At 46.3% G+C, this 63,854-nt stretch overlaps 1 protein-coding gene across 7 annotated transcripts; it reads right to left on the bottom strand.

Annotated features, from left to right (window-relative positions):
• Positions 1-8,068: 8,068 nt before the first annotated feature.
• HNF1B (HNF1 homeobox B) lies at positions 8,069-59,228 on the bottom strand (the record flags this gene model as incomplete). 7 transcript variants are annotated; one of them, XM_081029197.1, is made up of 9 exons in its annotated part: positions 58,502-59,228; positions 53,660-53,859; positions 48,595-48,859; positions 46,899-47,134; positions 28,285-28,445; positions 23,372-23,507; positions 19,374-19,568; positions 16,763-16,881; positions 8,069-9,008 (listed from the first exon to the last, which is right to left on the bottom strand). In XM_081029197.1, the coding sequence occupies exons 1-9, from the start codon at positions 58,843-58,845 to the stop codon at positions 8,988-8,990; spliced, it is 1,677 nt and encodes a 558-aa protein (XP_080885323.1). In that variant the 5' UTR covers positions 58,846-59,228. The 7 variants fall into 7 exon arrangements, with proteins under 7 accessions (XP_080885323.1, XP_080885325.1, XP_080885326.1 ...); XM_081029199.1 differs by having other exon boundaries at positions 48,595-48,781; XM_081029200.1 differs by having other exon boundaries at positions 23,372-23,504; positions 48,595-48,781; positions 58,502-59,040.
• Between the last annotated feature and the right edge of the window lie 4,626 nt (positions 59,229-63,854).

Here is a 63,854-nt window from a genome sequence, read left to right as displayed (position 1 = left end):
GCATTGTCATCACTTAATAATTTATCTATCTCCCCAGCCAGGCTGGGAACTCCTTCAAGGCATCTGAAATCCCCAGCAGCCATCATGGTTCCTGTCCTCAAAGTCAGTGTGCAAAAAAGGTTTGTTGAATGAATGAGTGAATGGCCACCTATTACGTGTTTATGTGTCTCTCCACCACACTTAGATGCTTTGCATATTCAAAATGCACAAAAAAATATAGTCAAAGGAATGAAGACCTGGGTTAGGCTGGTAAAGAGAGGAATAACCTAGGCTTTCTGTCCTCGAGAAGTTTGCAATCTGACCATTTTTCTGTGGATAGTAGGAATATTTGCAGATGGGATAAAGAGATCAAACGCATGAGTAGGTAGAAGTGTCTTTTTGTTATTGTTGGTATTCTTTTTTGAGTGTCAGCTCAGAAGCCAGAATGGTTCTGAGTTGGTCTACGTAGCCCTTACACTACACTAGCCATAGGGAATTACCTGTGGATCTCCATTTTTCTCTTTCCTTTCTCCTTATCCCCATTTATAAAAGGGACTTGCTCCTTCCTTTGAAGCTCAGGAGGCCCAGAGAGTGATGGTGATACTGCTGGTAGTAGATGTACATTTGGGCCATTTTCCAGATATAAAACTAGTAAACTCCATGACATATATACACCCCTTCCTTCCTTCTTCCCTCCCTCCCTCCCTCCCTCCCTCCCTCCCTCCCTCCCTCCCTCCCTCCCCCCCTTCCTTCTTTCCGAAAACATTAACTGAGAGCCTAACATGTGATAGGTACCAGAAGCTGGGCACAAAACCAGGAACAAAACACTGAGTCCCTGCTGTCACAGAATTTACATTGTAGTTGGAGGAAGACATTTGGTGACAGTGGGGTTGGGACCCATCATGCACTCTCATGTGTAGTCCCGCAAGGACTGGATGCTAAGCATTGACATCTATTGGGCGCTTTCTTTTGTACCACATAAAGGGCTTTATGAACCTTAAACCTCATTTAGCAAACATAAGGAAACAGACTCAGAAAGGTTAAGTATCCTTCCCAAGATCACACAGCTAAGAAGTGGTAGAGCCAGGATTTGAACCAAGATTTGTCCGACTCCTCCAGCCTGAGCTCTGACCCACAACTCTACATGGCAGCAGTAAATGTTCACTAGAGGAACCAAAGGGAGGATGGATGGTTAACTCTAACTACAGTGGCAGCCTGTTTTGTTTCCATGATACAAGCATGAGCACCATGCTTAAGTTTTTCATTTTCTTATTGACTCAAGCTTCTCTTAAATGTGCCTCCTGTTAAAAACAGATGTCATAAAAGATTTTTAAAAAGCAATCAAACAAAACAAGAATGTAGATTTCACAAGGATTAAGAAACAAACATCTTTCTCGTGACCACCCATGTTTTCTAGGCAAGACAACCTATTTTACAAAACGAATGATGAATTATAATGGAAAAAGTTGTACAGAAAAATGATCACGTTCAGTTCTGTTGTCATGGTGTGTGGTCAAGTCTCCGTATTGGGCCCAAAGATATCAGGTCCTAGTCCTGGGGAGCTGTAAATGTTACCTTGAAAGGAAAAAGAGCTTTGCAAACGTGATAATCCAGGCGGGCCCTAAATGTAATCACATACATCCTTATGAGGAGGAGGAAGAGGGCGATTTGATACAGAAGAGAAGGGGACTGGAGCGATGTGGCCACAAGCCAGGGAACCTGGCCGCCACCAGAAGCTGGAAGAAGCAAGAAACAGATTCTCCTCTGTAACCTCTAGAGGGAGTGCCACCCTGCCAGACACCTTGGTTTGCACCCAGTGATACTGATTTTGGACTTCCAGCCTGCAGAACTGTGAGAGAATAAATTTCTGGTCTTTTAAGCCACCAGGTTTGTGGTAATTTGTTACAGTGGCCACAGGAAACTAATACACTCTTCTAGAGAAGGCAGCAGCAGAGGGAATAAATCTTTAACCACCAGTGTAGGTGATTCAGAAAACCAGTGTAGGTGATTCAGAAATATATACTCTCATATTTTTTAGTCAGGATGCCCAAAAGAAATTCTGCCTTGGAAAGAAAGGGTATAGAGATCCCCCTACAAAAAAATGAATCTACCTCCTTCCCCCTCTGTACCCTTTCTTTGCTTTGTGTTTCTTCCTAGCACTTATCAATACTTGGCATATTGTGTATTTGTTTAGTTACTGTTGGTTCCCTCCAGTTGAACATAGTTCATGGGAAAAGTGACATTTTTAAATCACTTTTCCCCTGTGCCTAGAAGAGTATGTAAACATATACTGTGTTTTCCCCCCAAAATAAGACCTAGCCGGACCATCAGCTCGAAGGCATCTTTTGGAGTAAAATTAATATAAGACGCAGTCTTATTTTACTATAATATAAGACTGGGTATAATATAATACCCAGTTTAATAAAATACAATATACCAGGTATAATATAATACCCAGTCTATAATATAATATAATATAATATAATATAATAAATATAATATAATATAATACCAGGTCTTAGATTAATTTTTGCTCCAAAAGACGCATTAGAGCTGATGGTCTAGCTAGGTCTTATTTTCGTAAAAACACGGTAGTAAACACTCAACAAACATTTGCTGGAGAAATGATTGAATGTCATATTACTGCTACCTGGAGAGACCTGAGATCAATTCAGATTTAAGGTAATAGCAGACATCACAACATGACATGCTTCCTAAAGTATCACTTTAAAAAATAACTGAGACAGAATCTATGTTGAGGCAACACTGTTTTTCATTTTCTACAACATCCATTTCTGTTTCCTACTTTGTTCAGGCCCCAAACCTTGCAATCACCATTGATGCTTCTCTTTCTCACACTCCACATCTAAACCATCAGAAAATCCTGGTGCCTTCAAATCCTCTACCTTTAAAACAACAGCCACAATCAGACCACCTCTCCGTCCCCCAGGTTTGGATGATGGGAAGAGCTTCCTGATGGTCTCTTTGTTGTCACTCTTGGCCCCTCCCTATAACTCAGTAGCCACAGTTGTTGACATTCAATATTATATTAGTTTCAGGTGTACAGCATTGTGGTTAGACATTTATGTAAGTTACGAAGTGATTCCCCTATAAGTCTAGTATCCACCTGGCATCATACATAGTTATTACAAAATTACTGACTCTGTTCCCTATGCTGTATTGACATTCCCGTGACTATTTTGTAACTGCCAATTTATACTTCTCAATCCCTTCATCTTTTTCATCCAGCCCCCCAACCCCTTCCCATCTGGCAAACATCAGTTTGTTCTCTGTATCTATGAGTCTGTTTTTGCTTTGTTTATTTTGTTTTTCAGATTCCGCGTGTAAGTGAAATTATATGGCATTTGTCTTTCTCTGTCTGACTTATTTCACTTAGCATAATACCCTCTAGGTCCATCCAGGTTATTGCAAATGGTAAGATTTCATTCTGTCTTATGGCTGAGTAATAGTCCATTGTATATATGTACCATATCTTTATCCAACCATCTATTGATGGACGCTTAAGTTGCTTCCATATCTTGGCTATTGTAAATGCTGCAATGAACATAAGGATGCATATATCTTTTTGAATTAGTGTTCTGGATTTCTTTGGATAAATACCCAGAAGTGGAATTGCTGGGTCATAAGGTAGTTCCTTTTTTAATTTTTTGAGGACCCTCCATACTGTTTTCCATTGTGGCTGCACCAATTTGCAATCCCACCAGCAGTGCACAAGCGTTCCCTATTCTCCACATCCTCATCAACACTTGTTTGTCGATTTATTGATGATAGCCATTCGGACAAGAGTGAGGTGATATCTCACTATGGTTTTAATTTGCATTTCTCTGATGATTATTGATGTTGAGCATCTTTTTTTTTTCTTTTTAATTAGATTTATTGGGGTGACAATTGTTAGTAAATTTACATAGATTTCAGGTGTACAATTCTGTATTATATCATCTATAAATCCCATTGTGTGTTCACCACCCAGAGTCAGTTCTCCTTCCATCACCATATATTTGACCCCCTTACCCTCATCACCCCCCCCCCACCCCCTTACCCTCTGGTAACCACTAAATTACTGTCTGTGTCTATTAGTTTTTGTTTCTCATTTGTTTGTCTTGTTCTTTTGTTGTTTTTGGTTTATATACCACATATCAGTGAAATCATAGGGTTCTCTGCTTTTTCTGTGTGATTTATTTCACTTAGCATTATACTCTCAAGATCCATCCATGTTGTCACAAATGCTCCTATATCATCTTTCCTTAACGCCGAATAGTATTCCATTGTGTATATGTACCACAACTTCTTTATCCATTCATCTATCGAAGGACATTTTGGTTGTTTCCATGTCTTGGCCAACGTAAACAAAGCTGCAATGAACATTGGAGTACACGTGTCTCTATAGAGAAATGCTTTTATATTTTTGGGGTAGATACCCAGGAGAGCAATTGCTGGGTCGTATGGTAATTCTATTCGTAATTTCTTGAGGAACCTCCACACTGCCTTCCATAGCGGCTGCACCAGTCTGCATTCCCACCAACAGTGTATGAGAGTTCCTTTTTCTCCACAGCCTCTCCAACACTTGTTACTATTTGTCTTGTTGATGAAAGCCATTCTGACTGGGGTGAGGTGATATCTCATTGTGGTTTTCATTTGCATTTCTCTGATGATTAGCGATGTTGAGCATCTTTTCATATGTCTATTTGCCATTTGTATGTCCTCTGTAGAAATGTCTATTCAGGTCCACCAGAGGGACCCTTTTAAAACATAAGTCAGATCCTATCTCTGCTCTGTGCAAAACTCTTTGATGGCTCCCAGCTCCCTCAGAATAAAACCCAAAGTCCTTACAATAGCTTACAGCTGTCCTTACAAATGGCAAGAAGGCTCTGTGTCATTTGTCATCATGCTCCAGCACTCTGCTCACCTCTCTGACCCAGCACTCTCTCTTTCACTCAGCTCTAGCTACTCTAACCTCCCTGCTTTCCTTCCTGTCTCAGGGCCTTTGTACTGGCTGTTCCCTCTGCCTAGAATGCTCTCCTCCCAGACATTCACATGGCTCACTCCTTCTGCCCATCTTCAGGAGCACGAAGCCAAAGCTGCTTTCGTTCCAGCCTCCTGGCACTCTGTGGCCCCCACACTCATTGCAAGATCACCACATTTTCTCTTTTTTCCCTAAGGAGACAGAGACTCTCCCCAGTCAAGCCTTTTATCTTCTCCTCACAACTTCCCTTCCTGACTCATCCTTGGTTCGCTTTTGGATTTGCCATACCCCACAGAAATGAACAACATCATTTAACCAATTATTGGCAGTTTTCTTTACAAAGCATCAAATTTGTGATGAGGTTATCTGGAAATATCAGCCAGACCCAGAAGACCACATGACAAGGCATTCTGGGATGAAAGAATATGAATATCAGTGTCACAACATACGAGGCAGACTTTTAAGCATTTAACATGTATTAACCCATTTACCCCTCAAACAACCTTATACAGTAGGTGCTATTGTTATCACCCAATTTTATGTAGGAGGACAATAAGGATGGGGTTAGGTTGTGGAGTTAGAGCTTCTAATCAAGGCATTCTGGCTCCAAAATGAGTATCAAAGACCTGCCCCCAACTGGAGGCCAAGAACTCACATTCCCTGGCTGTCTGCATTGTTTTTTTATCCACCTGAATCCAGCAGCTAAGACTCCAGCTATCTCTGCCTTTGCGGGGAATAATCAATCCACTGGTTGGTATGGAAAAGCTTAATATATTTTAAGGCAGGTGTTCATTGCTGATTTTTTGTCTTATCCATGGATATTAAAATGAAATCTGCCTTCACCAGAGCTCATCCTAGAAAATGACAGCTGGTCATTGTAAAAATGGAACCATCTGTCTATGGACTCGGCTCAGGGTGTAAAGGCGGACCCTGGAAATATTGGTTCATAAGGTTCTAGAGGAAGATATGGGAATTTTTTGTTGCAAATGAATCTTTAGAGTGGGTAAGTCTCACCTGGACTCACACACAGTGGCCCTCCCAGTGCCTCTTACAGCCAGGGGAGGGAGGTCCCTGTTTCATTTATTTTTCTTTTTCAATTACAGTTGACATTTAATATTATATTAGTTTCAGGTGTACAGCATAGTGGTTAGACATTTATATAACTTATGAAGTGATCCCCCCATAAGCCTAGTGCCTTGGCGCCATACATATTTATTATAATATTATTGACTCTATTCCCTATGCTGTTCTAGCCATCCCTGTGACTATTTTGTACCTGCCAATTTGTGCTTATTCCCTTCACCTTTTTCACCCAGACCCCTAACCCACTTCCATCTGGTGACCATCAGTTTGTTTTCTCTATCTATGAGTCTGTTTTTGCTTTATTTTGTTTATCAGATTCTACCTATAAGTGAAATCATATGGTATTTGTCTTTCTCTGTCTGACTTATTTCACTTAGTATAATACCCTCTAGGTCCATCCAGGTTGTTGCAAATGGCAAGATTTCATTCTTTTTTATGGCTGAGTAATAATCCACTGGATATATGTACTGCATCTTCTTCATCCAGTCGACTATTGATGGATACTTAGGTTGTTTCCATATCTTGGCTATTGTAAATAATGCTGCAATGAACGTAGGGGTGCGTATAGTATTTTTTCGAATTAGTGTTTTGGATTTCTTTGGATAAATACCCAGAGATGGAATTGCTGGGTCATAGGTTGTTCTATTTTTAATTGTTTATGGAACCTCCACACTGTTTTCCATAGTGGTTGTACCAATTGGTTTCTGTTGGATTTAGAAGGAAGGTACTAACCTTCTTGGGGGCTCTCAGTGGACAGGGTTACCTTCTACATGTCTTGGTTCACATAGGGTTTGGTTAGGAAAAGTCCCTAAAGACTTCCCCAACCCACCCACCCTCCCTCCCTGCCACCTCCACCTCTGCCTAGACGACCTCCCGTATGAATAAAACCTTCTGGATTCTCAAGATTATTGCAACAATGCAAGATCTGATCAAAAGCCTGTCAAATGCAGACACCTGCTGTTCCAGAAACTACAGGAGTCCAGATATAGGGCTCCAACTGAAGCTGGGGCGCGAGGCTATATTCCCTTCCTCTTCCTAGAACTCACAGGGGCAGTCCAATAGGATATCTCAATTAGTGACAGGGGATCTTGGCCTCTTTTGACACATGGTACTTAGCCTTGGACTTAGCCCTTCTCAACCTAACCATGAGTTTTCACTTGAAACCCCAATCAGCCCAAATTACATTGTCCAGGGGAGCTGGGAACCAAAGGAGGTCAGCCTTCTCCTTTCCTACCCTGCGTACATAACAGATACTTAGTAAATTTTCCTGGCTCATTGAGAATTGCATCTTCCATTACACTGTGATTTAGAAAAACCTATTGCCCAGAGCCTGGTAGGCATAATTCCCTTACTTAAATTTTGACTGGGGAAATACTCTGCCTAGAAGTAAGAAACGATGAGAAGCGAAACACGTCGGTAGCTCTACACTGTACAAAAGAGGAAGCATCAGAGGACAGATCTATTTTCCTTCTTCCTGAGTCAACACTGGATTATTTATGGCAAAGTCCCTGCTGGCAGTGTCCTTGCCTTTCGCTCTTCCCCTTTGGACTATCTGTATTCATGTGCATTCCTACCAGAGGGGAAAACCCGGGCAGGAGGCGACACCTACAAGAGCCCACTGTCCTAGTGACGGACGATCATACAGAGAGGGGCGAAAAGGCTGGAATTAATGTTTAAAATCCAGTTGAAAAAGTGATCCACAGGGTTTCCATTCTTCCGGCTTTTTTTATCTGTTCCTATGACCACAGTCACCAAGAACTGGCTCTATCACTTTACTCCTGTGAGTTGCAGAAAAGAAAAAGGTGTTGGCTCTTGCTCTGGCCAGACCCCCTCTGATGGACTTGTGGGGTCTGACTGGGAGAATCGACTCTTCTTACCTTAGCGGTAAAGCCGGTGCAAAGACATGGGGACATGTGGCGGGGAGCCTAGTGGAATAAGTGGAAAATCCCAAGGAGACAGGGGCCAGGGGTTCTTGGTAGAACCATGGCAGAGCAAGTGTCGGAGACAGAAATACGAGACTCTGGGCAGTGATAAAATAGTTTTAATGGGAGGCTTTCTGAAAGGACTTATTCTTGTGCTATCAAACAGCCAGTTTCCCTGCTTTGGGGTTTCTTGGCGGTACCCTGGCTGAACTCCTAGCTCCCCCAGAAGGTAAGACGTTTCTCTGACACAATGTTCAGCCCCTCCACAGACCCAGAGGTGTGTCTTAACATCAGGAGACTGGTGTTAACTGGCAGTCAGTCCAAACTATACAGTGTCCGTATATGTGTCCAGGCGTGAGGGAGGGGGCAAGGGCTTCACTTCTGACTTAGGAAGTTTCTCCACGGCGGAAGAGAAAGGGGCAAATCACTTTGAAAATTCAACTCTGACCTTTACAAAGAAAACACTTTAGTATTATATACAGGGCAGAGGGGCAAGGGAGTGGAGGGGAAATTGCACTTAATTACAGTCGTTTATAGTTTACACCCATTGGACGAATTTACTTCTTTAAAAGAAATCTCAAGATCACTTGGGATGGGAGTGAGGGGAGGGAGTTTGCTGATATTTACACTGTTTTGGCTCAGTTCAATAGCACATGTCCTCCTCTCCTCGTTTCAGTAACAGATTCAAGTTTTCATATCAGTTTGTTCGATGAAAGAGCATAATGTAGGCTTTCTCTCTTCCTCTTCCGTGGTTTCTTGTCTCCCACCTCTGGGACGGATGGGCGGACTTGACATCTCGGGAGAGGCATGGTGACAATACTGCATAGAAGGGAAGCTGGGCTTCAGGCTGCGCCTCCTGAGAACGGATTGTCCGAGGTGCCAGCAGGATGTCAGGTAAGCAGGGACCTCTTGCAGGTGCGTGTCAGGTCACTGGGCTCTTCCATGACAGCTGCCCGGAGGGTGATGGTGTGGAAAATAGGATCTTTGTTGCTGTGCACAAAGTAAGTGATGTGTGGGTATCACCAGGCTTGGAGAGGACACTGCAGAGAGAGAGGAGAGAGAGCTCAGCTGTGTGCATTTGGCAGGAACATGGGCCGTTAGTTTGGCTTCTCCAGGGGAGCTGAGACCCAACTCAGCCAGCAAAGAGCTGGAGGTGGAGGGCTGGGGACTTAACGCTTGCTCATTCTGCCATGTTGGTCCTGAAGCACACTTCCTGTAGCCAAACCTGCCAGCCGGCTTTTCCAGCCACTTCAGAAGAGAGGTGAATTGCTGCAGACCTTGAAATAATCTTAAAGCACTGACCTTTACCAGGAGGTCGGGCTCCCCTTTCTGTGAGAGTGGTGTTTATAAAGTGCTCAGTGTAGTTCCAACAGCAGCTGGATGGGGAGCTCTTGCCTCTCGTGGAAGTAAGGGCCTCTTCCTAAATAAGACCTCTAACAGCAGGGACCCCGAGACCACTGCTTTCCAAATCTATGAGTCCCAGAGATCCCAATAAAATTCTGATTCAGTGGGCCTGGGGTAGGCCGAAGAATCTGCATTTCTTATTAGCTCCCAGGCTGTGCCAATACTACTGATCTACTTTGAGCAACAAACCCATAAAGCACGAGCGCATGGGAAATTGCAAAGTGCTTTCTAAGCTTGGTTACTATCAGGACAAGACACTTGGAGGATTGGGGAAAAGATCCGAGGGCTGAAGGCCTCTGACGCCAGACTCCCCATGGGAGACCCCAGAATGGATGGGGAAAGCCTCTGAGAGGAGCCACATCCCATCATGGGCAGTCTTCTTTCCAGAGCCCTCAGCTTCATCCATTTCAACAGTCATGGGACATCATTCCTCTCCTTTTCCTTCCAGGGAGTCTCTTTTTCTTCCCCCTTGTCTCCTCTTTCCCTTTCAGTTTTGTTGGCATCTCAGGGGAAGGTTTTGCCTATTGGCTTAGTGGCTTATTCTCTCAAGATTCCCTTTCAAACACACACACACGCACGCACACACACACCTACCACTACCACTGCAGACCTGTTATCTCATTATTATCTCATTAATCAGTACTCCCAACCATAACCCTATATGAGGATACCATAGGTCCAGTTTATAGATTAGGAAAACGGTTCAAAGAGAGGTGGCGAATTATCCAAGGTTTCAGAGCTAGGAGAGTGTGGAGCCAGATTCAAACCAGTTCAGCATGCTCTCCCTGCATGTGTTCTTTCTATAATAATGCTTTGAAGGCCAGGAACCTTCTACTGGCTTTGTGCTCTTGGTCAAGTCACAACCTCTGGGGCTCAGTTTCTTTACCTCTAAGACCGAGGTTACTGAGGGATGAGATAGGCTGATGCAGTACTCAGAATGGTGCTCGGCAGGCATAACTGTTCTCATTAACACTGCCGCCTGCACAGGATGTCCTACCACGCTGCAATCGAGTGCCCTTCAGAGTGGGATGGAGCTGTGCATTCGTGGGAGGAGGCAGGTTTTGGACCCTTTTAAATTCTTGAGGCCCTGCTCACGGTCCTCTGATGCCCTTTGCGTCCTCTTCCTCCCTCCACCCACCCCCACTCTTGAGTCTCTTTACTTCTCACTATCAGCCTTTTCCCAATTTTCAGATTTCAGATGGAGGAGAGAGAAAATGGCCTGTGACCTTGCAGGTTTCAATAGAAGAGCAAACAAGAAGGGCAGATAAGGAGACGCCAGCAAGATCCTATGACCTGTCATTAGGGATGGGCTTCCCAGCTATCAAATGTTTGCTCACATAATAAAATGGTGGCAGAGCCCTGAATGTTGTCAAAGGAACTAGAGTTATTTGCCCCCTTCAGAGTCTAAACACAAACATGTGATAAGGGGTACACTGTGGTCCCTTAGAATCGAGGCCCAGCACACGCAGCCCCACGGGGAGCCTTGCCCAGAGGATCTCTGAAAGGGCACCTCCGTCTGAAAGGTGTGTTGTCTGTGGCAATTGTTAAGGATGTCCTCATTCCAAGAGGATTTGTTACACAATGGTAATAGCTAACATTTATTGAGGTCCTACTGTGTGCCGGGCACCATGCTAAGTAAGGGCTTTCCACGTATCATCGCATTAAATTCTTACATCAACCCTTTGAGGCTGGTAATTATCATTTATCCATTTAACACACTGAGTGCCTTCTACATGCTTAGCATTTTCAAGGCACTGGGGATGCAGCTTACATTCTAGAGAGGGGTTTGAACAATAAACAAATAAAGAACCAAACGTGTGTGTGTGTGTGTGTGTGTGTGTGTGTGTGTGTATACTTAAAATTTTAGGTGGAGATGAATACTGCAGAAAAATAAGCCTGGTGAGAGGGGTTAGGATGACTTGAGGGAAAAGAGAATAATTTTAGGGAGGGGAATCAGGAGGGGCTTCTTTGAGGTGGTGACATTTGAGCTGAATGAAATGGGGGGGGCAAGCATGGAAAGGTGCACATTAAAGACTTCGAGGCAGAAGATACCACAAATGCAGAAGACGTGCCGTGGGATCACTTCAGCTCTGGTTCGGCTGGAGCCAAGTGAAAGAGGAGGTGAGAATGGCAGGGCTGGCAGTGATCTGAACACACAGGGCCTTGGAAGACTTCATTTCAGTTTGGTTGCAATGAAAAGCCATTGACAGGGGACTAACATGATTGAGTCCCTTTTCAAAAAGATAATTCTGGCTGCAGTGTGGTTAACAAACCATACCCACCATAGTGGGGCAAGAGTGAAAGTAAGAGTGAGAAGTCATGGGACATGGTAGGAGGCCAGTGAGAGACGAGGGAGTGGACTGATGGAAGGGGGTGAGAAGTAGTCAGATTTAGGATACATTTTGAAGGATCCCCAGCAGAATTTATTGATGGACTGAATGTAGAGTGTGGAGGGAAGAATCAAGGAGATTCTCAGATATCTCACCTGAACTACTAGTACCATTTTTGGAAATGGGGAAGCCCAAGGGAGGAGCAATTTGGGTATGGACATATAGGGGTAAAGGAAGAGTTCCTATTTTAGGCAGGTTCAATTTGAGAGGCTTGCCAGATATATTAGGTTTCCCAAAGTTGCAATGAGTTTGTGAATGGGCACTCAGAGGAAAGGTCTGTACGGGAGACTGAATTATAGGATCCACCAGTGCGTACACTTGGCCCAAATCCCTGAGAATGGAGATCGTCCAGGGGTGAACGGAGAGGAGAATGAGCTGTAGGGCCCTCCAACAAGTAAATGTTGGGAAAATGAGTTTCCTGAGAAAGAAATGAGTGCCTTAAGAGGAGAACCAGGAATAAGTAACGCCCCAACATCCAAGCGAAAAAATGGAAGGAGTGGTCGGCTGTGTCAGAGATAGAGTTTGAAAAATGACAATTGGATTTGACAACATGGAAGTACTGGCGATCTGGACAAGAGAGGTTTCAGTGGAGTGTGAAGACAAAAGCCAGTCTGGAGTCTTCTCAAGAGAGAATTGGGAGTGAGGAAGTGGAGACAGTGAGCATAGAGAACTCGTTTCTATTATGATCAACTTAAATTATGGGCTCTGTTAATTACAAGTAATTAGTATAATCCCAATTTTACAGATGAGGATATCTGAGGTCTAGAGAGATTATATGCAACTTGCCCAGGGTCTCACAACAGAAAAGCGTGTGTTCTTAACCACAAAGAAGATCACTTCCTTTTTGCCATCAGGGTAAGTCAAGTTTGACCCAGCTGCCCAGAGACTGGGTATTTCGGGCCAAGCATTTATAACATTTATTGCATTTAGTCCTTTCAAGGACCCCATGAAGGAAGAATCACTACCTTCATGTTACAGGTGAGGAAACGGGCTCTCAGACAGGCTAAGACTTTTTCCTGAGGTCACATAGGTAGAAAGAGGAAGCATTTTGAGCCGGGTCAGCCTAACTCCCAAACTGGTACTGTTAATCATTAGGCGATACTGCCCACCGCCAGTGGAAAAGGTTGGGTGAGTGGGGAACAGCTGCAGGGAATTTAGGAGGAGGCTTCACACCTCCTTCTTGTCAGCACCCCTGACTAGTGACTGCTCTGGGGGCCCTCTCCTGACCTCTCTATAAACTAGGAAGTGAAGCAGTGGGTAGAGAAGTAGAGGAAACAGGAGTTGGCTCACAGCCTGCCCACACTTGTTCTAACCTGGTGCCTGCTGTGGTCTTGTTTCCAGACTGACGGGACATTGTTTTGCAGGAGCTCAGATGGTAACTCGCCAGCACCCGAGGCTGGAGGAGGAGGGGGAGGCCTACGTCTGGAAAGGACTGCTGGCAGGGGCTGCAGAAGGATTCCCAGGGACACAGTCCCGGCCTGAGGTTCCTGAAACATGATCCTCAAGACCCTGGGGCATGTCTAGCTTGACAAGAGGCAATACTGGGATAAGAGAGATACAAGTTCAAATTCTGGCTTTAGCCTTATACCTGCATAATCTTGAGTCATTTTTATGGGTGCTTAGGAATGGATATTAGAAGGGATGAGTGTTGTTGAATGGATTTGGAATGAGAAGACCAAAGTCTGGAAGTCCAGTGCCAGATTTATCGTCTGTGTGAACTTGGCCAGATCCCTCCCCATCTTTGAACCTCAGTTGTTTGCTCTGTAAATCAGGCATAAAAATATCAACTAGCAGGATAGGTGAGAGTGTTAGCCAGAAAAGAGAAGATGGGAAAGCACCCGGAGTGCTGTTTGGAAAATGAGAGTTACTCAAAAAATGCTAGTTCTGAATCATTCATTCATTCATTCATTCATTCATATTTACTGAACACCTCTGATAGCCCAAGCATTTAGCTAAGCACCAAGGGCTCGGGTGCTGTGAGAGCCCCCTGAACTATTTGCTTTTTTCCTGGGAGATGTGTAAGAGGGCATCTGTGTGTCAGCAGGGACCTGGAGCTCAGGCCCAAAGAGGTAGGATGTGCTTCAGAAATGGTCCTAATTCTGAGAAATTTTATTGTCAGAACCTCCTTTGACCACATGTAGACAAAGCAATGAGTTCACTAATGAAGGAATCGATGGCTGATGTCTCCTAAAGGGTCACAGAAAGGAGACGGGACAGGGAGAGAGTTACTACTTTGAGTACTGGACTATGTACCTATCAGCCACTCTCTTTGGCACTTCAGCATTCTGTGAGATGGGGCCGGCATTTTCCTCATTCGAGTGTCTCACAGTGGTGAATCAACTACCCACATTCAGGTAGCAGGGACGAAGGCTGTGATTCGCTCGGGAGTGTTGGCTTTTCCTAGCACTCCAGCATGCCTCTAAAGTAGCACTGTCCTGGCTGTGTCCCTGTGACTCGGTCATCGAGGGGCAAGGTATATACTAAGGGCCTGTTCAATGCACACATCAGCATGTGTAAAGTTCTGGAAGCCCTGTCTTGTGGGGTTTAACTGTTTAGGCCAGCCATCCCCCCAACATATCGGATCGAGGAATCCTCCTCTCCTCACACCACATGTCTGATTCCTAGCAATGGTCTTGAAATGCCTTTTGGAAAATAATACCTTAAAACAAAGGAAAAGCAGAATTGCCAGTAGGTCTCTTTCAGAACTCACTTCTGACCCTTTGCCTTCGGAACAGAGTTTACACAAATAGTCTTCACCTTGGGTTCCTCCTGCTGTCAGGAGGCAGCACCTTTACACCCATTCTACTTCATTCTGCCTTTCCCGTTCCCTCTTCTCCAGTTTGTAGGAAGAAAGTTTCCTGATTGGAAGATAGTAAGTGGGCATCATTTTTATTCTTGTTCCTGACCATTAAAGACTACTAGAGCAGCAATTACTAAGGGTAATTTAAAGATGGGTATTGCTTCAGTGGAAAGAGTACAGGATTTAGCGTCGAAAACCAAAGTCTAGAGGTCCAGCTCTAGAATTTATCACCTTTGTGACCTTGGGCAGGATGCTCTCCATCTCTGAGCCTTAGTTCTTTTCTTTGTACTTAGGAGGTTTTAATAAAAAGAAAAGGATGAGATAATGCGCATGAGAAGTATAAACTGTGAAGTGCTACAGGAACAGTTTTATTCTTACTAAGTATAATCATCCTCCTCATCATCCCATAAGTGAGTTTATCCTCAAATGTCGGGGGACTTGGAGACAATGTCACGGTAGTTCTAGAGGGACATGCATGCGGCTTCAAGGTCGACTGGCCACTCTGTCCAGTGGAGGAGAGAAGCCATTTGGGGGCTGGTGCAGTGTCTCAGAGAGCATCTCGAAGTATTTTGATTAAGAGACCATTTCCTGAATTCAGAGGACTTGTTTCAACAAGCAAGCATCAAAGTCAACTTGGGAAAGACAGGAATAATTAATCACAGTCCTGTCTAGGGCTGACCAAGCGGCAGATGGATTGATAAACCTTTCAAAGGGGAAGGTATTCCCAAGCAAGGCTGCTGCGCCTGGCTGCCCCCCTGATTGAGATTTGTGAGCACAGATAAATGTTTTCCCTGCTCACTACAAAGAATGGGAAATCGCATGGGAGTCGAAGGGCAGGGCAACAGGGGGTGTCCTTTCATCTTCCATTGGGTGAGAGAAGACTGGCAAAGCAGGTCCCACACACCTCTCCCTTGCCCGCCTCCACCCACAATTCCAGAGCCCGGCTGCCTCGGCCGTGTGTGTACACGCACATATGGATCCAAGACGTGCCAGGCATTTAATCTGCATGACCTCATCGGATCCTCAGAACAAGGAAATATTACGACTCTCATTTTAAAGATGAAGAAACAAAGGCTCAGGAAGGTCAAGGTCACCAAGTGTGGTCCAACCAGGAATAGAACCCACCTACTCTGCAACGCGGCAGATCCAGGGGAGGGGAGCAAAGGGAAGAGCAGAGAACCCTGAGCCAATGAAAGAACCTGCTTGGAAGCACGTGGCAGTGGATGAGGTGTGATTCACAGAGCTCAAATAGAAAAAAAACATCAACAAGACCAAACCCTGCTGAGCGCCTCTGACATGAAGTTCAAGGTTGTTGCCTACTTATCTAGTAATCAATAAAGGCCAAACAGTTCCCACACTGCATAGACCCCAGGTACTAAAAGGTCCTATTGTATTCTTCTGGAATCGTCATCTGTGTTCAGACATCTTGTCCTGTTTTCTAACTCTCAGTGCCCCAATACAGTCCAGCTGTCCAAGCTCAGTGGTGAGCCTTGCTATTGGTTTTCTTTATTACTCTATCACCTCTATGTGGCGGTGGGAATTAGTTATCAACTGAAACGGGGCCTAAGCCTCTGGATTCCTCACTTTTAGTGTACCAGGGAGTCAATTCTAAGTTTCTTGATAAAATACCAAGTGTATGCAGGCCCCTGGACGGGCTAGGCTGTCAGCTGAGTGTTGTCCCCGTGTGTTGGTAGAATTGGTCATTCCCTGGCGCTTACAGCCTTCTAGGTCCAGCATGAGTCCTGGACTGGGGGAACTGGCCTCAGGACCCCTGACTTATCACTTACTTTCTCCATTGACTAACTTGTGGAAAATCCTCAGGGATCTCTCTTGCAAAGCATGAAACTCCACAGAGGGTTTGACTTCCTGAGCTCTCCTTGGAAATAACCTTTTCCATGAATCACTGACAAGCTACCGGGGAATACTCAATCGCAATGCCTAAAGGCTCTGTGTGATCTTGTCTCCAATGACTTACCGAACTTCAGTCCCCATTTAGTGCTCTTACTGGGGACATCAGAGGAACTAATAAGCCCCTTTACCCTGTGGCTCATCTTCTTTGCCCTGTGACCTCAGAGATTCCATTGGCAAGTAACAGGGAGCCTCAGGAGGACCAGACTTGTGGCTGAGTCCATACCGGCCACACTCTCTGCACATCAATCGCCTTCGTCATTATCCCACCCCCCTTTCCCGTTGGCCATACCTGTTTGCTGGAAGACATGTTGGTGAGCGTGCTGATGCTGCTCGTATCTGTGACCACCATGGCAGATGGAAACCGGGAGGTGTGGGAATACTGGGGAGGCTCCTGCTTGTGTGTATACACTACAGAGACAGAGCAAGAGCAAAATGTAGGCGCAGATCCCAGGGGCGTGTGCCCATCTCACACCATCCCACGCCACAGCTCCTGTGTCCCCGGGCAGATAAAAGGGGTGGTGGTGGTGTTTGGAAAGGACGTGTTAGGTGGTAGAAAGAATGGCCATGTGTTTAAATCCTAGCTCCTTAACCAAGTTACTTCACCTTAGTCTCCTACCTATGGAATGGGAATAATGTCTGTTATAGGATTAGAAGAGATCATGTTTCAAGCACTTTGTACCAAATAAATAAACAGTCATGCACAGTGTCTGGCATATAGTGGTGGACAACACTTCTGTGGTGGAAGCGCCTCTGCTCCCCTAACTTTCAATAAAGGGTTAGATGCCTGGGCATCTTAGGTGTACGTGGTGTATCTGGGATTTTAAGTTCAAAATTGTTCTAAAGTAGCTGGCAAACTCATAGGAAGGACATGGCCAGCTCGTGCTTACCATTTCTGCCAGCACTCAAGTACCAGGTCTTAAGCTAGCAATGATCAGTTAATTAATCATTATAATTAGACACAGGTGTCATTAATTGTATAATTCTGGGCTGTTGCAATTTGCATTAAAGTGCTTTGTGACATCATAGCCTTATGATACCCCAGAAATAGGAAGGAGGATAGACACAAGGAGACGGAATTCAATGAAAACTTCCAGGGGCATGTGACTCATTTTTTTTAGTTTTTCTAGTATTTATCCACCAAGACTGGAACTTTTGGACTCACACTAGTTATCCATGATGTTTATGTAAATTCTAGGTCACATTACCAACTAATGAAAGCATGTGGATGCTTGGCCTTGAGGGAGGGACTAGCCTGTTCTACCAAAGAGTCCTCTAGTAGGGAACAGGGGTGAAGGCCGCCTCCGCTTGTCCTTTCTGTGGGGGGAGGCTGGTTATTTCCTGGTCTGGGGCCACTTGGGCTGTTTCTTCATAGCCAGCCAGGCCAGCTGGGCCTCAGCAGGTGGCTGGTGATGGCTCTCGGACTGTCCCACCCACCCAGGCCTGGCCACTGAGGAAGCCTGCCCAGGGGAGGGGGCGGGGGCAAGTGCAGAGCATAGTGTCAGGCCCTGAGAAGACGGAAAGGAGGGGCATGTGGTCCCAGGCTCAGCTACAGGCTGTGGCAGATTTTTTAAAAGCCACGAAAATGTGATTGGAATGTGAGATGGTGCTTAGGAACCAGCTCCACAGGCCTGAGGGGGACCAGAGCCCTGAGGATAGAAGGCTGAACTTGACTGTCTCCCTCAGATCGCAGCTCTGCCTGAGGCAGCCAGGGGAGAAACTAAAATCGTCTTCCCCATTCCTGCCTCCTCCTATTAAAAAGTCCCTTAATAAACAGTCACTTGGGTTTCTATCACTCCTGGTGCTTACCAAACACAGTTCATACCTAGTTTTATTTCATCTCCATAATCACGCTACATGCACATTATTTCCATTTTATGGATGAAGAAGTTGAGGCTCAGAGTGGCTAAGTAATGTACTAACGGCTGCAGAGCTGGTAGGTCTCAGAGCCAGGATTTAAATCTAGGTCTTTCTGACTCCAACACTGCTACTCTATTCCAGAGACTTCTCTGATGTTCTTGTGGGACATGCCTGAAGCAGGGAAGCCATCCTATTCACGATTTCTCCCCAAATTAGTAGGCTGGGGGCTACCCTAATCTGGCCAGAACATTGAGGGCCTGGGGCTCTGGATAGGGGTGCGGAGAGGTATAGGGGTAGGGAATGGGAGGGAAATAAATGGTTGAAAGGTAGACTTAGGATAGGGGTAGAAATTGGAGATGGGAAATAGCCTCTGTGTGTGGGGTGGAAACCCTAATATTCTTTGTCCAAGATGGCATATAGGTGGTATTTTCCATCTATATTCACGTTCATGATTAGAGATGTTTGGGAGTATATAAATTGGAGGCCATGGGGACTCTAGAAAATTCTTCAATTTCAGGGAAGGTCAACAAAATGCAAACTATTAGGTTGGTGCAAAAGTAATTGAGGCTTTTGCAAATTTTTTAACCTTGTAAACCGTAATTACTTTTGCACCAACCTACTAAATGCCAACTCTCATCATTCGGTAATGGCTACTTGGAATTTTGGACTGAAAAGGCTAAGTTGAGGCTCATTGGGAAAGGTGCTGTGGTTGACAGGTAATACCGTCCATGGGAGCCAGTGTGGGAAATTGTGGTACGTGTTCCACATACATGCCATCCCTGCTCTCTATCTCCAACTCTCTTTACAGGTAGGCCTCAATTATCCTCTTTAAACCTTCGCCCAGGGCGTCTTTGGGATAAAACAGAAGATTGAAAAAGGTACAGCACCACACAAGAGCTATGGATGAGAAACTGTCTTGGTTGATCATAGGTAGGGAAAAGTGACCCAACCGATACACTTTGGAGAAAGTTCAGACCCAGAGAGGGAAGAGATTGGCTGCGGAGGGCCCTGTGTGTCCCTCCCCAGCACGTCCATGTCCTTACTGTGTGAGTTCTGCAGCTGAGTCACGGCAGCCATGAAGGGCTGTTGGGCCATGTGGCTGCCTGGGCTCTGCTGCATGAGGGGTTGCTGGTGAGGGCTGTGCAGCTGCTGTGAGAACTGGACCGGCTGCAGGGCTGCCAGGCTGCCGGCCACACTGTTGATGACTGGGACGCTCTGGGCTTGGGAGGTGTTGAGGCCTGCGGGAGCAAGAGGGAAAGATCAGAGATGGCTTTGGGGAAGAGGAGAGGTGAATGGATGGCCATGGTCATCCACTGAGACCCTGATATGTGCCAGGCACAGGGCTGAGCCTGTTACGTACGAGACTGCATGGGAAGAGATTTTACAAAGAAACTGAGGCTTGAAGAGATAAAGGGACTTGCTCAAATTCCACAGTGAGTTGTAAATGGAAATGGGCTTTAAACAGATCTGACTGAGGCTGGAGAGTCTCCCAAAGTCATGTGACCTCCCTTGAGGTTTCCAGGGCCCTGGGAAAGCTGATTCTACTGGCCCACTCCATCTATGCCTGCCTCTGAGAGGCTTGCCCTGGTAATGCCCTGAGGGTAGAGGTGAAAGTGTCTGCTCTGAGGCGCAGATTATTGCCCAGACATGTCTGTCCAGCAGAGGGCAGCAGTGTGCAGGGACCCATATTTTGATTAAAACAAAACCCAAAAATAACAACAACAAACAAAACAACCTCTATCGTCTTGGGAGTATGAAGCCTGACAAACTCCTTTAATGGCTTCGTATAAAGACCCTGAGAGGGGCGAGGTGCTCATTCTCTTGACTATAGCAGAGAGAGGAAAAAAACCTGAAACTCAGCCAGTCTATGAAGTGGGCATATTTCATCTGGCAACACAGGGCTTGTGGCATCAAAAAGAACAGGTACTGGGGAGAGGAGGTTAAAGTTTGGCAATTATAGTGGGTCTTGCCACCCTTCTGTTCGGGGGGGGGGGTGTATGAAGACCTCTGTGGTCCTGAACTTGTTTACATCCTGAGGTCTGTTTAGAACCAGGGCCAGTACTGCCAAGATTGGGTCCCTGGTTACCCAGCTTCCATCTGCACCCTCGGTGGGACTCTGGGGAAGACAGCTGAGGCAAGTGGGAGTGGGGACAAGAGGACCAGGGGGAAGATACCCTAACTTCTTTCCTGGAGTCGCCAATATTCCTTTGACCCTGCTTTCTGGGGAAGTGGGGGGAAGAATGAAAGGAAGAAGAAAATCCAGAAAAAGGTCTCCTATAGGCAAATGCAGGAGGGACATGTAGAGAGCCTTTCCTGAAATGGAGAGGGTTTTATAAGCAGGTCTGTGGGAAGTCCTCCATGGAGATAGCATGAAAACCTCAACAATTGCCTACACAGAGCTTTAGCTGATACTGTTATCAGAAACCTAAAAGGAGAGTGAAGGGGGAATAAGCCCCCTCCCCTGGTTCTCCTGGGTGGGGCTGGGGGGTGGGGTCCTCAGATCACCCTCAGAATAGCACTATCTCCAGTTTCCCACAGGGGCTTAGCTTCTCCCCAAACCAGTGTCTCACCTGATACCCAGATATACTGTTTTTCTCTCCTACCTTCGACTTAAGATCTCTGTCTCGTAGGAGGCCCCATAGATTTGCTGTTTTCCCTGGAACCCATTGTCGTTGCCCTTGTTGGGAAATCTCTGCCCAGAAAAGCAAATTATCCTGTGTGGAGTGGATGACATTTGAGGGCATAGTTCGGAAACCTGCCTGTGCTTCAGAATCATCTGGGTGAGCCATTTAAGAAATACACATTCCTAGGCCCCACCCAAGACTTAATGAGTCAGAACCTTTAGAGGTGAGGCCCAGGAATCTTATTTTCAACACAGTCTGTGACCCTGATTTGCCTCAATTCCAGGACTGAGAGCCACTGATGTCATTCTCGCTCCCATGGAGTATGACTCTCAGCCTTTTCATTTGTTTTCTGGGCACTGCTTAAGAAGTATGTTGTCCAGGCCAGTAGATGAGTAGAGAATGAGGAATTGGCACTGCCAAGTAATTTGTTATTCCATTCTCCATGGCCTCTGAGGTCCTAAGGCAGGGCCTACACACTCAACAGGACATGAATTAGCGAAAAGAGGACGCCTGCAATCATTCTTCATCCTGATGTTCCATAGGTAGGACCATAATGTCTCAGGCAAGTTTTCTGGTGATCCTCACCATTCTTCATAACCCTTCCCCCAACTCCAAGTACACACATACACACACACAACACCCACAACACACATACACACACAACACACCCCCCTACACACATACACACACATGCACACACACAACACACAACACCCACACACACATACACACACAACACCCTCAACACACACACCCCCAACACATACACACACAACACATACACACAACACACACAACACACATACACACACAACACATATCCCACACACAACACACATACACACACACACACACACCCTCCCACACACACACATATATACCCATTTAAGGAGGAACTAAATTGAAAATATGGGAAAATTTTAGTTCCCATAGTACTTAAGAAAGTACACAACTGTGTGTCAGCCAAAGCTTGACATGGGAAGAAAGAAGGTAAATGGGATGGTTTGTGTATCATTTTGGTTGTAGAGATAAAGAGGTGGGATATCTTACCATGGGTCTTTTAATCAAATCTTCTAGAAGGCAAGCAAGCTGCTCTCAGGTAGCCTATCTCATTCTCAATGGTATTAGTATGGTTACCATATTCCTGGAGAGGGCCCAGTGAAAAGGCACTAAGTTTATAGTAATTTTTTATTTTGTAAGTCCTTTTAGGGCTTTTCCATTCCCTTTTCCCCCTGAAAAAATAAATGTGGAGTGTACCAATTTCTGAGGATTGAGTGAGAGCCACACATACTCATTCAGTAAATCTGTGTGTTCTTCCTATGAGCCTAGCCCTGTTTTGCCCATAAAGAGTGCATAAATCATTCTCTTCAGGAGTGACCCGAACTGCTACCCTGGCTATAGCTGGTTTAAGGAGAGAGGAGGTAAGGAGAGGAAAAGGCCGGAACAAAACTAAGAGGTGGTCAACATGGGCCCTCGACACAAGGGAGGCCACGAGGACAGTGGGGCAGTCCCAGATTGAAAGAAAGGCCACCCTTAGATCTCTCCCAAGACTTTTCAGGAATACTTCCTAGGGTCACAATGATGACATGGCCTGAGCTGTCGTGAAGCTGAAAATACACTGAGTACTCATTAACATTAAATCTCCAAGAGGCATCCACAAGTACAGTCCATGTCAGCCTTCCCATGCCCTGAAATGGCCCATCTGGGACAGGGTACAGGCTCTCTGTGGAATATGAGACTCCTGGAGCTGGAAGGACCTGACCCATCTCCCCGTCTTCAAGGCATGGGCTTAAACAACCTATTTCTCCTTAAAGCCCCAGAGATGCTATGACCATTTCCCTCAGAGTTTCCTCAGAGTAGTATTTTTACTACTGGCCAAAGAGGTCTCATAATTTTAACACATGAAATTCCCCATTTAGAAGAAAGCCCATCATGTGTTGCTCCATCCTCACCAACACAAAGAAACATCAGCACACCTTCCTGGAAAATCTACTACATATTAGGGATAGGAATAAACACTAGATAAAAGTATAAGCTACAATATTACACATATTCATACTTTAGAGACTTACAAGCATGTCTATACACACTGTCATTTGATCCCCTCAGCAACCCATTTTACAGATGAGGAAGTTGACCTCATAAAGTGTCAATGATTTGGACTTAGGATGCACAGCTGGTAAGCTGTGACCAAGATTCAGCTCCATTCCATAATTTTCTCTTGTTTTAGGCTAAACAATCCAAATATTTTTGAGGAGAAAGATAAGAAACTAAACAAGGTGAATCAAATCTATAAGTAGTGGATGAGTTGGAAGGGGGTTTTCTCTAGTCTTTTTTTTTTTTTTTTAATCAGGATGACTCACTTTTCATGCTGCTTCTCTCTGCCCCCAAGTTTTCTGACCAAGAACAGAACTTACTTTGTGCAATGGCCATGACTCCAGAGAGGGGTGTCATGATGAGGTTTTGAGATTGCTGGGAATTATGGTGGGACAGGCTGTGGATGTTTGTCAAGGTGCTGACGGGGGGCAAGCCACCTCCTGAGACTGAGATCTGCTGAAGAGAAAAAAACAAGAGCAGCATGAATGGAACTGGGACTGCAAAGAGTAGTGTCCAAAATGATATCACTTAACAATTCCTTGGCACAGCTAATGCATGGATAGATGAATGGATTCATTCCTTCATTCATTCATTCACTCAATAACAATCATTAAGCACCTACTGTGGGATAGGTATTGTCCTAGGTGCTGAAGATAGGGCAGTAAGTAAAAATAGACAATAATCCCTTCCCTCATGATGCTTCCATTTGTTGACTATCTTTGAGTTACTAGTCTGCCTTAGAGATTCTTCTGCCCATGAATATTACGTGATTGTCACTTGCTCACTTTGGAAGTATCCTCTGTTCTGCTCTATGCCTTATGTTTTATTGGTGCTAAAGACATGTGCTTGCTGAAAATAATAACTGAAGAAATGCCTTGGGATTCCTCAGTGAAAGCAGATTAGGGACCGGGAAGGAGCACAGGGTAGCTCTCACTGATTACAGACTCTACCATACACTGCTCATACATTAATTCACAAACCTTACCATAGTACCATGAGGTAGATACTTCTGCCTTTCCCATTTCACTGATGAAAAAAACTGAGGCTCTGAGGAGATATGTACATTGCCTAAGATCCAATGACTCTAAATGGTACACCTGGTATTCAAACCCAGGGCTCTCTAACTCTAGAACTCAAGTTCTTACCTTTTGTAGAGGGACTTTCCCCCACCCCTGCAATTATTTCTAAGAGTTGGGGGAGCTCAGCCATTATTGAGCTTCTCTACTTTTTCCAAATCTTCATTGTACGTTAATTTAATTATTATTATTATTTTTTTGTCAAGGAAGTGATATTGTAGTGATAAAGCTACTAAAAAAACCTTGGGCTCCAAGGTACCCCCATTCTGTTTCACCATTATATTTTAATGACAGATTAGCAAGAGAAAGCTACTGATTTTAATGTGTTCACTTTGTACGTGCCACTTTGAATCCTTTTACTGAGGATTGAATCCTTTTATTTATTCGTAATAGCATCTTTTCTGTTTTTATTGTCTTCATTTTTTCAAGTGTATAATGGCATCACAAACATATAATGCGAATAGGGTCTCTTCCACGCTAGTACTAATATGTGTACATGTCACATTACGTTGGTTGGAAGTTTCTGAATAGTATTAAATAATAACAGCTGTAATAGATGTTCTTGGTCTGATTCTGATGTTTTACACAAAACACACTTTTTCATGACAAAGTAGTTTACTATTTACAGTTCTAAATTAATGTTTTAAGTTATTATTAAGAAAGGACATCTCCCCTCATCCTGAACTAACACAGACATTCTCGATGGCACAGGAACCCTGAGAGGTGCTTTGGGGTTAGGATACATACATCAGATATCTGAGTAGCCCAGTTTCCTTTCTTCTGGCTCTCATCACCCAGAGCTCCTCAGATTATAGTTCTCACACCAGCACCCAGGTAAGACACTACCTCCTGCCCTGGCTTGCTGATCAACCCCCTAGCTTCCAAGGTTAATTTGAAAAAGAACGAAAGAAAAAAAACTAAACAGGTTTGTTTGTGTTTTTAAAATGAGCATCAAGAAATGAGTTAGGGGTCATGTGACAAAGAAGGAATTCAGCCACATCAAACAAGAGAGAACCAGCCAGTTTGCTGGACTTGTTTTTCAAAATGTCAGAGTCATAAAAAAAAAAAAAAAAAAAAAATCAGTAACCTTCCTTCCCTTGGGTAATGTAATCCTTTGGAAAAAGTCAACGATGTGACAAAGTGAGGACCGTAATCTCTGCCATTTCAATGTTTGATTTTAGCGGTGAAAGAAAAACGTAGATGTCAATGATAAAAACAACTTACACGTGTATGGCGTTGGAGTTTGTAATGTGCTTTCACTGATTGTCCTCCATAGATAATGACACAAATAGGGAAGGGATTATGATTACTGGCCCTATATTACAGATTAAGAAATCTGTAATATATGTCACTTGACATATATCTGTAACTATGCCACTTGACTAGTAACTGAGGAAGCCAGAATTCAAACCCATTTTTATTGGAGTTTAAATCCTATTCGTTTACCATGTTTAGGTAATCTTGGTCAAGTTCCTTCCCCTCTAAAATGCTACCATTATTTTCGATTTGCCTCCCAGGATTGATGGAAGCCACGGAGCTGCCAAGGAGCTCAGTCATGATCCTTACTTGATAACTCAGAGAACTTGAATTACATGAATGCTGCCCTTTGCAGTCTTTTCGCTATGCTAAGTGCTGTTTGTGCCTACAACGTATGAGGTTGGTATTATTCTCCCTACTTTGCAGACAAGGAAACTGAAGTTAGAGAAGGTAAGAAATGTGACCAAGTGGTAGAGGTGGCATTGAAAGCAGCTACCTGCCTCCAAGGCCTGAGCTTTTTCACCATTAGGTCACACTTTGATACTGTGAAAATATCCAGTACGTGCTTTTTAAAAAAACAAGGTTCAACATGCTCAGACTGCAACCCTAAACCTGGCCAGCTCTTTGTCAATGCATGACATTTGGGCATGGGGTAGTGGACGAATAGTGCAAAAGAAAGCTCAAATGGATCAGTATTGTTTCTAAAACCAGTATCTGGGGGAAGATTTCATATGTGTATGCTACTGAAAGTCAGCACACAGAGATTGTCATTCCCTGGTAGAGGGCTTACTTAGAGAACAGCAGAACTCCAAGCAACTCTCACATCTATTATCCCCCATCTTACAGATAAGGAAACTGAAGTTAAGCAACGTCCATCCTGTTGCTGACAAATAACGGAGCCCAAGACTTTCACACACTGGTTCTCTGGCCTGCACTAATTTTAACCACGTTCCCCTCTTGCCTTAGTGGACCAAGATCTGTGAGGGATTTGTTATATATTAACAGAAAACACACTCTTGAATGTGGGCTTCCAGCAATTGGGACGTAACATACGAGCCAGGGTGTCGGAGACTAGTAAAAAGCTGGTCCTTGCAAACAAGCTTCCAGGTGTTTGCTAACGTTGAGGTGTGCTGTCTCAGTCAATCATCAACCCAATAACATACTGCCCATTAGGGCACTGCCAAGCAGAGCAGGAAGGAAAAAGCGTGTCTGCAGGCTGCCTTTGGAGCAGCCCCAGCCTGGGTGCCGCAGCTTGCCTCTTAGGAGAACAGGTCGGAGGGCTCAAAGGGAAACCCTAAGGACCTGCAAGTGAGTGGTGACTTGGAAGGTTCCATCCACTGAGAAGTCAAGACCTCTTCCACATGGTCCCTTTTCCAAGGGAAGCCTGGGTAATTCTTACTCCTACTTGTTTCGGTCTCAAAGTGACTCTTGAGAACTCATAAAGATGTGTCTGTGCCTCTCACAAGGTAGCTGAGACACACCCTTCTTCACTAAGAAGCTTAAGGGATAAGGGGAGGGCAAGGAGGCTGTGAAATGCCTCCCACAGGAGCACCCCTTCATGTAGTTTGCAGAGACCACTACCGGAGTAATCAGCTCACGTTCCCTGATACTGGAATAGGCTGGGCCAACTCTCCCCTCAGCAACCACACTTTGTTTTTCCTCCAGGGATCTGGGGACTCAATCACCTGTGACTCACCGTTCCTGTGTTGCCTATACAGCACACACATCAAGGTCTAAAATGGCATCTGCTCCCTGTCCCTTTCCCCCACCTCGGCCCCCACCCACCTCTGGGTCAAACACCTTGAGGGAATGTGTGCAGCTCCACCTTGAACATAGAAGCCAGGAACCTGTTCCCATCTCCCCCCTTCTCCACACCCCCTCACCCGCCCTGAAACACAGAGCATGACCAAAGACTAAAGTTTTCCATTTCCTACCCTTACGAGTGTCGTAATACTTGTATACTCTCCTAAGCGGCTCTCCCCTGCACTTGTGTTGCTAGAGGATTAGAACCTTGAAAATTCAAATTCAAACAGTCTATTCCTCACCAAGTGTGCTAAATTTACATCTGGGCGTGACGGTGGGTATAGATGTAAAAAATTTTGTTTAAAGAAATATAACAACACTGTCATTTAGTAAATATTTACCTTACCAAAAACTGTGCTGACTATTTCCCTCATTATCACCTTTGTTCCCTCAACAACCCTAGTGTTATTACCCCCATTTTACAGATGAGAAAAAGAGACCTGGAGTAGCTCAGTAACCTGCCTACAGCTATTAAGTGCTGGAGCTGGGATTTGAACCTGGGTCACTGTAACTTCAAAGTCGGTGTTTCTCTCTCACCCTGTAAGCATGCCTCACCCTCCCTGCCATTTTGTGCTGTGACCTTCACTAGCATGCCATCCAATGTCCTTCAAAATCTCAGTTCAAGAAGCCTCTCCCCACCTCCTGCCATCCACTAATTACTCGCCTTGCCAGCACCAGGGGGTGGTGAAGAGAAAGCCGGGGCTTGTTTCAAAGTGAGGCTCTCTCTGGGTTAAAAAACTGGCTTTAGAGGCCTTGGTTGGGGGTAGTGGAGAATGAACATTTTATCAACACAAATGTCATTGGCAGCCCCAAAACAAACAGTGTCCCACCCGGCTTGCTCCTTTATGAGGCATTCAATCAATAAAATGAGAGCAGAGCTCTGTCAGATTTATTGGCTGGGTTCAAACCGAACACCTCTTCCACCCATCGAAGGCTGGGTCACCCGTTCTACCTTTCCGTTCCAACTCTGGATAGCCCCCATCTTCCCTGGTAGGGCTACAATGGTTCATTGTTTGAGGCAGGCCTTGTGAGAAGTTGTGTTTGTTTTGCCTCTTATCTTATCAGCTCCAGAGCTACAATGGCCCAGGTGTACTCACCATTTTACCATCAGGTGAGAGGAGATTGTGGCCTGGGTCCAGGCTGGCTGGAGAGACTTGCTGTAAAACAGACTGGCTGGTCACCATGGCGCTGTTGCCGTGGTGACTGATTGTTGAGGAGGAAGTGACCTCATTGTTTCCCTGCTGGCTGTAGCGCACCCCTGCAAAACAAGGCAGATCCAACAGTGAACATTAGCGCCACCAGGACCCTGGAACACTGACTCCACCCCTCCCCTTGTTTTCAAGGGTGGATGACAAGAAAACAAAGTTGACTTCTCCATCCCTATCTACCCACGGCTGTCTTCTACTAGGGGAAAGGTGGCATGGCCTCTATTTGAGTTCTGGAATGTAAGCTCCGTGAGGGCAGGGCATTTTTATCTGCTTTGTTTTGTTCGCTGCTATATCCCTAGTGCCTTTGCACTTGGTAGCCACTCAATAAACATGTGTCAAATCAGTGAAGAAATGAATGAATAAGCGAATGATTGGATTCTGCTTGTTGTTGCATCAGTATAGTTCTTTTAGGAGTTCCAGCCTTCTTTTCCTGGCTGGAGTATTCCATTCTTCAAAACGCCTTCTAGAAAGGTCTCCCTGGCATCTCTTGGCTGCATGGGGCTGCAAAGTATGAATTGACTCATTTTACAAAGAGGCACTTGCCCAGTGACCCTTGTAAGAGTCATAGAAAATGTATCAGTCTCTGAGCACCACTGTTTTCACTGAGCCCAGGAGGCCCAGGGCACATAGGCAGAGCAAAACAGGGATGGAGCTGCAGCCAGCAGGCTTTGGTTCCAGAACTCACATTCCCTGGGGTCCCCTTTGGCTGATTTCCAGGTCACAGGGGAAGGTGTATCTGCCAGGAGGTGGGACAGACAGGACACACAGGTGGGATGTGAATGCTTCGTACAGCACTATAGTTTGGTCTGCGGTGGGGGTGGTGGGGGTGGGGGGGAGAGGACCAAGCATGTTTGCAACCTCATTGCTCTGACGCGCCCTCTTGCTCAGGAACCAAAACGAAGGTCTGTGCTCAGGAAAAGGAGAGAGCTGGGCAGACACCAGGCAACTGAAGGAAGCAAAAGCAGGGCAAAGAATCCAGTTTGCAGAGACACAGCCAAAGGTAAAGCTGCATAGCTGGGTATCTCACCCTAAGCTCAAGTCTTAGAAAGAAAGTGGTTTTCTTTTTCACTTTGGATTCAACAAAAAGGATTGGGGGACCCTATTCCTACCTGCAAGGGAGGGAGACCAAATGCTAAAGCATGAAATTATTTGGAGAGGTGGACCAACTATTTGGCTGTACTGCTTTTGCCCAGTTTCCCAAGATGAAACATGACTGTATAAAGTATACTGATTCTGCTGGTCTGTTTCCCCCGCTGCCCTGCCTCCTTCTTGAGGAGACTACAAAGTCCCCCGAGGGGCCAGGCAAGCTGCCTCCAATTCCCTAAGATGAAGATTGCCAAGAGGAGACCCAAGCCAGTTTTCCTTGGATTCTTTAAAAGACATTATCCAAGGCTGACATGGCCCAGAGCTACAGAAGGCTGAGGAGAAGACAAGTGCTAAGGCAGGGCTCCAATCTTCAAGAGCAACGTGTTTGACTGCGAAGTGGCTTAATGCACGCTCTATGGTCTTCTTCTATTGTTTGTTTTCCCCATCCTTTGAGTCACAGAGCTGTTAGTGCATGTGGTGTTGCTAGTAGGGCAGCACTGGAATTTGGTGGCTATTGGTCTGGGGCACTACATTTTTGGGGAAACAGGAGCCATGAAGTTAAAAGACAGAAAGGCTTCCATATCTCCAAGCCAACACGCCCTACCCAGTCCTGTCTTTCTTCCTTTGCATGTATCTGTAGCCATCCTGCTTTCCTATTGATCGCCCTCTGCTCCATCCCACTGGATTAAATTTGGTCCCTTTTCTCCACTCACATTAGCTCCCGATGTTGTTATATGGAAGAAGAAAGATCTGAAACTTGTGAGCGCAGAAGGCAGAGCTAGAGCCAAAGGAAAAGAGGCAGAGGTCAAATTGATAAAAGGATGAATTCCCCAACAAGGAGAGACAATGGGAAGACTGTGAGCTCTGAAGCTAGACAAACTCAGGTTCAAACCTTGACTTTGCTCTTAACAGATGTGTGATCTTGGGAAAATTCTCTCCCTGGGCCTTAGTTTCCTCTCATCAAATGGAGAGAACGTTTCCTTATTTTTAGATGAGAGATAATATCTATAAATACCTCCTAGCACAATGCTAAATAAGTGGCAACTAGGGGTGGGGATGCTGAGGGAGGGAGCTGATGTAGGGATAGGCACCAAGATATATGCCCTAAGATCCCAGAGTTCTAGACCACGTAGGGCAGATTCTAAGTACTGAATGGAATTATCTTTCCACGGAGAATAATTTCCAAAGCATCTTAACCCGGTGGACCACTGATGCTTTGCCCTGGAAGCAGTTTAGGAGGGAGGTCTGGCTCCTGCCCCCTTCTTTCCTTTTGAGGAACTGGACTTCACCCTGCTTTTCTCCTGCTTTTTTCTGACTCTCTCACCAGCTATTTACCTCCCCAAGATGCTCTGCTCCTGAGAGAGTGGTGATAACACTGGGAGTCAGGTGTGTTTTCACCCCCTAGCCTGTCCCCATCATCGATTCAGTCTCAAGTCAAACACACTCTGGTTTTAGCCTATTTAATTTGGCTGAAGGAAGAGGGCCAGCTCCCTGATGATCAAATATGGGTCACGGGGAGGCTTCTCCCTTACCACAGGCTACCTAATTATTTATTTAAAAATAATTAACCAAAGACATCCACAGGAAACAAAAGCCTTCTTTACATGGGAGTATGGCAAGAGAAAGTCAAGAGACATTTGTTAGAATCCAGGCAGCATAGCCCAAGGCTGCTTTGGTTTTCAGACTTGCTTTTCTTCTCTTATATGAGAAATGTAATGGTGGAGCTACTCTTTTTAAAAACACCTGGGCCTAGACCTCTGCACATTCCTTTAAAGACCTCTGGCTAAGGGATAGCATCTGGCTGGGAATTAGGGATCCCTGTTTTGATCTCAGCTCTGCCATCAACATATTAGGTGAACTCCAGCTTATTCATCTCTAAGCCAGAGGGTCTGCCCACTGAGGGGAAGAGACTATTATTTCCACAGAGTGCGGCGGGAGCTAGGCATGAGGCCACTTATCAGCTCCAGATTCACCTGCAAACTTTCCCACTGATGCCCCTCTCACCGGGAATTGGGCAATCACGCTGGCCCCCGAGAGGGTGGTTGTAATCAGCCAGCCACCTAAAAGGGGGTGTGGAGGTGGAGGGTATATCACAAGGTATCTGCTGATGCTCTTGTTAGAGGAAGGAGAGGCCAGGTCCTTGTGTCTTTCAATAAACTCAGAAGAGTGCTTGAAATGAGGACAAAAGTAGAGTAGGCTCTGGAGTGAGGCGACCTGGGTTTAAATCCTGGCTCTACCACATAATAGCTGTGTGACATTGGGGAAGCTACTTAACCTCCCTGAACTTCAGTTTCTTTATCGTTAACGATATCCACCCCTTAGGTTATTGGGAAGAAGACTGATGAGTTAATGGGTGTGAAAGTACCCAGACCATGCTTGGCATATAACAGTTGCTGAAAACAGTTTCCTCCTATTTTGGGACTCTTTGTCTAAAAGGCATTTTTCAGAAGACAAAGTTCACAAAACCTTATTGAGCAATTATCATGTGCCAGGCAGGAGTCTATGTTAAGAAGCGGAATGGCATCTTTACTTCTTCCTTCACCATTGCAAGCTCTGAAAATGAATAGACAACGAGAGGTCTGTTTTAATACTGACCGGCCAAAGATGCCAGGTTAATAGACACAGAGGTCCCATGAGAGAAATGGCTATGTGAGAAGGTGGCCATGTACCTTCCACTCACTTCCTGGCCCAAGTCACTAACTGGCCATGTCCCCATCACTGGCCCGATGAACCACACACAGCAAGTGTATCGAACGGCAAAAAGCATCTCGGCTGGAATCTAGAGACATTCCTGAGGCCCTAGTAAGGTTACCTACTTTCATCTGTTCCTAGTCCTCAGCATAATGGGTGATGATGCTATTCCTGAATTTCTGATGGTATGGGGGACAGAAACAAATCATTTGGTTTCTATCCAATGCGACTGGTCAGAAGTGTCAAAATATGAAAGAAGCTTATGGTTCCAAGAAGCTAGCATCTCCATGCCTTGCCTTCCTGCACCAGTACCCATCTCCAGGGTTTGGGATTTCTTTCTAAAACAAAATCGCACCATGTCACTGCCCTGTTTGGAAACCTATGATGGCCCCTCACTGCCTTCTGGAAAAGCCCAAACACCTAAGACTGGCAGAATTGGACCTTTGGGATTCTGGCCTGTCTTCTCTGCATCATCTCTCACCTCATCCCCTACAGTCAGGTCAGAGAACCTGCCACTCCTCACACAAGCCCACCCATCTCCTGCCTCTGTGCCTTTGCCTATGCTGTTCTCTCTGCCTGGAAAGCTCTTCCCTTCTTCTCCATGTCACATCCTTTAAGAGGGCTAAATGTCACCTCCTCTGTAAAGCTCTCCTTGATTCATCCTGGTAGTTATAGGCTCCGCCCTTTGTATTTCACATGCGGTAGAGACGCTCATAGCAGGAGTCAGTCACCCTGCTCTATAATGCTCTGATGATATCTTTACTTCTCTCTCCTTCTTAGGGAAAGAGACAGCTTGTTTTACTCATTGTTGCACCCTCAGACCCTAGCAGAGGGCTTGAATTTGTGAACATTTATTGAATGAGGAAACGAGCCCTCAGCTGCTTTCAGTATCCATGCCCCACAACAAGGGAGCATCCTCCTGGCAGAAGGAGAAAATGCAGTCAATCCTATGGTAATGTCTGTACTGAAAGTGCGGATCTCTTCCAATTCTACTGACATATTAGGGAATAATTTGAATGCAACATGAATTTCACATGTTGCATTTGGAATTCCCAAATCTCCACCCAGCTGAATGGAACTACACAGAAATACCCTAAATGCACTTCCGTTTACACGTGTGCATACACACATACACATACACACACATACACACACATACACACACAACTGTCAAACATCAACCATCTACCATCTACCATCAGCTCACTGCATGTGCTATAAGCCACATCTATCCACATCTGGAATTACAACTTTCCTTCTGATTTCAGATAATCCTGCGTCCCCTTGACCATAACTCACAAGCTTCAACCTTTCCAACACCCACCTCCACAGGCAAACTTCATGTTCAAGACCAAGTGCCCTATTTATTGTTGTACAGCATTGATGGATGTCTAACCATGCAACAGATCTAAAACTCTGCTAATGTTTTTATTAGATTCTTATCTTTTTAAAAGGTGTCCCTAAGGACGTTTTTGAGTACTGTACCCTTAAGCCTATTTTTTCCCCATCAGCCCCGTGGTTTTTATCGCATGACTTTGCAAAGCATGGTGGATTTTATGATGCATGTGTTGGGTTCTATAGACCTGGCTGTGCACCTGACTGTATTCAAACACAGATAGCAACTGCCTCACAGGAGGACACCAGAGGGGAGCTGCTCAGCGTGTAATTAACCACAGAGACCTCGCAGAAACCTGTGTTTCAGGGGCTAGGTCCACAGAGAGCCCTGGGCATCTAATCCAGCTCTCTAAGAACTTCAAAAGGCAGCTGAGACCCCAAATGCCACAATTCCAGAAATCAACAAGGTACCTGCATCTAGACACTGTCAGCTACTATTCGTTATCTCTCTGCCTTGACTCTGATGATTCTGGGCCCATCAACTTTTGGGCATTGGCATTTTTGTCTATAAAATGGGCATCCAGACCTCCCTTCCTCAGAAGCCAGAATTATGAATGAATAAAATAAGGTTAGAGAAGCACTGGGTACTCCTGGGAGAGAAAATGCTGGGCAAACAGAAGAGTCATGTCAGCCCAGAAAGCATGACCAGAATTGCTCTTTTACTAAGAAGAGAAGAGGGAGGTAGGGCCCCCTGGGCAATGAGAGGCTCAGCTTGCTGCACGTGGCCTTCGGCACTGAAGCCTGGGGGTCCCTTTCCCTGGGGTCTGTGAGTTGTACCCGGAATCTGGTGGGATGCCTTTCACCCTTGACATTTAAAAGCCCATCTCCCATCCCTGATAATGCAGGAATGTTCCTCTGGCTGGTGGAGCTCTGCCAACGTGAGTGAGTGAGCGAACCAGCCACCAACAGAGTAAACATTACTCAACTGGCCAGGGCTCTGTCACACACATTCTTCCCCTGTGTTCCTAACCTCATGCAGAGCTCAGCCCAACCCTGTTCGGTCTGGAAACTGGGAATTTAAACTCAAGTATGAGGGATTGTGCGAAGGAGAAAGCTCTTCCAAAAGGAAACAACCATGCCCATCAATCACAGGGTAGGCAGAGCTGTCTTTCCTATGAAGCCAAAACATAAGGTTGGGAGGGGACCAGGGGGGAACAGGCCAGTCTTACATCCTTAGAAATCCGCTCCCTCTTTTTCCAAACAGGAGTCACTTTCTTGAGGCGAGAAGCAGAGACACAAATGATTCAGTCTGGTGAACTTCAGAGACACTCATTTGGGATAAAAGAATGTGGACCATTCCTTGGCTTGAAACTGGAAACTCCAGAAATGAAGGCTTTCAAATGAGTTAGCATTGCTGCCTCAATTTCCTCATTGGTAACACAAGACTACTGCCAGTTCTTATTGATACTACCTCCTCTGTGGGGATGAAGATGAATGTTTGCAAAGAATTTAGGTGATTAAAAATCTGAAAGCTTGGGAGGAAAATGCTGATGTAAGATGAAAGCAATTTAAACACTGGGCTGGCTTCAATTCCAGATCCCTTTCTACCCGAGGTGGCCTAGTTAGGAGCCCAATTCATAAGAGGAGAAACACAGACAGGCCCGTGGGGACGGTAAACATTCTTGAACTCAAGGAGTAAAAGTTGAGTGATACTTAAGGGAAGCCCACAAACTGGTTTTCTTATAAAAATCAAAGCAAATGTAACCAAGAAAAGAAAAAAAAAGTCTTCCATCAAAAGCATCTTGGCTGAGAACAGAAGCTAATGTACACGGTGCACCTGAGAAAATTGCACACGTGAGGAGGTAGAAGGGACACAAACTCCGCTTGTCCTCCCCACAAGTTCCACCAGCCACCAGCCTGGGCTTTACCAGAGAGCTGGTTTCTGCAGGCAAACAGCAGATGGTTTGCAATGAACACTTCAGCCTAGAGACCGCAGCTGCAGGGGAAAGAAACCAGGCCGGCACTCAAGAATTTGAGAAGTCCTCTCCTATGTGAGTGTTTTACACAGTCTGCTTCTCAGTGTGTCACAGATGCCCATGTGACAGAGTGGAAAGCTGAGGTTTGAAGAAGAGAAGGTCATTTTCACTCCCTCTTGCTACATACAGGTCTCCCAGCAAGTCAGTGGTATTTTGAAGCTGACCCTTCTCCCTCTTCCTCATAAGTCCCAAATATAGTGACTTCAGATACACTGAGCCTTCCATCATGACCCAAAATCGAAATGATTTTCTTTGTTTGCTTGTTTCTTGGCTGTATCTCTCATTGGAATACAAGCCCAAGGAGGGCAGTGCCTTTTCTGTCTTCTGTGTTGTCTCCTCTGCATCTTACACAGAGCTTAGCCTGCGCTAAGCTCTCATAAGTATTTGTTGAATGAATAACTGATGGATAAATGACCTACACTTCACCTCTGACGAAGGACTCCATACCCCCTTCACCTTCAGTCTGCTGAGCAGGGGAGAATGATAGTGGTATACATTTGTCTTCTAAAGCTCCTGGTTTTTCTGAGGTTAGGGAGAGGCATACACTTTTAAGGAGGAATGGGGGTAATAAGAGAGGAGAGAGATTAAAATATAACCACAATGATGAACTAGTACTGGCACATTTGGGCAATTTTGTGTTTGAAGATATGAGGTAGGTGCGTTGAGGAATAAATATTCCTTTTCACACCTAAGATTTTGGACAGCGCTTTACTTAGTATAAAGAGGGGTCATGGAATACCTGTGAGGAAACCACACATTCTCTACTTCTTGAGGCCTAAGCATAGTACCCATTACCTAGGATGCCGTAAGGGGGATGGGAATGGGTACTTCCATTAGCACAGGCTTACCTTTTCAAAAGATTTTGAACTGTAGGTGGGAACCCAGAATGTCGACTCACCATGTTAGAACCCAGTTTTAGGCCCATTGGGTTGATTTGGGGGTAAGGAGGATCAATTAATGAGGATTTACTGCGGCAACGTGAGTAACTTCAATGCCTTTTTCTCCAGAGGAATCCAGAGTAAAACTAAGAAGGGTTAATGGTGGACATCATTAGACCTAAAAGCTGTGGGGACAGACAGAGCCCTGCTGCAGTCTGGCTCCTGGGGTCTCTTTTCTGAGAGGCTGCCTTTGCGGGCAGGGCTCATGTGGCTGAAACAAAGGCCCCGAGGCTTGGCTGACCAGGAGAGTGATGATGCTTCTTGTGGGTCTGGGCAATGGGGGAAGGCTATAAAGCCATCAGCAGACTGAGCCACTGGGTGTCCACATAAAAGTTAGGTCCTATAAACAGACATCTGTATTGTGACTAAAGGGCTAATAAAATTGCCTTAGAAAAGAGAGGTTTTCCACTGCGACCTATTCATGAGCAGGAGCCCACTAGGAGGTGACACTAAGGGAGGAGATCCCTTGAGGCCTGGCAAGTGTCAGAGCTGCCTTGTTACGGAGGTTTGCCTGGCCAGACCCCAGCCTCTTCATCACCGTCACGGAGGGCCGCGCCGTCAACATCATTATCGCCATCATCATCACCATCATCAGGACAGACAGCCACTGATCACCCGCTTATGGTTGCTGGTCCCAGCGAGCACCAGGTGTTGGGCAAAAAGACAGGGGAAGCTGCATGATTACTGGCTTCCATTGAACGGGAATGCAAGTTAAGCGCTCAGGGAGCCCCTCGGCACTCCCTGCCCCCCGAACTGGTGCTTTTCTGTCTCTCCAAATGACTGATTTGCAAAAAGTCCCGTCCGTTTTCTAGACCCCGAGGTCACTCAGTAGAAACTCATGGAAAGTTGTTCTAGCTAGCTGCTTTCCTGCCCAAGAGATGATAAAAGGAACTAATCTAGTAGAACATAACACAAGCTAGTAGAACTGAACTAGTCAACGAAATTATTAGACCATTCGGGAGAAATAATAATAATATGTTCTTCAGAAACTTCCCGGTAGCATTGAAGGGTGAGGGTTTTTTGTTTTCTAGTGTTTTTTTTTTGAGAATTGTATACTTTGGTTAAGCAGTATTAATGGAGGTAGAGCTGATAACATTGTTTCTAGAAAAGGGGGGGGGGAGAAAAAGGGAAAACTATGCTTTAAATAATAATATATACACACATTATGTAAAATGAAACTAATTCCATGCTCAGTTTAACTCTACAGCTGAATAACAAACAGATTATAAAATAGGGGATTTATGCACCAAGCTTCTGGACAGGGAGCCCTCCACAACAGATATCTCCATTCCACAAATACATGGAATGTCTGCCATGTGCCACGCACAGGGTTGTGGGCTGGAGACACAGTGGTGACGAAAGCCAGTTGGGGCTTAGATGTCGCTACAGCCCATAATACTACCATTTGGAACACATGCACAGGGAGCTCGATTTTGAGAAACTTCAGAGACTACTTTCTTCACGGTGAGGATAAAATGTACTGGGCTTGTTTCTCTTCCTTTGACCAGTAAGGATACAAACCCGATACTTTACCAGGATTCTCAAGAAAAAGGAAAAGGCTCTATTCACAAAACATCTTGAGACAAATTAAGCACCTATTTTGTGCCCCTTGGGCAAACTCATGTTACCCAAATGGGAGATATTGTGCAGAGGTTTTCCACCTTTGCTGAGCAAGAACTCATGGGGCTTCACTGCCAACCTCATCCAACAGGGGCCAACCAGGAAGAGGTGCCCTGCAGTGGGCAGGGCCAGAAGACATGGGCGAGAAAGCTGCCACTCAAAGGCCCTGAAAGTGTTAACCTCCAGCAGTTATAGGTGTCTCCTTTATACCCATTATAAATCTGTTTATTGTGACTGGCCCCACCTAATCTGCTGGTGCTGTAAAGCTCTAATGGTCCCTAATAAAGGTGGAAGGCTTCTAACAACACAGTTCTTGAAATGGGGAAGGATTGAGGGAGACAAGGAGGGAGAGAGAGAGATGATGAGCTGAACAATAAAATATCACAATGGCAAACCTCCCTCTGCTACTTCCAGCAGCGGAGTCCTGGACCCTAAGACTTAATGCTACACACAGTCTCCAAATAATAACCGGTCAGAGCTGAAAGGTCCAACACCTTCATTTGCCAGAATCCCTCAAAAGTGATTTGTTCAAGGTCTCCTCTGTTCGTTAGTGATTCAGGTCTCCTGAATCCTAGTTCTGCCTCACATTTCCTAGCTCAGGGGCCATCAGGATAATTGTGAACCCCTTTAGGACCCTCTCGCTCCATCTAGCCTAGCAATGTCCAGTCCAGACTGTACATCCAAATCTCTTAGGGAGTTTGATGAAACTTCACTTGCCTGATCCCCTACCCCAAATTCTGATCCTAAAAGATGTGGGTGGGGGGGGGAGCCATGGGTATTTTTAATGAGCTCCCCAGATGCCTTTTATGTGGCCTGGGAAGGAGATTTGAGAGCCACAGATCTGGCTAATCCTTGAGTTTCATTGTTTCTGATGTCTCAAATGATAAGCAGCGTTCATGAAAAGGGAAACTCTTCTAGGGAGAAACTGCATACCGCACCCTGGTCAAGAACCCAGGAAGATCCAAAGCTCTGCCTCTCTCAGTGCCCTGAGAGTTCCTGAGTCAATCCAATAACTGCTTCCTTGTTAGGCACGGTGCTTGGCACTGGACACATTTCATCACATTTCAGTCTTACAACAGCCCAAAGGAGATAGACATCATGATCCCTGTTTTATAGATGAAGAAACTGAGGCTCAAAGAGGCTAAGTCACTTGTGTAAGGACGTATCACCAGAGAGTGACAAACCACAATTCAAGCCCAAGCCTGTTTTGGGTGCTACACCTTGCTACCTGGACACACATGTCTGACTGTGGTCCAGACAAGGGACTGTATGTAACCACCTTGCCTGGAGGGGTGGGGGAGTATAGATTTTCCTTGGGAAAAATCATTAAATCCTAAAGATCATCTGCATGGTGTTTCTCCAAATTGGGAAGGACATGCCCAGTACTTGTTGTGAGAAACTGGGCTCTTGAACTTCTGAAAGCATTAGAGAGACTGAGTCTCACTGGTTAACTCCTCAGTGGCTAAACTCACACAGGTGTGCTTTTGTAGGAGCTGCTGAAGCCAGAGCAGAGGCAATGGAAAGGCATCTAAGCAGAGATGCTCACAAGTTGAGGGAAGTGGCTTTAGAAAATCAGCCCTGGGGACCTTCTGAGGCTTCCTGTGCTCACTACAAGGGTTGTGTCCACCCTCCCCTTCTTACTACTCTTTGCCTGAAGTTTGGGGGAGCTTCCCTCCTAAGAACAGAGGCCAATAAGTGTCTCAGATTAAGCTTCCACAAGGAAAGTACCCCCACTCCAATTGGCAGGTTACCAGGGCTAATTACTAACAAGCAGCGTACTCACTCACACCGTCTTTAATTAAAAGAGAAAAATGCTCTATTTAGTATAGGAAACTCAGGGTCATCTTATGAACCTGACCTCCCACTACATGGTCACTAGACCACGGCCCCCCACTACAATCCTTGGTGCTTCCCAGCTTTCTCTGTTTAGTGTATTTGCACTAAATGCCTATGGCATTGGAAATGCCTCATGGATGTCACAGAGCAGTCCTTGGAAGAATAACAAAACACCGCAAACTCCAAGTGCTACCAGAAGCCAGCCTGAGTCTGCTACAAACACCAAAACCAGTATCTCATTGGAAATACTCAATTCTCTAAAAATCAGATTGAAAGGAGCCTCCAAGAGGGAAAGAGGGAAAAACAAAACAAAACAAACCGGACTCTGCAAGGAATAGTAATAGTTACCATTTATGAGAGCCTGCTACGTCCAGGGATAATACATATATTATCTTATGAATCCTTCCAGCACCTGCACGAGTAGGCGTCCTCCTCACTTTACGCATTGAGAAACTGAGGCTCAGAGATCCCAGAGACTTGCCCAGGGTCATACAGCTAATAAGTGGCCAGGTTGAGATTGGAATTCAGATCTGCCTCTGTAGCCCATGATTTTGTTGCTATGCCCTCTGAATTTATAAAAGCATCTCCCCAGAGTATCTTCAGTGTATATTAAATGTTGAGATTGTTGTTGGCCTGGGCACTGGGATTTTTAGAAGCTCCCCAGTTGATTTCAAAGTGCAGTAAGGTTTAGGAACTGTTGTCCTAGAGTGGGGGGCTGCAAACTGTAGTCTATGAGCCAAAGCAGTCTGATTTTGTATGACATGAGCTCAGAACAGTTTTTACATTTTTAAATAGTTGGGGGAAAAAATCAAAAGTAGACTATTTTATGATACGTGAAAATTAAAGGAAATTTCAATCTCCATAAATGAAGTTTCACTGAAAGGCAGCCACGTTCATTTGTTGACATATGGTCCATGGCTGCTTTTACTCTACAAAGACAGAGTCAAATAGTTATGAGAAGAGACAGTGTGGCCTGAAAAGCCTAACATATTTACTATCTGACTCTTTACAGAAACAGTTTGCCAACCCCTATACTAGAGTTCTTATGAACAGCTAGCATGATGACCACAATTGATTTTATTTTATTTTGGGGCTATATATATATATATATATATATATATATATATATATATACACACTGTAATAAAATTACGCTGATGGTAACCACTTTGAACACCTCTTGTAATTACAGAAGTCAAACGTGACTTGTATTCATCTTCTGTTATTGGTATATATTGAGTATTACAATTTTAATAGTTTTTTCCTTTCTTAAAATGTGTATAGATTTTTTGGATATATATATACATATACATATATACATACACACACACACACACATGCATATATATATATATATTTTTTTTTCTTCTTTTTTAATTCTTCCCCATTTGTGCTGGTACTTCTTAAAAGTGCGTAGAGGCATAAGGCCAGATCTTGTGCCTTCCCATCAAGCAATTAGCTTCAAAGACCCTTGCACAAATTTCTGCCTCTCTCAGCACCTTCGGTGTTTAATTCTCTTCAAGTTCCTGTCAGTTCTCATCAAACCTTCAACAAACAAAGTCCAAGGGCACTTCTCCCATTACCTGCAGGCCAGGGGTATGTGCTTGCAGGCAGCTTCCTTCCTCCTCAGAGCTGACTGGAGGCAACAAGGAGTCCTTGAATCTTCTAAGGGTCCTTCAGGGGGATTAGGCATGGCCAATAGGCTGCCTACAGTGATAGGACTCCAGTATCTCCTGGCCCCTTTGTGCAGAGGCTGGGAGCCCCGCCAGCTCAGCAGCCGGGTTTCTTTGTATGCAGGCCAGGTTTGGTTCCCTATCAGAGGAAGGCTGCTAGCAGAATGCTCTGAAGGCCAGGACTCTTAATCTCATTAATATCCTGATTGTCTTCCCCAATCTAGTGGCAGCCCATGGGGGTGATACCACAAGATAAAATGACCTTCAAATTTAACAGATAAAATGGCAGGAAGATAAAGTCCCTATGAAGGAGAACACTGGGGACATGTCCACCACTGAACTCCAAGTCAGTACAAAAAGATTTCCTCAAAGAGCAGACATTTCACGGCAGGATTTGTTTCTCATCTGAACTGAAATAATCTGCTACTTAGGGACACTGGAGCTTATTTATTATGGGGGCGTTTGCTGCTGAGATGAATATTTTTACAACGGCCCTCATAAAACCCCTCCCCTTGTCTGCTGCCCAGGGAGCGGGCGGAGTTCCAGAGGTGAGCTGAGGTGCCTGCACTGTCTAAGAAGCCCCATTAAGTTGTTAAAGACATTTAGTGTCCCAGACAGTGCCGACTGACTGCAAGGGCAGTACAAATCCCCACCCAGATGGGGATCGGGTTGTGAAAGAGGGGGCTTTGATTTCTTCCCTGGACAGGGCACAGAATCCACCTTAGTCAGGGTCAATAGTTGGGTGAGTGGGTGGGTGAATATTAAACTAGCCAGACTGGGAGACCTCCACCCTTACCCACCTCCTTGGCCATGCTCTCCCAAAGCCTCTGTCATTCAGAGTGGAGCAGCAAGAACATGGGAGAAGAACCTGTGGGGGGATTGTGTGTGCGTGTGTGTTGGTTTTCATGCCTGAAAAGTTCTTAGCATATACATTCTGAAAAGACCTTAGTATAAAGCAAGAAGAGACGGACAGTGTATAACAGCTCAAAACCTGTCTCTGCCACTTACTAACTACGTGAACTTGGGTAAATTCCTTACCTTCTAACCATCTCATTTTCCTTGATTGTAAATGGGGATAAGGATACAGATGGTTTCTACCTATCAAGGTTGTTGTCAGGATTAAAGACGATGAAGGTAGGTGCTCAGCCCAGGGCCTGGTTCCTAGGAAGTGCTCAATCAACACTAGCTGCTATGATTTACATTTAGTTACAACTCTGCCATTGTGGGCACTTTTGAGATTTCCTTGGGTCCTGTGGGTTTCGGCATCAGGGAAAACAATAGCAACATACAGATATCCTAGCCCAGAGTCTAAGAGCCAGGGTTGGATTCCTGCAGCCAATTTGGGAGATGTGACTGGGGGTGATGGGGAGGCAGGATGCCCTGGTTTTCAAGCTCTCATCTGACCATCAGGGCAATCAAGTCCACTAGGCTAAGAGAGAGAGGAATAGAGTTCAAAGGGAGGGAGGGGTTAGCAACCACAGAAATGAACATGTCATAAGTAAAGAGACATGTTAGGTAAAGAGCCTGTGGTTCGGGGTAGCTGAAAGTTACCCTGGACGGGCTTCTGCTAGCCCCTGTGCCTCATTTTCTTTCCAGGAGAATGAGCTCCTAACCTCCACTCGAAAAGTGATCGTACAAGAGTGAGGACATTATGTGTAGGGTAAATGAAGGCTGATGAAGACCTTCTGCCCCCCCCCCTTCTGTCTCAAGGCGGCCAGGTGCGTGTGCTGGAGGTGACCAGGTGAGTTTGCTGCAGATTAGAGCAAAGGGTACAGTGATCAAGGCCACCACAGATCACGCCGCCAAATCCCATGGTTTGGGCCAAGGCTAGCCCAGCTTCCATCCCACGCCAACTTCCTCCTCCTCCTCCTCGAGCAGATCAATATGAGCACCAGTCTCCAACCAGTCCTTTTCTTTGCCACAGCCCTTCTCTCTGACCTTTTGGGGGCCTTTGCCTTGATTCCACTCCAGAATGGAGATAGGGGCCATCACTCCAGGCCTGCTCAATGGCCTCAGAATGGGCTGTCATGAGGCCTATAACCAGGGACAGCTCCTGCTGGCCAGAGTTGGAATGGGGTGGTGGTGCAGATAAAGGTTTTCCAGCCTGAAGATAAATGGCTGCCTGCAGCCTACTACAGTAACTTCAGGCCCCCAAGAAGAGCAAACAAAGGGTGTCCCTGTGGCACTCACTGGAAAGATGAAGGCCCATCAGCGGCAGCCAGGCTGGTTCAAAGCCCCAACTTAATTGTCAATTAAGCATGCATAAGGGAGACAAAGCCATGACAACCCTGGGCTGCATGCTGATGTGTGATTGTAAAGCCGGGAGGGGCCACGCTGAAAACAGCTGATTTTGCTGACAGTGTGTTTGTAGGGCACCTTGTAACCAATCAGCCGCTGACAGAGGCAAAGTGCTCCTCCTGCCACTCCTATTGTGCAGGACATTCCAGGACCAGGGTCACACCGTGGTCATCGTGGGCAAGTGGGCCACAACGCAGTAAGCGTGGCTGGGAGGAAAGGGGCTCAGTTAGCGAAGGGATGTGCTCCCTCCAGGCAGAGGCTCCAAGGGAAAGATTTGTCTCTAAGGTACCTCCAGTCTTCCTGACTCAGATGCCAGTGTTTGAAGAGGAGGGGCTGTGGGGTTGGGGGAAGAGCTCTCTTTGTATTCTGCATTCAGTGCCATTTTGGGACTGGGTCTTTTGGGACCAAAAGACCTTACCCTGGTCATGGGCACCATGATGGGAAGTGCACCATGAAGCTCTGCAGACCAAAGCCTTCCCTGAGCACTGGGCTCCAGCCTGCTGTCTGCCTAGCCCCAGGCACATTCCCTAGGAGCCCAGTCACAGCTCATGTGCCACCTATCCCCGGCAGCCTGAGAAGGGGACACAAGTGCCGATCCCAGCATCTTGCACCCCAGCCACCAGCCCAGCGGCCACCTGCACTTCCAGTTCCAGGGCCAAGGCACATCTCACTACCTCTTAGGAATAAGGTCCCAGTATGTGAAACTTAAAAGGAAATAGCTTTTTGCTGGCTGTCATTTTTTCCACTGCCACTTGTTTAGTCCTCTGTGGTAACAAAAATAATGATAAGGATAGTAGCTATGGTTTATGGGGAAAGATGGTGTGTATACATTCTCTCATTTAACTTTCACATGGACCCTAGGAGGTAGGTACTATGTCTCCATTTCACAGAGAGGAATTCAGACTCCGAGAAGTTACGTGAATTGGCCATGCTGTAGTTACAAGAATTAACCTGGCTGGTTAGAACCAGGTTAAAAACGAAGTCCAGAGAATCCAGTTCCCAGATGTAGACAAGGCCTAACTTGATGACCCCTGAGTGAAAATTAAGGCAGAAGGAAAGGCAGCCACTGGAAATATACAGTGTCCCACAATTACGGCTCCATAAACAGTAGTCTTTCTTGATGCACGAAGCCCCCAAACATGATCTCAAACCCCAGCTTGTTCTGGGAACTCCACACTGGTACGATGTCTTCCAACGACATAATAAGCTCACAAGGGCAGGGATCTGTGGTTTCGTCACCACTAGCATGGAGTTGGGACTTGGTACACTCAGCGTGTACCTGGGCTGTGGAAAGCATGGCATGGGAATCAGCAGGCCTGAGCTCTAATCCCTGTTCTGCCCATCGGTCTGTGTTACTGTGATGAGTCACTACCTCTTTCCGGGCCTCAGTTTCCATCTCATGATTTTTAAAAAGGCTAAGACTTCTGGGGACTTCAGAGAGGCCAATTCCAGTAGGACGTGCCTTCTCAGACTAATCAGAGGGGTCTCTGGGCTGCCGGGTTTCTAGGACCTGCTGCCGTGCCGCCAGCCCCAGCTCTCTGGGCTTTCTGTCAGTACACAAAATGCCTAAGCTAATGACCCTGTGGTGACCTCACCACAACCCCAGCTTGTCAGAAAGCTGCTGGGCCTTTGTTTGGCTTGCAGGCTCCCTAACTTTGGTGTGGAGATCACAAGTCCCAGCACAATAGCCATTGTCTTCTCAATAATGCCCCTTGCCCCAACCACGCCCCCTGCAGCTCCCAGCTCCAGCTCCATGGATCACTGCAGGCGACAAGTGCTCCAGTCCTGCACAGTGCCGGCCACAAGCCTTTTGCCACCGCCCTCTGAGCCCTGCTTTGAGTTTCCATAAGAGGGCTAAGTTCCTCTGTAATCAGGCCAGTGTTGGTCTGGGAGCCTCTCAAGAGGAAGGCAAATTGCTCCCCATGTGGACGAGCCCCGAGTCCTGGCCCAGGCTTCATGCTGGACAGTTGCAGGCTCCCAGAGACCCTTGAAGAGGTCAAGCTGTGGGAGGGCACGGCATGGAACGAATGCACGGATACCGCCCAGCTGGTGGTTCTGAGCCTGTCCCCCACAACTCTTAGTTAGGTCAGGTCCAGATCTCAGGCCTCTCCCAGCAGAAGGGCAACCAGCAGGCAAGGGGAGGAACAAGTTTCAGAACCACTCCCGAGTGAGAAACAGTGCTTGGCTCTCCTTTCACAAGCCCTTCCCCAAAGCAGACAGGAGCACTTAACACACTTTGTCTACACAGCCACGAAACCGGCCTCCATAAGCACACCCATTTTGGGAAGCCAGGTTTCCTAGATGAACTAAGCCCCAGGGGGAGAAGTGCTCACCCCAGCCTACGCCTGATGCCGCACTCAACACTCCCACAATGAAGAGGAGGGATTCCATCCTGACCAGTCCACCCCCTACCGCAGAGACATCCTAATCCAGGCCAGGGCCTGGCACACAGAAGCACACAGTAGATACGCAGCCGGTGTGGCCCAATTCATCACTGCAGAGATTTCAGGTGACTGACTCTGCCCTGATGCTGGCAGAGCACGGAAGCCAACAAGCACAGGCCGCCCATAGAGTGGCCCTTCCCAAGAGGACCCTGGGCTTCTCCTACTGGAGCTGGACAGAGCTCTGAGGTGGGATATGGATAGGGTGGAGGAGGCAACTGCTCTGCCTGCAGTTTGGACCTGGCCTACCAACAAGGCAGCCTTCTCCGTCTAATGTGATGGCTGCACTGATCTGCTGACTCAGCAGCCACAGAGAGAGAGAAGCAAGGGGACTAGAAAAGAACGAGGCAAAGGGCTCCCTGGAGGCCAAGGAAGGATTCAGAGGCAACGACCACAGTCACACACTATTTTCACAAGAACATTCTGTCAACAGGCGGGCACCGGCCCTTGGACCATCCCAAAGCATTTCCTCCTCTTGAGCCAGATGAGACCCTTGGGAGAAGCAGGTTGGTTGGGTAGCCGAAGCAATGGGGTCTGGGGCTGGCTTACCTGACAGCTTGTTTGGAGGAGAAGCGCTGGGCTGGTGGTGGGGGGAGCCGTGGGCGAGGAGGGGGTTCAGGCTGTGTGTCTGGTTGGAGCTGTAGGCGTCCATGGCCAGCTTCTGCCGGAACGCTTCCTCTTTCCTGCGGTTTGCAAACCAGTTGTACACACGGACCTCAGTGACCAGGTTGGAGCCCAGGCCATGGGCTTTGGACGGAGAGACACCTCGCTGCAAACATTCTGCCCTGAGAACGGACAGAGGGGAGAGGGTGAGTGAGGGCAGCCAGGAGGAGGGTACCCGTGCTGGGCCCCAAACACACAATCACAGAGGTCTCAGGTAAGAGTGTAAAAAGGCCCAGCAGAGTTGGGAGCCCAGGGAAAAGCCTGTCTGGAGAAAAGGTCGCCCAGGCAGTTCTCTGATGGAATGACTAGACTGGGGCTGACCACACATACCGCGAGCAAGCTCTGCTGCCTGCAAGGCAGGGGCTAAGCCTTTGATGTGGCTCCAGCACGAAGAGAGCAAGCTGGGGACAGGCAATTCCGGAGGAAGGTCCAGACTGGGCTTTCGGACCCCTCCTTACGTTACTACTCTTCCCAACCTACAAAAGGCAAGTTCTTCGCTGGCTGTCTGAGTCCCTTCATAGCACCATAAAGGACTTCTGTCTTTTGGGGTTTAGGCACCCCAGAAGAGTGCCAGAAAAGCCAGATCCCTGTACTGCAGGAATCTCCCACAAAGGGCAAGTTAGGTGAGGTATAAAGGAGGGCATACAGAGATGGCTGGTCTCTAGTTTTATCATGGCGGGTAAACCCCTAATTCCAGGGGTCAGAGAAATTCTTAGACACCACTGGATGCTGGCAGGGGGACAGAGCACAGCCTGAGGACTCTGTGACATGTACAGCTGATCACTTGGCCTCCCCGCTTTCTGGCCTGACCTCGTCGATCACATCCTTCCACTGCCAGCCCAGCCCAGCGCAGAGACAGAGAGAGAGAGCCCACAGATCCTGGCCAGAGCAAAAGGCAGATTTTTTAGGAAGTCACTGTTGGCGTCAGGGAGAATGGGGCAGGAATGAAGGGAAAAGATATCTCAAGGATTTCTCATCGCTTTCTTTAAAATTACATGTAGTTGTTAAGATACAAAGAGAACTCTAATCAGTGTGGTCAGAGTGGGCTGCACAGATCCAACTCATCTTGCTCTCCTGTTACGTTTCCTTTTGGACCAATAGGTATACAACAATTGGTTGAGGCCAGAGCCGGTCTGTGTAAGGAATATCTTTTCCCTGGTTTACATGAAGGGCAAACACAGGATTCTCATTTCACTAGCATCATATTTTAGATTGGCACTCTCCAGAGTATCTTCCCTGGAATAATAATGGTTCATAGGGATATGCCCCAGAAAAAAAAGATTCCATGGTTAACAACCAAGTCAACAAAGCTGAGTGGGTTTCTTGACTGCAGGACTTCTCAGAGCCTTTACTATATCAATGTATGTCACGACTCCTTAAAAGGAAGTACGTATGCATATGATGTTCCTCAAATTTATATATTAACGAATTGAAAATTAGGGTTCTGCAGAACACACTTTGGGAAATCCTGATTTAGCCACATTTATCTGGGTGACCAGTATTTCATATCCCAGGACTGAGGGGATGGATCTCGGGTGCACGTGTTTGCCCGCCTGCTTGGGTGAGCTTCTGGTGGTGTTACCTGTTGCATTCCTCCACTAAGGCCTCCCTCTCTTCCTTGCTGGGATTCTTTTGCCGGTCGTAGGCCTGGTACAAGATTTGCTGGGATGCGGGCCCCCATTTGAACCGGTTGCGACGCATCTTCTTGTTGGCGGGCTCAGAGCAGGCGTCATCGGACTGCCCAGGCCCCTGGCTCTGTTGACTGAACTCTGGAAAGAGAAACAGCAGCTGATCCTGACTGCTTTTGTCTGTCATATTTCCAGAACTCTGGACTGTTTGGTTGAATTCTGAAAAGAGAAAGGAGTAGATTTGATAGGGTCTGTAGCCTTCACTTGGCAGACAGACAGATAGACAGACGAACAAAAACACTTACATTCTTCTCCCCTAAGCTTTGCCATCTGCTGTTATTGCATGTAAGGGTGCAGGGGGGAGGCTCACAACAGGCCCCCTCACTGCCCACCTCAGGTCACTCCACCAAAGCCACCCCTTTCCTTTCTTTGAAGGAGCTCCAATGTGGCCAACCATTGTTTTAAGAGCAATTTATTATTATTATTTTCCATTAGCTCGCTGGCCTGAGACATGAAGCAACACTGTCTCCTAAACTCTTGTATTTTCATGTCAGGGGGATGAACTCAATCAAGTCTCAGGTCTAGGGAGAAACTTCTTAAAGGTACAATTTGCAGCTAGACAAAATATTCAGAGACTGAAAATAGTTCTCCCCACCCCTCTCTTTCCTCATTTATCCTAGGTATCTACATTGTAATGTTATGCTTTTAGAAAAACCCCAAACACAAAACCTTTTGACTACAGCTTTGAAAAATATAGCTGGAGCTTTGTATTGGAAAGAGAAGTTCTTTGGATCTCAGATAATTTCATAGGCAATGGTGTGTGTGTGTGTGTGTGTGTGTGTGTGTCCAGGGGACCATTTAAAAGGGAAAGGTTTTATAGATCCACTCACATTATTTAAAAGATGGCAAATGGAGATAACGGCAAATATAGGACTCTTTCAGGAATGGCATTTAATGAGTTGAAGAAAGGTAAGTGCAGATGGAATGATGCTCCCTGTCTGTCCATTCCCAGGACCCAGGCATATCACACCCTTCCATACATTTTAGTTGAATGAAAAAAGATGGCAGCTTGCCTGGTGGGGATACCCTAGCCTATACCGTTTAAGTGAGATTTAACATTTACTCATGGAAGAAGAGAGCTTTGTTGATCTCTTCCTCATCTCCGCATGAAGCAGGGTTCATCACGGTGATTGATTCCATTTTACGGATGAATAAACATAGAGGCCAAACACCTTGCTGAGCAAGGACACATAACAGATTCATTTCCTAACGGCTGGTCTCCATGTTCTGGACCTTGATGTTTTTCTTTCTCGGTTCCTAAAGTCACTCCCACAGGTCTCAGAGACAACTGGATCCAAAATCCTCAAGGTTCAAAGTCAGGCTACTACTTAATGCTGGAATCCCTTCTACCACACCTTATCCTGTGGTCCTTGAGTCTGTACACCTTCAGCAACGAGGAACTTACTACAGATTAAGAGATTCATTTCCATTTTGGTCCATCACAAGGAGCGGTGGGCCCCTAACCCACCTGGCCTTAGCACCCCAGCTGCAGGTGGTATTGGGCTCTGTTTCACCAGTTGCTGACTGGCCAAGTCAAGAGCCATCTCCCTGATTGATGGACTGAACATGTCACTGAGTCCCCCTTTTATTTGAGTCCCACCTACTTTGAGGATTCTCAAGCCACTTGGGGCTCTGTTTTCACTGGTTCCCAACAACTCCTTTAGATACCTGAGAGAGTCTGCCAAATTTACTGGCAAGAAGTTACTGACTCAATGAGATAACGTAGAGCCACGTACTTAAATTTCCAGTCTCTCAGCTTCCTCATCTGTGGAATGGGACTGGCTAAAAGCCTAAAGGGCCCTAACTATCTTTAGAACATCTATCCTTAGTCAGGATGATGATGATGACCCAAATTCCTATCGAAGTTATTCTTTTCAAAACGCTTTCCCACCTCATATTATTTGGTATTCATAGCAGCAATCTAATGGCAGTTATTTTAGGGACAATCAGAGGAGCAGAGAGAAGTTCCCTGCTCAGTGGGGTTCTATCTCAGTGTCTTCTCTCCTCCCTGGAGCCTTGTGGAATAACTGTGAATAATAGCCAAAGCCAGTCTGGATAAGCCCAAGGACCCAGGATTAATCTGAGGTTCTTTCCTTGATGTGAACAGATGTAATAACAGTTGACATTTATTAAACCTTTCGTGTGGTGGGGTATTGAACAAAGTCCTCTAAATGGGTCCCTTCATCTAATTCTCACGACCTCTCTATGTACCAAGTATTGCTATCTCCATTTTATAGATGAAGGCACTGAGGTTCAGACTGGTTAAGTCTTTCTCTAATTCAAACTGAAGTTCAGACTTGTCCCAAGTCACATGGATGTGGGGCAGAAACCAGGATGTGAAACAAGCCCTTAAGATCCTAAGACTTTTAACCAGCCAACTTTGAATCCGCTCTTGCTAAACAAACAAACAAGCAAACAAACAAAACCCCGCAAGCCATACACCTACAAAACCTTCAAATCTGACTTAGGAGGAGATAAAACCAACTCCTAAAGTTTTGTCTGTGGTGGGTGTGAAACACATTCACAACCGCCCATAGTGTGCAGGCCGCCTGTCTGTCGGCTGCCCTTTGAGGAGGCAGCAGCTGGCATGGTGTTCAGAACCCAGAGCATGACGGGATCAGCCAGGCTGACTTGCCTGTAATTGCTCAGAAACATCCAGATTCTACCTAGCCTCTCTCAATTTTTGAAGAACTAGACCCATGTTCTCCAGCCACCACCAACTCTCCTCTACTTCTTTCCAGATTAATGGGAGCTAACGGTGGGGGCAATAAGAGACAGAAACTGTTCACTGCCCATAAAATTTGGAAAAGTTGGGTTCAGTAGCCTTTTACATAGGCTCAGAAGCTGGCTTGGACAAGGAGATTTGATGTGTGTAAATGGGCCCATGAATATTGCCATTTATTTGTTTGTTTGTTTGTATATTTACTTACATATTTATTTACTTGTTTTTTTTAAAGAAAATTTGTGATCATGTAATACCTTTTAAAAATTCTTCCCCATCTTTCTCCTTCCTCCCACTCCATTCACTTGTGTCTCTCTTTCATTTATCTCACTTCCTAATTTTTATCCTGTGATTGTGTGTGTTAGATTCATCTATCAGATTTTGGTTCAAATGTCACCTCCTCTAGGAAGCCCTCCAGGATGTATCCAGGCAGTTTAGCAATTTCTCTGCTGCCCTTTGTATATACCTTTATAACAGCCTTTAGAAAGCAGTTGTCAGTATTAATTCAGACATTTCATGCCTTCCTTAGGTTGTGAGTCACTGGAGAAAAGAACCTGTTCCCTTTTCTACAGCCAAGCACAGTGCTTGGCCCCTATTAGGTGCTCATATAATATTTACAGGATGAAGAAATGCTTCTTCAGTTTTATGTCTCATGTGACTTTGAACAATAATACCAATGACAACAACAATTTTTAAAAATTCCTTGCAGAGACTATCATAAATTTTTGTACAATGTTCCTTCTCAAGTATCTTGAGAAATTTTCTGGGACTTCTTGTCTTTTTAGAAGCTTCCACTTAGCCTTTCCTGCCTCCCTTTCCTTTCTGAGGGAACTCCCATCGAACACAGAGAGGCAGCTCAAACTAAAGATGTCGACTGGGCCTTGGATTAGAGTGAGGGCAGGTTCCAAGGGTTCTCTGGCCTCGAGAGACTGTGGCTCCTGATAATGGGCTTTTCAGGAATTAAAGAGTTGCTTCATGTCAGAAACACAAATTCTTACAGACCGAGTCACCATGGATGGTGGATCAACTCTGAGCCTCCTCCCCTATGCAGCAAGGAGCTCTCACTTTGCTTCTTCTAATCTATCCATTTTAATGCTTCCAACAAAAGAGCAAACGATCACAATATGAGGTGAATACCTAAAAAAAAACTTTCCTTGCACCATGAAGGCCTTTCTAGTCCATGGACATTGAGACAATAAATACTGAAACAATCACTTCTGAACAGTGTGTGATAGAAAACAAAAGGGATTTTTCGAAGTGGCCATCTAGTGAAAGGGGAAAAAAAGCCAACCCAGAAAGTGATAGAAACTAGTATCTTGCCAAGACAGAGAAGCCCATAGCTCAGAGGACAGTGTGCTGAAGAGTGACAACTCATACAAAATTTTCCTAGGAAAAGGGTGGGATCAAAATAATTAAAGTATAATGTGAAAGTATACTTTCCTAAAATAAAAAAAATTATGTTATTTGTACTCTTGACATTCAAATGAAGTTCAAACTTCCCTAGATTTCAAAACAAGAATTTCTCGGTATTACTGAGCGGAAGAAATCTTGGGACAGAAAGGAAATTTGGGCATGGGAATGGGAATGACAAGAATTGATTGGTTAGACTTCCAAAGGCAGATACTTTTATTGTATCCTGTCTTAGCCAGAAGTAGCTTCTTCTTTAGTCAGGGTCACAAGATGAGGACCCCCAACTCTACCAGTTCTGGTAAATGTAAGCACCTTAAATTGCTTCAGAACTTAGTCACTACCCCCTCCCCAAAATAATAGGGTCAGGTTCTAAATATATCTACAGAGGGTGCCAAAAAAACATGTACACATTTTAAGAAAGGAAAAAACTGTATTAAAATTGTAATACTATATACCGATAACAAAAGATGAATACAAATCCTGTGTATATTTTTTTGGCACCCCTGGTTATATACACATGTTACCTACTTGATTTCAAAGAGAAGGATGTTGGAAGCAGGGACCAAAAAATTCAAGGTACATTGCACACACTGAAAGACTTGTCAAAATACCTGGCAGGGTAGTAAGGGACTGTGGAAGAAGAAAATGACATAAGTCAATCCATTGTACAGCAACTATGAAGGCCAAATCCACCTGCCAGCTTCCTTATATTTCCCAAGTGCCACACAGGCCTTCTTGATGAAGGGGAAACTGAGGCATCCCACAGGGGTCAGAGTTAGGGCAAAGGTCATTCCAGGTTGAGGCAGAGGCAGGATTAAAACACTTACGTCGAAGGATCTCCCGTTGCTTTCGGACGTACCAGGTGTACAGGGCAGCACGTTTCTGGGTCTTCATTGGGGTGCCCTTGTTGAGATGCTGGGAGAGGTGTGACTGGTTCAGGCCGGTGACATCAACCACCTCTCTCTGGGGGATGTTGTGTTGCTGCATGTAGCCTTTGATCATTTTGGCAGCCCTCCAAGGGTCCTCACTAGACAGATAAGTAGATGGTTAGGATGCTGGCGGAAGTTATGTGGGGAGAAATACTCTTTTTCTAGGGGTTTTACCTAAACTCTGTGCAAAGCGCTGACCTTCACCTATTTCTCTCCTTGTCCAAGGTACATCCTTGGGCGAGATGTAAGGCCAAAAACAGAACCTAAGTAAAAGAGGAGATGAAAGCTCCTATATAGTACACTCCGTCCCTTTCGTCTGAGATTAGGAGCGGAAAGATTAAGATGACTTCCTATCTTCAGGAATGGGAAAGCATTACTAGCACTCTCTCATTAAGCAGAAAGAAAAGTTCCTATTTTATCTTGCTTTCCTTCCTTTTCTTGTAATGACCGAGACTTAAACGACAGACAGGAGACCCCCTGGAAAGTGGAGAGGCCATTTGCTTGGGGCTGGGCTGGCTGATCCCAAAATGATGGGGGTTTGCATTGGTTCCTAAAGTCACCTAGACTTCTCCCACATTGTCTTCCTTCTGAATGGGTGGCTCAGTTTCTTGTCTTACATAATAGGAGTAAAACATATATGTCTACCTCCTGAGACACAAAGAGGACTTCTTAGCCAAATGTTAAATGATTTTCAGAGTTTTAGAATTTTTAAGAAGTACAACAACATTCCTTCCTGGGACTGAAGAATTACTCCACTGAGATGAGACAAGTAACGTTAAAAACAAAACAAAACAATCACACAACAGCTATACCTCCAAAATAAAACCTAATGGGGATGAATAATTTCAATTTCTGGATAAGATATTAATGATCCCCAATGCCTTATTTTCCTATATTCTTACATTCCTGCTCTAATTGGGTAAGAGTATATGGAAGGCAATATTTCTCCCAAATTTCAAGCTTGAGATAAGAACTTGCTTCTACTTTTCATTTCTCATAAACTCAGATGTGCAAAAAGTTTCTTTAGAACAGTGTATTAATGCCTTTGGATTTTATTTATTTAAAATGTTTTCAACTTTGCCAGTATTGTTTCTTGGGTATTGAATAGGTGACTTAAAACTGAGATGTCATTTAAAACAAAACAAGAAAGAAAGAGAGAGAGAGAGAGAGAGAGAGAGAGAGAGAGAGAGAGAGAGAGAGAGAGAGAGAAAGAAAGAAAGAAAGAAAGAAAGAAAGAAAGAAAGAAAGAAAGAAAGAAAATAATGCACAGTATAGAACATAAGTATTAAAGAAGCAATACATCCACACACACTACTTGTTTAATGCAGGTACATATTTAACTGAAAAATAAGTATGTTGATGTATATAATAGCCTGATAGAACATGAAAAAAATGAAGGGAAAAATTAGTTATAGGTGAAACAATTAAAAAATGGTATAAAACAGAGGGAAAAAGGTAAAAACAGATACAGTGTTACAAATTAAATAATTTATTTCCAAGTGGTGCCTATAACATGGCAAATAAAATAATTTTGTTTAATGAATTAAAAATCTAATAATTAAACAGATATTTTGCAATCATTTGAATAACTGATTATTTTAGCCATTATTTGATATCAAATTCGTGAGAACACAGGCTTTGATAGAGATGTTTTTGAGAAATTCAAACTTTTGATTAATTACACATAAATTAACGAATTTCTCGAGTATTTATAAAGGCACTTTCAAGTAATACCATGTAATGAAGTAACAACAAGAACAAAAAAATGAGAAAATGCGTTCCAGTTTCAAACACGGAGCATTCACCTATAGTAAGAGAAAAATAATGTACCATTTTGGACATACCTGTAGAAACATCAGAGATCATTTAAAAGCCTATTTCTGGCGACTATTTCCACAGATATTTTAAGGGTGGAAAAACACTTTCAACAGATTCAAACGATAGCTTCTAAAGTTAGAAAAAGTATTTGGATTTTAAAAGTAAATACTACTTCAACAAATTCTTTGGCAGTTTTTGTTTCGCTTAAAAGTTTTTTTTTTTAACCTGTGTTCATTTTGTGTGTCTAAGAAACCCAGGGAAATAGTGCAATGTTCTAAGAGCTAGGGGTTCTGTGGAAAGAGTGAATTAGCTTAACAATCGGGAAGGTTGAAAAAAGCAGCAGCAGCAGCAGCAGCCCAAGAAAACCCTATAAACCAGAGCAAACCTTTAAGTCCGCATGGAAGGACTAGAGTTGGAGGTAAGATGGCGTAGTTACCTTTATCGCTCTGACCCCAGCATTTACATATATTCACCGGGAAGCGCCCGGAGAACTGGTTACTTTATTAAAATTGAAAATACGACTCAGGTCCAGCGGTGTCCAACCCCGACAAGCACACGGATCCGGAGAAGCTCGCGCGGCCTTTGTGCCACGGGCGCAGGTGTCAAAAGCCGGCCCGGGTGCTCGCACAGTGTGCCCAGCTCGCTCCTTTTCAAACAATGCCTTCGCGGCCCACGAGCAGCAACGGCCCGAACCCCAGCACAGCTGGCTGCTCGCTGCCTAAGCAGCCTCAATTCCTGCTGCGCAGCAAGTACCCACTTTCCCAACGCCCCGGGCGCGCCAGCCGGGCTGCACCCGGAGCCGAGGGCCCAGCAGCGCGCAGGGCCCCGACCTTCCTGTCTCGTCTTTCTCTGCTAGGAGGTGTAAAGGATTTCCGATCGCTCCCCAAAGTGACTTTCCCTGTTCTTTCCTTTTCGCCTTAGGGAAACAGGCTGGGCCAAAAAGGGAGTGCGTGTGTCTGCCGTTCAGGAGCCGACTGTGCCGTGACCTGGGAACCGCTGGCAATTTCTTGAAAAATTACTTTAATAAAGTCCGACCACTCCCGAAGGTGGAGGAGGGAAGGCAGCACCCGCTTGGGAAGGGGAGAACAACCTTGGGTCTCCACCCCGGTGAGGGTCTCGGGCCCTCTGACCTCGCGCCCCGCTCGGCTGGAGCCAGGGCTTTGCGGAGGGTAGAAAGTGCAGGTCCAGGGCCCAGGGCCAGGCCCGGCTCTCCACGGTGCTGGCCTGCGGGCATCAGCGGCCCCGGGCCGGCTGGGGACGAGGTGGGCTTGGCCGCAGCGCCCGCAGCGCGGTGCGTGCGTGGGAGCTGGAAGCCGCGAGCAGCCCCGCATCCACCTTTTGATTTCCTTCCCCTTCTAAGCCCCGTTTACAACTTCACCAATGAATAACCCGCCTCTCTTTTCAACCTAATCACAACTCTTTGTGTATCTTTCTGTTGATGATTTATAGAAATAAATTAATAACACCCTCACTCCACGTGCGGCAGGTTATGTTACATTTCTGCCGTGCCCAGCCCTGCGCGCGGCTGAGTGCCGAGGGGCGCCTCCGACCGCCCGGGGCTTCCCAGAGCCTCCTAGAACCGGCCACGCAGGGGGCGCCGGCGGCCCCGCGGATGGGCCTCGGCCCGGCGGGCCGGGGGGCAGGCGGCTGGAGCTCCCGAGTTCGCCACGCTGCCCCGGCGCCTCCGCTGCTCGTTTTCACCCCTTTCCCCTTCCTACACACGAACGATGGAAGGGGAGAAACCGCCGCCACGCGGGGGAAACGGCGAGGGAAGAACCTCAAACCTACGAATTTTAGCAAAGTATTTTGGGGGAAAATAATCCAGAAGTCCTCTGCTTGTCTTGGCCAAAGAGGAAACCGCCAGGTCCCCAGATCGCAAATTCAAATGCAAGGTCACATCTCATCCCAAAGGGACGCTGCGGGCCTGCAACCGAGGCTGCCCGAGTCCAGGACGCGACTTTAGTCCTGGCTCTGCCGTGCAACCGCGGTGCTGAGGTGTCCGAGGCCACGCGTGGGGTTAGGTCCTAAAGCAGGGTGGCCGGGAGCGACGTGCGGTCAAAGGGAACCGCTCCACTCCTTGCATAATTAGTAACCAGCTGTCAAAGCCCGAGACCGGTCCAGGAGGCCCAGCAAACGATCCCGAACCGGAGACGGACTGCCGGCCAGCACCCTGAATCCCCGGGGGCGCCGGGGGCCAGCAGTAAGGTCCGGAAACGCCCTCCTTTCTCAGGTGGCGACCAGATCCGCCGCGAACTGGGGTTTTAGCCGCATTTGCCCCTCGCTTGCATAGATATGTGGTTTCTTTTGCCCGGTGCGGGTCCACCCTGACTCTATAACATGCAAACATTTCCCTTTGCAAATCTAAACACTTTTGCAGGTGCGGGGCTTGGGGGGGGGCGCGCGGATTCCGGATAATCCTGGGCCTTGCATGGGCGCTGCAGACAGGAGGGCCCACCTGAGAACTCGTCCCCCAGATCCCGGGCCCAAGTGACGCCTGTCCCTCTGCAAAGAACACCGGGACGCCGTGCCCTAGGTCGGCCTGCGTTTTCCCGGACGGGAGAGGAGGCGCCCGGGTGAAATGCGTGGTTTGGGACGTGTGCGGCCCGAGCCTCTGCTCCTGGGAAACCACGGATGTTTCGCGGCCCCTACTCGCACCTTCAGTTTCGTGGGCAAACCTCTAGGCAAAGGGCTTCGCAGCTCGGGTCTAAGAGGCCCAGCCCCAGCCCGGCCAGGGGGGGCCCTGGTCTGCGCAAGGGGAGATGAAGCCTCAGGCTCGGGGCTGCCGGGTTGAGGGATTGGGAGGGGTCCAGGTGTTGGGAGAGAAGCGGAGCGCCCCCCGGGGGACTTCTCTGGTGGGAAACCGGCACGAGGCCCAGGGCTCCGGGGGTTCGGCGCGCACTCCCCAAGTCTGTCTGCACCTACCTGAGCATCCGGTCCACCTCCGCCCGCTGCTCCGCCGCCTCCTCGGTGTTGAGCGCCTGCAGCTCCTTGAGGATGGGAGGAGTGTCATAGTCATCCCCGTCCTCGGAGCCCTCGTCCCCGGACAAGCGGCCCTTGGCGTGGCCGTTCGTGAGAGTATGGAAGACCGGCTTGGTGTCGGGTTCGGCCCCGCTCCCGGGGGACAGGGGCAGGGTCTCCAGCTTCACCCCGAAACTCGGGGATGGCAGCAACTCCTCCAAGGCCTGGACAAGCACTTCCTTGGTGACCCCGGAGCTCAGCAGGGCGCTCAGGAGTTCTTGCTGGAGCGACGTGAGCTTGGACACCATTTTCCAAGGACAGAAAAAGAAGGGGGTGTGTGGGTGAAGAGAAGAGGGTGGTGGGGAGTTTCACAAGAGAACCCCAAGTCCAGGAAGCTCCCCACCCTTCAGCCTCCAGACACCTGTTACTCCCCGGGGGTCCCGGAGTCTCCTCCGAGAAGTCAGAAAACTTCTAACTTGCCATGATCGCCACCATTAGGCCATATAAGATATGCAAATTAATGGGGAGGGCCCGGCTTTCGGCAAGATGCAAATGGTGGTGGGGAGGGGGGGAAAACCGAGAGAGAGGGAGAGTTTGAGAGGCAGACGTGGAGAGCTGGAGAGTCGGGCGGGAGCGGGGCTTGCCAGCGTCCATTGTACTCACGCTGGGGGGCTGAAGACCTTCTTGGACTGGTTCTGTTGATCAGCCAAACTTTAGCTGACCTTTGGACTTGTTAAGCAAGTAGTTTGCAGCCTAGAGTGGAAGACTCCGGGGCTTTTCCACCCGCCGCGGTCCGGCTTTAGTCTGGAGAGAAGAAACGGCACTTCGGGGGTTCAGGTGAGAGCTGGAGGAAGTTGGGCTGTTCTTGGAAGTAGGAGATGGAAGCGCATGGGAGAGTCGGGACCCTCCAAGGTGTCCCAACCGACTCGGGCGGTGGGCCAGGAGAGCCAGCCCGGCGGAGGGGATACTGCCCGCTTGAGAATGTGTGCCGAGACCTGGGGAACGTGGGGGGTGTTAGGCGGGGTGAGGGCGGATTACCGTTTAGTTCTACATGGGTTACCACTCTGCAGTGCCCAGGCCCTCACCAGCTGGGTCTGGCAGTTTGGATTGTAGAACTGCCGGCTCCGAGAGCGTGGGCGAACGGGAAGCAGGCCGGGAGAACCTTTGGAAGGAGGTGCAGGCTAATTTATAGCTGGGGGAGTAGCCAAAGTTGAGCTCCTCCAGCAGCCGGGCGACCCCAGCACCTCGCCTGGCCGGGGAGCTGGACGCCTGCTCTCCAGTTTAAACCCAGAATACTATCAAAGCGCCTACGCTTTCGGGGGTAAAACGAGGATTGCAGGGCCTCCTTTGCGGTGAAAGCAAAGCTTGGCTTGCAGCTGGTGGACAGTTAGAGCCACGTGTCCCCGGACCCCGGCCCACCCACTGATCTCTGGTTTATTTGTAGCTCCAGGAAACAAGCGGTTCCTGGGGTCAGAGACCGCGCTCTGCCAACGTGAGGTCACCGAGACAGCGGCGGCAGAAGGCGCAAATTGAGAAGGCTCCCACAAAGCCGCCGAGGAAAAGACGTTGTTTCCCACCCGGGCCGGGCCAGGAAGGAAGCCAGGAACTACAGGAGTTTCACCTGCATCTCCCTGAGGCGCGGAGTGGAGGGGAAGGAGGCCTGAGGCGCACCTGCAGGCTGGGCCTGACGTGCAGAGGAACAGAGGAAGGCGCATTTTAAATTCCTCCACTCACAGACCCATAGCTCCCGGGGCAGCAGACACCCTTTTCCCCTCTCTAAGCCACACTTTCCTCGTCTGTAAAATACTGATACCTGCAGTGCGGGGGGAGGGGACTTGTGTGCATTGAATGAGACCACTTGTGAAACCCCTTAGTCTAATAATAGCTTTCACACTTTGCAGTCTGGGAAGGCAGGAAATCAGTTCCCAGTAGTAAAATCTAGCTCCTCTGGAGGCTTAGGGTTCTCAAAATCAGGCCGATCTAGCGCTGGGGTTGGAGGTACTGGGAGATGAGGGACAAAAATTCAGAATCCGCAGGGGATTTGCAAAGGAGCTTCTAAGCAAATTCTCCTGTCTTTCCCACCTTTAAAAGATCATTAGAAGGAAGTTGGGGTTCGTTTTGGGAAGACAGGAGTTTCAACGTGGAGGAAGGAGGATCAGCAACTCTCAGTCTGCTTGACTCAGAATCAAATGATCCAGAGGTCTGAGGGCTGATACTCCAGGTATGACTGATTCAAGTCAGGCTGTTGAGGAGCGAGGCTGCCTCTTAAACACAGAATCTGCTACTGCTGCCTGGGCCACCTGTGCTGGGAGTCAGAAAGAAAGGGTTGCCTACGTGGAGCCCTGGGGAAGATTTCCACTATCTCAGTCTTTTTTCCTGAGAAAGGGGTAATAAGTTCATGGAAATGAGGACCCTTCCCGTCACCTATTGTGTTCTAGTTTGTTGTAACATATGGCAGGTCTTTGCTGCTCACAATTCCGCCCACTGGGAGAACATTCTCTGCCTACCCAGCTCCCCTCAACCAGGATAATGAAGTGTTGAGAGTAAATGTCCCTGGAGAACAATCTCTTTTTCTTTGTCTCTCACTTGTGATCATGATAGAAGCAGTCAAGTGTAATGAAGATCAGTTTCTGTGTTTAGCTGGGAAAACCCATTAAAAAACCAGCAATCACTTCCCTTTTAACAACAAAGCTTTGATTTGTAGTTCCAACTACTGTGTGCCCAGTCTGACTCTCGCCCTTCCTTATCTCTCAAAACTCAGGTGTCAGTAAACCCATTCAACCCCCTACCTCCAAGCAAACCATGAACATATAGGAAATTTCACAGAGCACAGGGAAACTTCCTACGAGTGTCCAGGTATATCATGCAGGTGATCTCTTTATATCCAGCAACTTCCTGTAATCCTCCTATCCAGGTCTCCCTTGTACATGCCACCTAGTGCCATGTGGGTGCTCACCAAGTAATGGCAATGATAGATCCGTAACAGATCCAATACCTACCCGCTTCATGTGGAAATTTAAAAATAAAGTGTAAGCATCCCAGCAGATAGTCCTTCAGGATGTGAGCCCAAAATGCTACGTGAATTATTTCATAAAACCCTTTGGTTACACTTCCCCCAAACAGAGGAAGCAAGAGTACAGTGGAAGTACTCTTTGTTTATGCTTCACATAGGATAAAATGGTGATGGGACTAATATAGTGGCCCGAGTTTAAAAATGGGAAAATAAGACAGGACATTTGAAGGAGGCGGCTTGGAGCCATCGGAACAGGTTAATGGAAGGACTGAAATTGGGGCTCAGGATTTTTGAAAAGGGCTTTAGGATGAAAAGAGAAAGGTCTCCAGCTTTTACTGCTCTGGGAGGTGGGAAGTTGAAAGGAGGGGTGGTCTATGAGGGGGAAGTGGAGGACTCAGCAGAGAAGAGAGGGTAGATGTTAGAATCAAACAAACCTAAATTTGAGTCTCAGATATGCTTATCTAGCTGTGCGATTTGGGCACTTTACCTAATCTTTCTGAACCTCACGTGGAAAAGGATAATAATACTCCTTTTTTGGTGAAGATTAAATGAGTAACTGCAGGTTCCTGGAATATGATAGGCTCTTACATGTTTAAAAAGAAGAAGCACCTCATGAAAACACATGAAGAAGTGAGGCAATTGATCTCTTTGGGCTCTTTGATTCCCAACTTGTTTGAGACTTAACTGAATTTGAAGAGACCATATTAGGTTCTTCTACTTAAAAAAATGAATCTTCAGTTCAAATCCCAAGATGTTCTATGGGAGATGTAGTCTCTGGGATAAGATAATTTGGAAATCAATTGGCTCATCACTCTACAAAGGCTTTCAGAGCTCCATCTCAGAAATTTCACAAAATGGAAAATGTGATTCCTGGGACTCACCTTTCCTGTAACTTTGCAGCATAACTGATATTCCTTTTATTGCACTTGTACAGTCTTCCCTCTACTTTCCATGGTTACCCTGCTTTTCTTACAGCAGGGAGTGCCTGGTCTTCTTCATCCTCTGCTGCCCCACGCTCCAAGATTTTCCCATTGGTTCTGGAGTCTCTAGAAGACTTTAAGATGAAATCATCTCTAGAGTAAAACACAAATACTGCCTTAACCTGGTCTGAAGGAGATTGGGGGCCTGATTGTTAGAGAGCAGTGTTGCAACCTGAAGAACATTCTAGATTGCAGTTAGTAGCCTTAAGTTCTAGCTCTGGATACAACATTCCTTTCTGGATGACTCTTCACCTTCCCAAAGGCTTTGGTAAGCACCTTCTCTGGGCCTCTGATGCTACTTTTGAAAAATGGCCAGTTGGTTTGGATGGCTTTTTAAGTTTCCTAACTTTTCTATGATTTGAAATTCCTAAATGGTCCTAAATTACCAGGGTGTCCATTTCCAGGCCTTTGGGCAGATGGTCCAAGAGGTCAGGCCAGACATCTGTGCAGTGCTGGACATGGGACTTTTGAGTAGCCCATGAAAAACTATACCCCAGACAATAATCTCCACGAGAGCAGGGACCATCTCATGTCTTACTCTTCAATGCCTGGACAGATGCCTGATACATAGCAGTTGTTCAATAAAATACGTGTTGAATAAATGAACAAGTGTTCATCTCTGGATGATGCCGTTGAGGATAATTTTTATTTCCTTATTTGTACTTCTCAATTTTCCAAATGGTCAGCAATAAAGTTGTAGAATACCTTTTCCAGACACAAAAGGGTATATACTGTGCCATTCCATTTATATGAAATTAAAAAGCAGGAAAAACTAATCCATGGTGATAGGTTACTTTGAGGGATGTATTCATAGGGGTGGGTCATATGAGAGCTTTTCTGGTACGTTAGAAAAGTTCTGTATCTTGACTGGGATGGTGGATAGATCATTAGGCTACACATTTCGGATTAATGAGAGTTGCTGTAAGTTATAACTAGTAAGAAGTAATTTAAATTAATAATTCCAAAGTGTGAAATGTAAAGAGGGGAAGCCACCTCCTCACTCCCTCCCAACTATTTACTGTTGATGCATGACCCTCCAGATTCTGTCCCATTTACCATGTATAGTTTATCATCATAGACCAGTATATTCCAGGGGTTGGAATTTTTTTTTCTATAAAGAGCCAAATAGTAATATATTTTAGGCTTCGAGAGCTACACAGTCTTTCTCACAACTATTCAACTCTGTTATAGATGATACATAAATGAATATGCGGTTGTATTCCTATAAAACTCTATTTATAAAAACAATTGCTTGGCTGGATTTGGTCCATGGGCCACAGTTTGTCAACCCTTGAATAAACACCTGTGTAGGTAGAAATCCATA

Source organism: Rhinolophus hipposideros, assembly GCF_964194185.1.
Source record: "Rhinolophus hipposideros genome assembly, chromosome: 20".
NCBI lineage: Eukaryota > Metazoa > Chordata > Mammalia > Chiroptera > Rhinolophidae > Rhinolophus > Rhinolophus hipposideros.
This window is presented reverse-complemented; position numbering and strand designations above follow the sequence as displayed.